General features: G+C 40.8%; 5 protein-coding genes across 5 annotated transcripts in view; 2 read left to right on the top strand and 3 right to left on the bottom strand.

The window, feature by feature from the left end:
* The window catches only part of hopx (HOP homeobox), an 8416-nt gene extending 2452 nt beyond the window's left edge, over positions 1–5964 (top strand). Inside the window, exon 2 of the mRNA XM_075480769.1 lies at positions 5671–5964. Within this exon, the coding sequence (XP_075336884.1) occupies positions 5671–5748 (78 nt within the window). The 3' untranslated portion in view covers positions 5749–5964. The remainder of the gene's footprint in view (positions 1–5670) is intronic.
* A 22633-nt stretch (positions 5965–28597) lies between these two features.
* arl9 (ADP-ribosylation factor-like 9) lies at positions 28598–41184 on the bottom strand. Its single transcript, XM_075480768.1, has 4 exons — positions 40802–41184; positions 39061–39238; positions 31368–31543; positions 28598–29713 (listed from the first exon to the last, which is right to left on the bottom strand). Exons 1-4 carry the CDS (start codon positions 41021–41023, stop codon positions 29537–29539), a joined length of 753 nt encoding a protein of 250 aa, XP_075336883.1. The 5' UTR covers positions 41024–41184; the 3' UTR covers positions 28598–29536.
* A 2168-nt stretch (positions 41185–43352) lies between these two features.
* Positions 43353–45619, bottom strand: LOC142397417 (snRNA-activating protein complex subunit 1-like). Its single transcript, XM_075480767.1, has 2 exons — positions 44897–45619; positions 43353–43792 (listed from the first exon to the last, which is right to left on the bottom strand). The coding sequence occupies exons 1-2, from the start codon at positions 45582–45584 to the stop codon at positions 43422–43424; spliced, it is 1059 nt and encodes a 352-aa protein (XP_075336882.1). The 5' UTR covers positions 45585–45619; the 3' UTR covers positions 43353–43421.
* Positions 45620–46608: 989 nt separating this feature from the next.
* Positions 46609–60927, bottom strand: srp72 (signal recognition particle 72). The gene is made up of 19 exons (XM_075481991.1): positions 60789–60927; positions 59706–59826; positions 57778–57898; positions 56695–56838; positions 56500–56611; positions 56395–56426; positions 52345–52469; positions 52207–52264; positions 51992–52123; positions 51768–51896; positions 51455–51527; positions 51171–51235; positions 50767–50862; positions 50532–50635; positions 50213–50290; positions 49656–49793; positions 49519–49556; positions 49266–49425; positions 46609–47593 (listed from the first exon to the last, which is right to left on the bottom strand). Exons 1-19 carry the CDS (start codon positions 60886–60888, stop codon positions 47407–47409), a joined length of 2013 nt encoding a protein of 670 aa, XP_075338106.1. The 5' UTR covers positions 60889–60927; the 3' UTR covers positions 46609–47406.
* A 1430-nt stretch (positions 60928–62357) lies between these two features.
* LOC142398039 (leptin receptor overlapping transcript-like 1) lies at positions 62358–70640 on the top strand. The gene is made up of 4 exons (XM_075481997.1): positions 62358–62460; positions 62994–63069; positions 66750–66936; positions 68378–70640. The coding sequence occupies exons 1-4, from the start codon at positions 62445–62447 to the stop codon at positions 68492–68494; spliced, it is 396 nt and encodes a 131-aa protein (XP_075338112.1). The 5' UTR covers positions 62358–62444; the 3' UTR covers positions 68495–70640.
* Positions 70641–71306: the final 666 nt, after the last annotated feature.

Below are 71306 nucleotides of genomic sequence, written 5' to 3'. Positions count from 1 at the left end.
TTACCCCCTGCTGCGTCCTGTGAGCAGAGTTCCAGCCTCGTTTTGGTGTTGATGAAGGTAGTCCGGCTAGTTGGCTGGGGTTTAAAAAATAAAGCGTTTTGCTTCTCAGAACAATATGCGTTCAACAGAGTAATACATTTGCATCACAAAATCGTTCTCCAGGAAAAAGTCAGAGCTCACAATCGCTTGGCCCTATTTTCTCTGCCTTCGACACTGACGCCACACATACAGACAGGACGAAGCAGACCGATCGGGAATAAAGTGAAAAACATCCACCGTGGCTCATTCATTTGGTCTCACACCAGATTTTGAAGTTCTCTGCAAACGACAAACAACTTTAAACTACAGAATATTTTCTAATTTTGATTTCATGTATATGAAAACTCTGAGATATTTACTTTTCTTAAAGCATTTTTTTTTTTTAGGCACTATGAGTTAATCTGGCCAGAGGGCAGGTGGCTATTTTTTCCCCCCAACTTTATCCACAAGGTTAAATTATGTAAAAATGATGGAAATGTATTCATTTTTTTAATTTAATAATGTATCTTTAAACTTATACCCATGAAAATAGCATCCAGAGAATGTAAAGCTGACTTAGACGCCATGTTGTAGTCGGCTTTGGTACGTTTCGACCGATTTCTAACTTCAAAATAATTCACGCAGCGATACGAAGGGAGAGAAAATAGGGCCAAGCGATTGTGAGGTCTGACTTTTTCCTGGAGAACCATTTTGTGATGCAAATGTATTACTCTGTTGAACGCATATTGTTTTGAGAAGCAAAACACTTTATTTTTTAAACCCCAGCCAACTAGCCGGACTACCTTCATCAACACCAAAACGAGGCTGGAACTCTGCTCACAGGACGCAGCAGGGGGTAAGAAGATGTTCAGAAATGATGTTGCTGATATGGGATGTTACACAGCTTCATGTCAAAAGAGGCGAACTGTCCCTTTAACACAATCAATGGAAGCATTTTCCTACGTGAGCAGCTGCAGTATTACATCTGCCCAGGTGTAGATGCAAATTGGCAAACTTCAGCCACTGCTGTCAGTGTTGGACTAAAGCTGCCAATCCACAGGATGGGGCTGAAAAGTCAGCTATAACCTTCACTGGCTTCTTTATGGTTTTTATTTAGTTTGTTCTACTGATTTAAGTCTTAATCCTGCAGATATTAAAGATCCAGGATGTAGAATGTAGGGACATCTATCAGATCACATTACAACCAGCTGAATACTCCCCGTTCTTACCCAATCTATGAATCTATGGCAACTGCAAAATGGTGAAAGTATTGCAGAAGCAGTGTTCGGTTTGTCCCCTCAAGGCTACTGTAGTAACATGGCAAAGGGGGAAAGGAGCATGCCATTCAGCATCTTTTGACATAAATTGCTCAATTTAAAGTAAAAAAAAATCACAAGACACTGCAAACTAGTTTGGTTTTAATCCAGAAAGGTTTCATATTTGTAAAGACTGGAGTTTAATCAAGGAAAACACTCATCAGCGAGTGCATATGAGCTCAGATTCACTAATCTATAGATGGTGGGAAGGAAAACTGGCTGAGATGGGTATGGGATTCAACTTCAAGAAGTTTTCTTTAAGACATTCAGGTCCTAAGTTTTACTCTAAATATATATAGCCTTAAGTTGTAATTTTACAATGAAACAAATCTATCATTTAAAGGGATAAATATTGTACATTTATTGAATTATTAAGATGATCTCTTTCTGTAACAGACACCAGTCCTAACTCTGCCTAAAAGTGCATTTCAGCACAGGCGTTAACTGAGAATTTGGCGCTCTAGTATCCTGCTATGAGTGATTTATGGTTTCATTCACACAGCAGATGTTACCAGGATGCATCTCTTAGGATAAAAATGGAAGGAAGAAATTTTAGAAATAGTCTGCAGCATTTTTCAAAGCTCAAATGACATGTTCAGATTGTCCGAGTCGTGATATCAGAAACTTTTTTTATCTGCTTACAAAGGTTTGCAATCTGACTTTTTCTGTCTCCATTCGCTGTGTTCAGAGGTGGGAGAAGCTGGGCCGAGCTGACCGGGAAGCCCGGTGAGGTGGAAGCCTGGCCGCTCATCCAAAGGCCCCGACTTAACTTCGGGCACTTTCTTTTTTCTTTCTGCCGCCCCTCCTGCCAAGTGTTTTGTGTTTGTTCACAAAGGTTCAACTGAAGGAACCCAACCCGCCTACCACTCCCCGTTTCCCATTAACAACATTTAAAACGTGCTCCGGCCTCCGTGCGGTGTCGGAGCTCCTTCCACAGACCATTTCATTTGTTTTCAGCGCTGCTGCGTCAGAGTCAAGTTTGAAAGAGCCTCTTATGTAATCCAGTGAAGGGAAAAATGACACAAGCGCTATTGAGTGGATCAGCAGGATCAGATTATAAATCTGCTCATTATTGTTCAGAAACGCTCTGCGTGTAATGCTTTTATGAGTCACTCAAAGCTCTTTTGTGCCTGTAAAAAGGACAGTGTGAAAGCAACAAAAACTGGCATGTGATCTTTTATTGAGGGGAAAAATTCAAAGGGCAGCTATAGCCAGAGACGAGCTCTTGGACCGATTTAGTTGGTGCGTTTTGCAGTACAGTCCCAGACCACTCCAGATGGGAATCTCATGTGTTTTCAGTTCAAAATGTGGAAAACGGTCCCTCCTGCCAGACGCAAAACTCAAACAAGCAGCCTCAGTCTTGTGTCAGAGGATCGAATCCCTCCCTTTCCCCTTGGCGTTAGGGAGGTTGCGTCAGTGCTGTTGTGAATCTCTTGACAAAAATTAGCAAAATAGCAATGCAACAGGTCACGGGTTTGTGTTGAGACATCTTCTGGTTAGAGCTAGTGTGGTAGTTACTCGCTGAGTGGTCAGAGTGATAATAAACTACAGTTTAATCAGTATTATACTTAAAGCAACACCAGAGAAGTTTGGGAATCTTAAAACTATGTGCTTCTGACTCTTTTTGATTGAAGAACAACGATCTTTGTTATGCCTGAAGCTGCCCCAGAGTGCACAGGGGCTGAGAATCTGCAGGACCCAACTTTGGTTTGCAGCCCTGCACCACACCATTTCCATTCATGGTAGCTTGACATGTTTGTGGGCTTTTTTATGGCACCTTTGTGGCCTCTTCAACATGACAACAAATTCATGTGTTTTGCTGTCCATGTGCAGGGCTGACACAGAGACTTGTTTTCACTTCAGTTATTAAAGTTTTCTCGTGTTACTTTAAGGATTCTGCATTGACAAAGAGGACTCATAACTTGAAGCCATCCTTAAACTATATTATAGTGTCAGACTCACATCTTTTACTTTTTGTAATAGCCCGCATAGAGCACAAATTTAAGTCAAAATCCGACAGATAGGTGTAGCGAATTAAAAAGCTAAACATTAGCATGTAAATGTAACAACTGCAGTCACATTAAAGCAATAATCAAAGTATAAGAAGGTAACAATCATGTTGTGTCTTACTTTAACACACTAAACCGTGTTAAATGTTAGCGTACTTAAAATACAAACATTTATGCTAAAGGTTAGCTCATTAATAGATGCTAACTTAAGTATAATACAAAATGATATGCTAAAGGTTAGCTTGTATTAATAGATGCTAATTAATAGATGCTTTAACATACTGAACCGTGTTAAATGTTAGCATACTTAAAATACAAATATTTATGCTAAAGGTGAGATCATATTAATAGATGCTAACTTAAGTATAATACAAAATTATATGCTAATGGTAGGCTTATATTAATAGATGCTAACTTAAGTATAATACAAAATTATATGCTAAAGGTTAGCTTATATTAATAGATGCTAACTTAAGTATAATACAAAATTATATGCTAATGCTTAGCTTATATTAATAGATGCTAACTTAAGTATAATACAACATTATATTTCAAAAGTCAGATAGTAAAGTTATGCTAATTATATTAAAGGTTATTTTACATGCTACATATGAGAATATTCTAAATTTAACAGATGTTAACAGGAGCTTAAGGCTAACAGCAGCTCACATAATGTAAAATGCAGTGTGTCAATAGCTGTTTTTTTTTTGTTTTTTTTGGAAAGCTGTTAGCATGAATGTTTACAGGTTAATGTGAGCGGGCTAAAATGTTAAATGCTAGATGTCAATATATGTTAATGTCTTTAACACGAATGCTAAATGTTAAGAGTCAACACATAGTAACTTTTAAAATGTAAAATCTCACAATTACTTGCTAATGCTAAATGTGTGTGTATATATATATATATATATATATTAATATATATATATGTATATTTTTCAACTATTTAACATGCCATCTTTAGCATGCTAAAATGTTCGATGCTAACATTGAGAATGTGAGGCTACATCACGCCGTGTTGTATGCTAGGACGTTAGCGCCATCTTGTGAGGAATGGTTTCCCATTACCTCCATTTTGTCATTGTTGCCCGGTTAGATATTGTTTTGTTTGTCTTAAAATGGTCAAATCTAGTGGAGAAGAGACGGAGAAAGAAAAAAATGAGAGAGAAGATGAACCTGACTGAGAATAATTTAATTGCACCGCTGAATGTAAGATCTGCAATTACCAAGTCAACAGTGTGCAGAAATCTGATCCCCATATGTTGGCTAATTAATTAAAATGAACAAATTATAATATAATATAATACAAACAGATGAAGCTATGTGTTCATTATATGAAGTTGTGTGAATTCATTGATAATGTATCGCAAAATATGGTTTTACAAGCTGATCCTACAACTTGAGATTAGAAACATAGTTAAGTTAAGAAATCAGGGTCTAAACGTACCAAAGCCGACTACAACATGGCGTCTAAGTCAGCTTTACATTCTCTACATGCTATTTTCATGGGTATGAGTTTAAAGATACGTTATTAAATTAAAAAAATTAATACATTTCCATCATTTTTACATAATTTAACCTCGTGGATAAAGTTGGGGGGGAAAAACAACCACCTGCCCTCTGGCCAGATTAGCTAATAGTGTCTCAAAAAACCCAAAAATGCTTTAAGAAAAGTAAATATCTCAGAGTTTTCATATATATGAAATCAAAATTAGAAAACATTCTGTAGTTTGAAGTTGTTTGTCGTTTGCAGAGAACTTCAAAAACTGGTGTGGGACCAAATGAATGAGCCACGGTGGATGTTTTTCACTCTATGTGCTGTACTGTGTGTGCGGCGTCACTTTCCCCTCTTCACACCGCGACATCATCAGCTGGGAATTTGTTTTTTATTACGTGCGAAAATGGGTGTGTGTGGCCCGAGAGCGTGAGATTAGTGTGAAGTGCTTAACCCTGCTTCCTCCACGTTATCACACTCAGATCAGAGTAAATGTCTTCATTTTAAGCCTGGCTGACGATATTATCCACATCTCATCAAAGCGTTCTAGCAGCTTTACAAATATCAGCTTCTAGTTTCTTACATCCTCAGACCAACATGATAACAAACACAAACAGGCTGATTAGGTTATGCTCAGAAAGGCCTGGAGAAGCAACACAACAGGTCCACCTGCATAACTTCTCAGCAATATTAATGTCCCGACTGGACATTTCTGTGACAGGAGGCCATTGCGTCACCATTCTCTTGTTTCAGGCTCAGCAGCCGTACGTATTTGAATAAAAACCTGTTTTTAACTGCTCCCCTGGGGGCCATTTTTCCTTTTCTCTTACAGAAATGGTTCAAGCTACGTAACGCTAAGTGGAGGCAGGCGGAGGGCCTTCCTGCTGAGCTGGGATCAGTGTTGGACTGAGATTTTTCCCGACCTCTCTCTGGATGCACGAAGCTGCTTGCTGACCATACTCCACCTTGATGGACTGACCTCCCCTCCTCTTCCCCCTTCGTGTCCATCCCTGTTTTTGTATCTATGAAGCTATTTTGTCTTGCAGAATGTGAAGGCGTTTGTGTATTGTTGCCAATGTAACTGCCATGTTTACAGAAATAAACATATATTGTTATTGTAAGTTAACCTGACTTGGATTCGTTTCGCTGCTACTGTATATCTGGGTTTCGAATCGGCAAAGGAAGCATGCTTGTACAAATGAGGGTTGGGTTTTTAGGGCTTTTGTTTTCCTCGCTTTGTTTATTTGTGGGTCTGTCAGCACTGGGAGCACAGCTGGACTCCCGGCTGTTCACATGACTATAAAAGATGTAAGGAAGCACTGGGATTACAATAGATGCTGCAGGAATTAGCCGCCGCTACCCGGGAACTTTTAGGGGTTGAATCTGGAACGTTTCCAACGGTGCAGAGAGGGGAGGAGGGGCAGGGAAGGGGAGAACACGACCAAACTGAATGCGCATTATGGGCTCAACTAAAAGGCAGGTGATGTAATTTCATTGTCCCTTTTTCCCACATGACTGAGCTCCGTAAAAAGGATCTTTAGGAGGAGCTTTAGGCCATCAAAAAAGCTCCGCTTTAAAGGTCGAACGTACCAATATTCTGCATTTTTTTTGTTACAGTCAACAAATCCCTGAACAAATCCAGAACCATCAGTGTTGTCTGTGTATACAAAGACAAATACAGTTCCAAAGCCTTTGTGTCATAAAGCTCCGTTTTTTCCTGGAACACATCGCAGAGCAAATACTCACATGGTCAGCAAATGTGCATCAATCCAAACTGAAAAATGGACAATGTTTCGAGCCTTTTGCACATAAGTGGTGCTGATGGGGCTGAGGGCCTTTTTTGTGGGATTTGTTGAACACCAGATGGTCCATTACTGAGGTTTTATTTTCTGTTTTTATTTCCAAATCTCTTTATTTAGTTTTTGCAGACAGTACAGAAAGAAAAAAGATATCAGTTTCCCATTGGGTCGAAGCGTCTGCCTTAAAGTGAAGTACAAAATAAATAAATAAAAGGAAACAGGACAAAAAGAGATCCCCAACATAACTATCCCTCCCGACAACCCATGTCAGATGTAGTCACAGCAAACAATTTAGTTATTATACAGCATATGACAACATAAATGAAAAATTTAAGTATGGTAAGACAAAAAAATAATAATAATAAATAATAAAAATATAAAAATGAATAAATAAATAAATTAATTAATTAATTAATTAAAAATAAATAAATATAATAATAATAATTTAACGGATAAAGGACAAGATAAATAAATAAATACAAATAAATAAATTAATAATAATAATAATTTAAAGGATAAATAAAGGACAACAGAAGAAAATAAATAGATAAAGTGTGTGTGTGTGTATTCTCTCTTTCCAACTGTTAAGAAGCGTCTTCGGCATCATCAGGAGCAACATCAAGACTGTTACTAATATAATCCAGCAGTGGGTCCCAAGTTTTATGAAATGCTGTCAAAGATCCCTTCTGTGAGAACCGTAACTTCTCTAACTTTAGACATTGTAAAATTTCCCGTATCCAACTGTTGTGAGTCGGTGGAGAAACCGGTTTCCATCTTCAGGAGAATGATACGCCTGGCAAGCAGGTCGGTAAAGGCCATGACACGCTGTGCAGAAACGGGGAGATTTTTGGACCTTGTTTTCTGTTTTATCTGGTTCAGACTAGATGAAAATGGCCCAGCCAGAAAGACGTAGCATTGGAGGTGCCTCACAATACAAATTATATCTATATTATATATATATTAAACTGTATTATATAAAGGATATTTTGATGCGATGGATAAAAGTTACTGTGTTTTTCTAACCTTAACCACGCAGATTGTACTTTTAATGCCTTTATTCAACTATATGTTGTAAACAAGCAATGAAACATTGGTCGAATCCTAAAATTATGTTTCAGCATAAAGACTCAAACAGGAATGTGTAAACTCCAGCATTCACCAAACAGACTTCATCGCTTGCTGAGTGCGTTGTAACAGTCAATCTATGACAATTTAACACAACACGATCAGACTGTGTTCTTCTATGTGGTTATTTTCATGTCAAGTCGCATGAAAAACAACAAATATGGCGCCTGTGGACACGGATCTACTGGAAACAGGTCAGATGCATCGATCTGGGCTCATAGTTCAGCCTGGCCATGTAATAGGACCACTGCCTTTGTCCCAGTGTGCATACACTGTGCCGTGTCAAGACATTCTGCTGCATCCAAACGTCTCTGTGGGAGATGGTGGTGCGTGGAAATATGGCCGGATTCAGCGCACAGATGTGGTCTTTGAGTTGCTTGAATGGTGACTTTGTCAGACGAGGCTGCGGTTATACAACCAGGATTTTATTAGAGCAGGCAGCCTGTAAATGTTTAAGTGACAGCCAGTTGACGCGTAGTCTTAATGGGCTGATTCTCACCTTCAGCCGTGTGACAAATTAAACTGAAAAAAGCGGTTTTCTTTGGGAATTCGGCTGTATTTATATGCACTTTGGTTTAATGTTTACGCAAATAGATGGAAAACTGGAGCATGCACAGAGCACCGAGGCCTAGCATACGCACACATGAGTGATTCGATCCCCAGATGCATTATCTGGGTGTGTTGCAGGAGCCGGGTTTATTACGGTGTCAGTCAAACTAATGCAAACATGCTCTACAGCTCTATGTTTGCCCAATCTGACTCAACAGATGTGCTTCAGTCATAAATTTCAGTTGCACTAATTCTTCAGGCGGAGCAGCAGAAGGTGTGTGTGGGGGGGGGGGTGGTGCATCCAGTTGACACAATTAAATCAAAGGGCAAACAAAAGAGAATAAACTAAGACTAAATTAAAATGAGGGAAAGATTAGCAAAGGTGTGCCCATTTGCACTAATGCGCTTTGGATTGCTGAGCATCACAACTGGTTTCATGGCTGAAATGACACATTTTTCTTTTTGTATTGATGCACATTAAAGGGTTTAGCTCTGAATAGTGGATGTATTGCTTTTAAAAGTAGGCTGTACGATGATAAATAATGCAAAGGTGTTTCCATCTGCACTAATCCACATCAAGCCTTGTTGTTTGTGTGCTTTAGTCGGGCGTAAAGTCTAAAGACTACTCGATTGATCGAGGCCACAGGAGCCAGTTTCTGCAGACAAATATATGATGCAAGCTTAAGGTTTATTAGAAAGTCTGAGATCATTTCAAAATCTGAGGAGACTGAAGGAGGTGAGAGAGAAGAGAGGATGTTTCCTGCCAAGAAGCTTGGTTTCTCTGATCGTGAGAAACTATCTGGCTTGACAGAAACCAACACTGGCCCAACAGGTAGTTCAGTTGCTTATAAAACAGTTCCTACACGGCCACATTCTTCAGTTATGAGCCCCTTCACACTTACATATACTGATGCTGGCTCACGTTTTCTGTTAAATTATTGCAATTTGAATATGAACAGTCGAAACCCAACTCAGCTTTGGGGGATAACTGTGAAGAAAAAAAAAAACAGAACACACACGGTGGTGATGTGTGTTTCCTGAGCTCGGGGTGTTTTTGTCTCTGAAAAGAAGCCACACCCGCGAAAGAAAAACAAGCATATTTTTAATATTCCCTGCTGAAATCTCAGAGCCTGCTCCTCCTCTGCTCGCTCATAAATCACTGTCGATCGCACACTTTGGACTGCTTAACCCCATAACTGCTTTCTGGGGTAATATGGCACATTTTCCTTTTTTTTATTGATTCACATTAAAGGGTTTAATAACCAGTAGCTCAAGTTTTTAGTGGATGTTTTGCTTGTAAAAGTCATGTTTCCAAATAGCGTGGGGCTGTACTTCTGCAGAGTAATTTTGTGGGGTAGCTAAAGTCAGCATATAAACATAATCACAGCTATTAAACCTGACATGTTGATATTTAGATTGGAAGATTTTTAAAAAGTTATCCCATTATAATCCATGATAAGGGCAACAGGATTTAATCAATGTTCTAATGTAAAGCACAAAAGGATGCATTCACTATAGAAATGAACACAAAACCTGTTTGCAGAATACGATTCAACAGGTGTCGTGATATGTGTACAAAGTCGTGATTCTGTTTCCAGTCCGTTAGCTTTGTGTTAGCCTGTAATGCTTTGCTAAGCTCGAGACTCGCTGTTTGGTCAAATGATCAAGGTGCGAATGTGGCCTCACAGTGAGGACAGTTCGTATTGTGTGTTTCATCATTCATCATCATCAGCAGAGGGAGCAGAGAAGTATGGAAGTTTTTCTGTGCCATCAGAGTTTGAATACGCATTTCTAATATTGAATTTTTACAGCATAAAAATCAGACTTTGAATTTTAAAAACCATCAAATTTTGAGCACCGATTTAAAAAATATGTTAAGATAAATTCAGTGTAAAAAAAAAAAAAAAATCAGTCTCAAAATATTCAGTTTTTCAAAATTCGACATGTAAAAAAATCAGTGTAAATAAAAATTCTATTTCTAAAAAAAAAAATTTGTGGAAAAAAAATTCAATTATAAAATAAATTAAAAAAAAAATCATTGAAAAAAACAAATATTTCTAAAAAAAAAATAAAAAAAAATCATTGGAAAAAAATTTAATTAGTAAAAAAAACAATCAGTGGAAAAAAAAAAATAGTGTATTTGACATTCAAAGTTTACCAAAATATAAAAAATGTCATTCAAACTGCCTTGTTTACTTTTTACTTATACTTTTCATTACATTACTTAAGTACATCTATTTTTACAGTAATTCTCATACTTAAATACAAGACGTTTCGGATACTTTAAGACTTTAACTCAAGTAACATTTCAGTCAGTGACTTGGACTTTTACCAAAGTCATATTTTGGAGGGGTACCTATACTTTTACTTGAGTGTGAGATTTCAGTACTTTATACAACACTGGTCCTCCGGCCGTATCATGTGCCGCTGCAAACTGCTCACATGAGTGTGGAAAACTCTCCTGTGACTCTGTCAGAAGGCCAACATTATCTAAAAAAGCATACACCACCTCCTGATCTTGGAATATACTGTCCATGAAAATCACAAACAGGAGTGATTAAATTAATTTAAAGCCAAGTGGGCTGGCCCGGCCCCAACATCCAGCTCTCACCCCGGAGGCGACACACAGAAAAGAGCGCACAGCTTGAATATTTATGGCCGGTCATGTGAGTTGATATCCGTTGGGATGAATATGCAGGGGATTAATTCAGCTGGTGAGTCTCCTCAGACAGAGATCCCTAATGCAGTTAGCTAACTGGCTGCTGCGGGAGTCTAATTTCTGGGTTTACTTTCTGTCAGACTCGAAAACAAACCCGAGGAACGCCGCAGAGAGCTCGCCCCGGTTGTCCTGACCTATGCTGATTTTGTGCTCGTATTTCTGAGATGAAGGATAAGATTTCAAAAAGTTGTTCAGAGACGACTAAGTAAAAACAAGAAGAAATAAGCCTTTAAAAGTAGGAGTCCCACATTTTGTCCCGGATCGTTTCTTCTGTAATGAGTCCCTTTTACCAGCCGCCGTAGACATGAGCTCAATGAGCTGAAAGGGTCAGAGGTCGCGGCGCCTGGACGGCGAGACAGATGATCCCGCTCTGATCTTACACGGCAGCGGAAGTGTTCGAGTCACCTCGGGCCAGAGCTCAATCTGACAAGATGAGCGTGTGTGCAGAATTTGAATGGAGGCCGGTTTTGTGTGTTGCTAAGAGGACTCTGCAGAGCTGCGAGGAATCTGCCAGGCTCAGTCTGCACCCCCCCACCCCCCCACTCTGAAACCTGATCATTTTAATCATCAAGTCAAATTCAACCTCAGAGTCCAACCTAAATTATTGCAGAGTCGTTTTCTGCTGTTGTTGGACTCGTTTCTAAAGATTTTTATGTGTTTTTATATCGTTTCTGAAGGATTTCACCCAAAAAGTTACACTGGAAAAAAAAGTCAAAGTCTTACCAAGTATATTTGTCTCATTTCTAGTCAAAATATCTCATTACACTTATTATAAGACACAACTGCCTAACAAGTTCTATTTCAGCCAGATATAGGGACTTGTTTGAAGACAATACATCTGGAATATCTTGTTAAATGAAAAAGTCTTGAAAACAAATTATCTTGAGTCAGATTTCATATGAAACAAGCTTTTTTTGACATTTGAAGAGGTTTTTAAGCTAATTTCAAGATCACTTTTAACTCAAAAGTCCCAAATATCACATCTTATTTCAAGAAAGCCGATTTTCACTAGTTCTATTGGCAGATTTTTTGCTTATTTCAAGCAAAAAGTCTTGTATTTGTTCTTTTTCTTACTTATTTTTGGAGGGACATTTTTTCCAGTGTAAGTATTTGTGTGCGCCGGTTTTCCAAGTTTTCAATCAATTTATGTAAAGTATGCATATCGATCAAGCTTAGTTGGTCTTAACTTCAAACTGCATGTGTTGGATGCTTAAAAGGTGATTAAAAGGCTGAATTAAGCACCAACTAGCATAGTTAGTCATAAGAGACAACAGCAACATCTTGGGAAAGACTCTGAACAAACAACGATCAGTGAAATCAGTGAAAAAGCCTCATTTAGATGCTTTAACTGACTCCAAGCGGATGCTAAACTAGAAGCATGTGCTATTAATACCATTGTTTAATCTGTACATTTCCTGGTTTTATTATAGCAGCAGCACCGCCACACCCACCGCATGGTTAGTTGGAAAGTCAACACAATTCAACGCACTCAGGCACAAAATCGAGCATCAGTCGGAGCAGCAAACAATCACTGATCTGCTCACAAGCCGACAAATATCCCGCTGAATCGTGTTTAAGGTAAACTTCAACACTTTCCGACACCTCTGGATAAACTCTGGAAGACCATTTTTCAACCCTCCGTTTCCCCAGTTGTGGACCATTTACTTACTAAATCAAAGTAAAACCACATGGATGCTCTTCCTATATCAAACAAATGGCGGTTAATTGAGAAAATGCAGAGTTTGCAGAGTAAAGTCCAGAGATTTATTAGTGCAAAAGCACAGCATGACACAGAGCTGCTGCCAGCTTCTCACTGCTCAGGGAATATCTCCAAAAGTCCTTTTGTTTGGACAAAGTTCCTGTTACTCCACCCTGTTTGCACAGTTTTGCCCTGCAAACTAAATCATAAACTGTGTTTTATTATCTGCGGCACAGTTTTACAGGATACAGTACACAGTAGTGGCATTTCTAAGTTTTAGTTTCCCCAGCCGTGCTTTGACAAAGTGTCGGTTTGACTGTTTCCTGTGTTTAAGCAGAAGGTGAGGACCGTCTGCACACAGCACAACATCCTGTTAGAGGCTCGAAACGAGCAAAAAGGAGGGTCCGACAAACCTCAAAGATGGCACAGACTCAACCTCTGACTGCAGACAAAGAAATAGAAATAGAAAATTACTTTATTCATCCCCAATGGGGGAAATTCAAATTAGTCAAGTAGCTCAAAAAAAAGATTAATATTTACAATGATTGTATATTAACAACAACAATAATAATAACATTTCTAATAAAAATACTACTACTAACTAATAATAATAAATGGCTAAATTAGATAAATAAATAATTTATTATTTAAATTAATATATTATTTAAATTAATATTAATTTAAATAAATAAAAAATAATAAGGAACCGTGCAAAAAATAATCACTCAAAAGTGCTACAATGAGAAAATCTGTCCACAATTTAAGATAAAACTTTTGTTGAAGTTGTTAGAAATCTGTGAAAAATGGTTTAAGTCTCATGTTTGAGGTGAAATCTCGAGCTGTTTCTTTGTTTAACCGACCACGAAAGAAGAAAAGGAAAGAAGCGGCTCATCAGATTTCTCATCAGCCTGGCAGAAGCGGATGTTTAATATAACCGATTAAAGTCTCTCATGATCACCGTGGTAACGAAGGCTGAACCGTTCACACTTTCAGATTTTAATCAGTTGTAAAACAGCGCCGTCGTGTCTGCGATTAATTTCCTGGTGATTTAAAAAATATTAAACCCAGATTGAAACATTTAAACGTTTTCAGACAGACGTACGGAAAATATATGTTGATGCCTGGTAACCGAGCTGAGAGTTTGTTATGACGAATTTAAGCCAAAATCGACCATAAATCGACCTTCATCCACGAGTTAATAATAATAAAAACAATAAAAAAAAACTGTATAATGAATCCTGATGAAGTTTAACAATTAAAACTGATTCAGTAACGTATCAGTCCTGTAAAAAGTTAACCCTCCCATGGATGTTTAACCCTAAAATCTAACATTTTTGACCAGTATTCAGTGTTAATAAACTGATAAACAGTTCAGAAGAGATATGGTTGCAGTTTATTCGAAGTGGTCCTTGTCCCAGAATAAATGAACTGTTCACACAGATTAAAACCATTCTGAACTAAGTTTCTCCTCCTAAAATGAACAAATATCCGTTCATTTCTCACATTTTCTATGATATCTTCTGAATTCTCCTCTTTTACCTTAAAGGTGAAGAGTGTAATGGAGCCCACCGCACATCTGTGCATTTATCTGTTATAATAATCACCATCGAGATGACTCAAAATCAGGCTGTTATTATAACAAACCAAGTTTTTAGTGCACAGCCTGCTTTATTTGATCATTTTCACATACAGATGAAAGCAGAAGCTCTCACCACTAAAAATCACACGCACATAAAGTGACTTCGGCACCAACAACAACACGTCACACACCTAAAATAAACCAAGAAAACAGTCCAGCAGCTGTGTGACAAAACCTGCAGAGTCAGCACGACGGCAGCTGGAATCAGACCGAGCGTCAGTGGAGGATACAGGTGAGGACAGAGTCCTCCAGCTGTGTGCGTCAAGGCCAAAACAAAGGTTCTATTTATTTATTTATTTGAATAGGGACAATGCACATTAATGAACATCAGTATAAAAACAAATGTAAATATGCCGGATTATAGCTACAAAGCTAGTTTTCATCCGTAGTCCCTGTTCAACGCACATTACAGGTTCTCTTCTCTGGATTTGTGCCGTGCAAAGTAACTCGTTACATCCCTCATCCTCTCTTTCATTTATAGCTCTCTTCCTGACGCAGTTGCATAAGTTGTTTATGATATTTATTAGAGCTGGGCGAGTTAACTCGTTATTATCGCGTTAACTTTGTTAATTATTTACCAAACATGGAGAAGGGTACGGAACTTTTACTCGGCCATTTTCATGTTAAAGTTCTTCCAGACGGCGGAGTCGACAGAACCAAAGTCATCTGTAAACACTGCCAAGTTGAATTGTCTTCTCAGCGTAGTAGTTCCAGTCTAAAATATCACTTAAAGGCAAAACACACAACTGATAGCAGCAAGTCATTCAAGGAAACAGACAGTGGAGCGAGGCTTCTACATAAAAACTACAGAAAGATGCTGATGTTAAAAGTGTGTTTGCACAACAAATGTTATGGCACTTTCATTCATATGGCAGCACATTTAAAATAAAACTAAATGCTAAAAGCTATACGCTACTTTTGGATTCATTTTTGGATTTTGCGTACAAATGCGATTAATCGCGATTAATCAGGGAAATCATGTGATTAATTAGATTAAACATTTTAATCGTTGCCCAGCCATAGTTATAAATTATATTATTATTATGAACCCTCACAATGCTCGTGTTGCGGTGAGTTCAGGTCTTATTAAAGGATCCTAAGTCGCCTAAAAATGATATATTTTAATATTACAATGCAGTCATTTAATATGTTGATGGTAAAGAAAACCTCTTTTTAGATCGTTTTTTTTTTGTCCTTTAACCCCTGAGATTAAAGATTTTAATAGTTGCCCAGCTCTAATATTAGGAATGTTGTTCTATCTATTCTATTCTGTCGCCTGAATGGATTAAGAAAGCACTTTTTTAAAAAAGATTTCACCAATTTGAAAGTAAGATTCAAACAGAGACGTCCAAAACCATTTAAACAGCAAAATAATTGTGCACAGATTAGCAGAATCTGTCGTCCAGATGTTTAACTTAAAGTTTAGGCATAAAGTTTCTTTGGCTCAGTCCTGTGCTCGTCAGGCCGCAAAATTTCTGCTTTCTAATTGAATTTCCTTCTTTTTGTTTGTCCTCACATCCTCGCCGCCTCCTCCTCTCCAGCTCATGTTAACGGCAGGCTAATCCCAGATTAGCCTCTCAGCAGGACGGAAGTTCAATCTCCTTTCATGTCTGGCCGGCCGCGGCTCGGAGTCGGACCACAAACCGGCGCTGATCTGAGGCCCGTGCCGGCTGCCACCCCTGAACCAACAACTGTGCCCACTGTTTGCCTAACGCTCACCCAGAAGCACCGGCAGGGGAAGCGGGATTACAGTGGATTTTTCTGCCTGATGCTTCAGCATCGCCATAAACTGTGACCCTCTGAAGGGGTGAAGAGCAGCTGCTGGGGAGTTCTGACTGTTTACATTGAAATATGCGACCCGACTGTGTCATTGTGCAAGGATTCAAACACACATGGTTGTAATAATCATTTAGAAACCAGGTCAAATGTGGAGGATCACTGCATCACGCCGAGGGTCCGTAAAAAGGCTCCAGGTCATGAACACATACATATTTTTATTCCCACGATGACCGACTTTCATTCATTAGATTCAAACTAAAAGGATTTCATAAACTCACAGTCCAACTCTCACTCATTAAAGGTTCCATCCAAGGGAACGGATACATTTTACCCTTCTGGTTGCTGATTTTATTTAAGTATTTTCACGTTTTTTCAGCAATTTGTTCAAGTTGGTGATTATTTCTTTATGTTTGAGTAAAGCTGGAAAGTCCTCTTGTGTCTTGGCTCATCTGCAGTTTCCTCCACATGTTTGTAGTTTGCATTTTATGGTCGACATTTTTTCATTTTAACACGAATATGAGCACGAATACGGGTTCTGTTTGACATGACACGCTGTATAAATGTCGCTAGTTCTGCACCTCTGGGTTGAAAGTTGAAAACCACTGACTTGCTCATCATCCTGACGGACGCTCAGGGGAGCTGCGGGTGTGTCCGGGTCCACTCTGGCTCTCGTGGTGGAAGGTAGCTCCTGGAAAGCTGCTTCGGCGCCGCCAGCATCTCCACGCGGACAGTCGCTTTGGCTTTCTTTGCTGCCTCTGAAACCTGATTAAATATGGAAGATTAAGGAGGCAATTTGCCATGAACAGCTTCTAAAAAGTATAAAGTGAGAAACTACTGGAAATACATAGGACTGGGCAACGATTAAAATTAATTAATCACATGATTTCCCCGATTAATCGCATTTGTACTCAAAATCCAAAAATGAATGCAAATGTAGTGTATAGCTTTTAGCATTTAGCTTTATTTTAAATGTGCTGCCATATGAATGAAAGTGCCATAACATTTGTTGTGCAAACACACTTTTAACATCAGCATCTTTCTGTAGTTTTTATGTAGAAGCCTCGCTCCACTGTCTGTTTCCTTGAATGACTTGCTGCTATCAGTTGTGTGTTTTGCCTTTAAGTGATATTTTAGACTGGAACTACTACGCTGAGAAGACAATTCAACTTGGCAGTGTTTACAGATGACTTTGGTTCTGTCGACTCCGCCGTCTGGAAGAACTTTAAAATGAAAATGGCCGAGTAAAAGTTCCGTACCCTTCTCCATGTTTGGTGGATCCGCCGATTACTTTCTTTTCCTGTTCCACAGCAGACAGCAACAGACTTTTACAAAATAAAAGCCTGTGAGCGACAGACTTTTACAAAATAAAAGCCTGTGAGCGACAGACTCTTACAAAATAAAAGCCTGTGAGCAACAGACTTCGAGACCGGTTCGAGTCCCGCATCTGATGTGCTGCGTGTCGTTCCCCCTCTCTCTGCCCCCATCTTCCTGTCTCTCTGAACTTTCCTACCTTTAAATGCACAAAAAAAACCCAAAATAAAAAAATATATATATTTTTTTTAATTTGTAAAAATTAATAAATAAAACCTGCGTTAATGTGCGATAAAATATTTATCGGCGTTAAATAATTAACGAGTTAACGCGATAATAACGAGTTAACTCGCCCAGCCCTAGAAATAAACTCATAACCTGCCGAGTGTAAATGGTCTTTTAACGGATCATAAGCCGTAACTTCAGCTGCCCTTATTCAAGCTCTTAGGATTACATCCAACTGCAGCTGCATTTTTCTGCACTTCACAGGGTTTTTCCATCAAAATACAAATAGCTGACTACGAAACAACAGGTGACCAATAGATATCTGGAGGCTGAGGATTTGTCTGGTATAAATTCTATAGATAATAAAATGATGGGAAGATTCCAGTGTTAATCAATAAGTTTTCATCTTGTGAAAACGACTGGTTCAAACAGCTGGAAAATGTTTAAATGACAGATGTTGACTTTTCTTGCTTTTGAGTTTGTTCCCAGTGGAAAAGTTTTAGAATAATTTTCCGTAACTAACAGAATAATGTCGGTGGCATTCATATAGAATTCTGCAGTGTTTAGTGACGTGTCGATGCCTGTTGGTGGGTGCTCTTACGGTCCAGATGGGTTCCTCAGGGCGTCCCAGCTGGCTGCAGATGTTGCTCTTCTTCAGTCTGGGCAGCGACAGCTGGACGAGTCTCTGAGAGATTCGAGCTGTTCTCGATGCAAAGGAGACAGTGGAAGCAACACTCTGTGGAGAAAGATGAAACTCACGTTTTCTTTCACTTTGCAGTTTCTGTGTATCCAAATGATGGCTCGGGAAGAATGAGCTCTCATTAATGCTCTACCACAAATAGGGCTGGGCAACGATTAAAATGTTTAATCTAATTAATCACATGATTTCCCCGATTAATCACGATTAATCGCATTTGTACGCAGAATCCAAAAATGAATTCAAAAGTAGTGTATAGCCTTTAGCATTTAGTTTTATTTTAAATGTGCTGCCATATGAATGAAAGTGCCATAACATTTGTTGTGCAAACACACTTTTAACATCAGCATCTTTCTGTAGTTTTTATGTAGAAGCCTCGCTCCACTGTCTGTTTCCTTGAATGACTTGCTGCTATCAGTTGTGTGTTTTGCCTTTAAGTGATATTTTAGACTGGAACTACTACGCTGAGAAGACAATTCAACTTGGCAGTGTTTACAGATGACTTTGGTTCTGTCGACTCCGCCGTCTGGAAGAACTTTAACATGAAAATGGCCGAGTAAAAGTTCCGTACCCTTCTCCATGTTTGGTGGATCCGCCGATTACTTTCTTTTCCTGTTCCGCAGCAGACAGCAGCAGACTTTTACAATAATTTAGTTCAGTTAACTCACCCAGCCCTAACCACAATATTTAAAACCTGCATCTCCTGAAGTTTAAACCCAGAAAACCATCACTGTGAGGACGAAACCGTGTGCATGTGGATCAAGTTGGTAATTAGCCAAAACTAAAGCCCATATCAAACAGAGCTGTTAAAATCAGTGTATTTCAAGCTACAAGTTTAAAGATTTAGTTGTTTAACTTATTAAAACCTAAGCTGCCCTCATATGTTTGCACCAACAGCTCACAGACGTTACAGCAGGAGTCAGTGTCCATAAAGGCTGGAATTATTGCTCAGATCTTACCTCCCGGTTGCTTTGGAAGTCGGGATGTGTCCGTTTGGGGTTTGAGAGCTGCAGCAATCGAGGAGTGATGACAGCGGTTTTCACTCCGGGATGAATGTGCCAGACAGGACAATTATTCTCACACTGAGGTGTGTGAGCAGCAAGCCTGTGGGACCAGCAGATAGCACTTTAAATATAGTCCAAGAATAAATCTCTATAATAATAATAATAATAATAATAATAATAGACAGCTACGATCGTTATTTTTTTGTAATGTAAAGTCACAGTTTCATCCTTTAGAATTCTTGCTGCAGACATCTTTTAATGGTTAAAACCGTGATTATAGATAATATGGTAAATAAGTGGAACATAACGTCCACGTTTTCTAACCGAGGCTTCAACCGTTGCCCACAGAAGAGGAGAATAAGATGGGAGATAGAGCTGAAAGCTCAGAGAAAAGCTCAGAGAGGGGGCCTCACACGGCGCCCTGATGTCCTGGAGGTTAACGTGAAACTGCAGCATTACACCGTCACAGTCTCATGAAGGCAAACGTACACTTCCACGGGAACATTCCCTTCTTCACACACGGGTACAGTTCCCACGACAGTGTTGGTGCTGACTGTTTGTTGATTATGCTTCAGTTTCATGTTATTATTTAGTCTGCAGCTCATTTGTTATCTTTGTAATCTCTGCATGCTTGTTTTTAATGACCTTTATTGACCAGATTGGACTGAAGACAAGTTTCGGTGCAATCTGTTGGTTTCCTTAGCTGGGAAATTGTTTTTGAATTGGCTCTATATGAATGAATTGGATTATTTTTAAATTAATTAATTGGATTTCATTGGATTATGATTACAATGAATTGAACTCTAATTGGCTTGAATTGGACTGTATTACTGAAGTGCCTTGAGATGACGTTTGTTGTGATTTGGCGCTTTATAAATAAACTGAATTGAATTTAATCTGAATGTTGCAGACTGTATATCTAAATATTTAGATAGTATATGACTATGTTAGACACCAAGAGTTGTTTTTCAGCCGAGCGTTTCAGCTTAACATGCTCCAGACTTGTCAATGTCAGAAAAGAAGGAGAAATATCTCAAATAATACAATAAACAATATGTTTATATATGGGCCTCTGGAAAAAATGTTAACCACCTGTTCATGACAATTCTCAGGCTATGCATTGTAGACCAATGGACCAAAATTGCATGGAAAAATGTGAACTAGTGAATTAAATCTGTTCATTTATGCCCCAAAACAAGATCCATCCATCCATCCATCATCTTCCGCTGCTCCGGGGGATCGGGTCGCGGGGGCAGCAGCTTGAGCAGAGAGACCCAGACGTCCCTGTCTCCGGCCACTTCCTCCAGCTCTTCTGGGGGGACCCCGAGGCGTTCCCAGGCCAGCCAAGAGACATAGTCTCTCCAACGTGTCCTGGGTCTTCCCCGGGGCCTCCTCCCAGTGGGACGGGCCCGGAACACCTCACCGGGGAGGCGTCCAGGAGGCATCCTAACCAGATGCCCGAGCCACCTCATCTGACTCCTCTGGATGCGGAGGAGCAGCGGTTCTACTCTGAGCCCCTCCCGGATGACCGAGCTTCTCACCCTATCTCTAAGGGAGAGCCCAGACACCCTGCGGAGGAAACTCATTTCGGCCGCTTGTATTCGCAATCTTGTTCTTTCGGTCACTACCCACAGCTCGTGACCATAGGTGAGGGTAGGAACATAGACTGACCGGTAAATCGAGAGCTTCGCCTTCTGGCTCAGCTCCTTCTTCACCACGACGGGCCGGTGCAGAGCCCGCATCACTGCAGACGCCGCACCGATCCGTCAGTCAATCTCCTGCTCCATTCGTCCCTCACTCGTGAACAAGACCCCGAGATACTTGAACTCCTCCACTTGGGGAAGGATCTCATTCCCGACCCGGAGAGGGCATTCCACCCTTTTCCGGCCGAAGGCCAAAACAAGATTTCCCCCTTTTTTTTTTTAACGCTACAGCACATAAAAAGAACTCCAAAAGGGAAAACAATTAAACTGAACTTTGAGAAATATCCACATTTTGACTGCTGCATCACGTTTGAAATAAAAGTAGAATTAAATTTTAAATTTTCCTCGAGACTGGAGGCGTTTACGAATCATCACTGAATGATTATTCATATGTATGAATTCATATATATTCATATGTATGATTATTTCTAAATGAATTCATTAGATTTTATTGGATTCATGAATTGAACTAGCCTGGGAATTCCCATGCTGCTTTGCGCACGATTTCATTCACACTGCAAATCACAGAACCAATCACAGAACGGGGGGGGGCAGCAAGATGATGACGACGTCTATGCGCGACACCGAAGCTTGTAGAGTGTTAATCCAACATGGCAGCGGACACAACGTTACCGTTCGATGCAGCCTTAGAAAGTGTTTTAAGTAGCTTAGAACGCAAGTTTACTTTTAAAAAAGAGCAACGTTTGGCGTTGAAAGATTTCATTGCCTTCTTCCTCGTCGAATTTCTGTCGCTCTACATACGTCATCTGGTATAAGTGATATTATTGGCTATGAATCGCGCGCAAAGCAGCATGGGAAGAACCAGACGCCATTTGATAGACATTCGTTGCGCCCAATAAACGGCTCTAGGCATTCGTAAACCACGCCTCAAATACGGGAAAATGCACACCCAGTTCCCAGACACCATCTCATCGAGATGTGGACCCGTCAGCCAGGTTAGAATTGAACTCCAATTGGCTTTAATCGGACTGTATTACTAAAGTGTCTTGAGATGCCATTTGTTGTAATTTGGCACTTTATAAATAAACTGAATTGAATCCATCCAACTCGACTTTCCCATTTCTTTTTAAAAGCGTATTTATTTTTCTTCTCCAAGATCTATTCTCAAAAGGAACAGTGGTGGAGTTTTCTCCACCCAGTTTAGTCTGGTTTATTTACCCATCTGTCACTTTTTGGAACAGCAGTATGAGAGGATTACTGATAAGTTCTTAAACAGGTCACGGAAACAACAAATCGAACGTCTGTTACTTGAGCAGCGATCTTCGTGCCGTGTTGAATTGTAAATAAACTCCGGGTGGATCCCTCTCCAGAATCCCTCTCCATAAACCGAACAACACGTTCAGGCTGCTGGTTGCAGGATTTATAAAAAGACTTCCGCGGTTGTCTACCAGCATCCCGGGGGTCCTGAACTTTTGACAATAAGCTCTATTGTCTGGGCTCCCTTCTCTCCCACAGTCTGACGCTGAAATAACAGATGTCCGACTGCTGGCTTCCTCACGCAGAGCAGAGACATTTATGTTGGACCCGGGCCTCTGCTCGGGCCTTCTCATATTTTTGCTTTATGATATGTTATATTCTGCTGCAATTAAACTCCAGACTTTGGTTTTGATTGTGGGCCCGTCAGACAGAAACTCGACGTGGAGATGATTTCCCAAACAGATACCGAACCACAAAGAGTTCGCCATGTCGGGACGGATTTGTCAAACAGTACGGATGCCTCTGCCAACTTATTCCTCATTACATTACATTACATTTACATTCTGCAGACGCTTTTATCCAAAGCGACTTACAATAAGTGTGTTCCACATCGGTAGGCAAAAGAACTTCAGGTCACAAGAAATCATCAGTGCATTTCCTTCCAAAACCAAACAGCTAAGAGCTTAACTAGTGCTAGAGTAAGTGCAATAAGTTAGGTACCAGCTACCAACTACTTCTCAACTACTCTACTCCAGATACAGATAAACTAAAAATGTTTATGTTCAGACAAGAAGCCAGAAAATCCCAGAAACATTTCGATTATCATGTCGAGCCAGTAGGTGGAAAATAAAAACCTCAAAATGCAAACTTTATGAGTGTGCATAGTGAGCTAATTCTCCTTTAACGAGGTTTTAAAATGGCTTTTTCTTGCACAAAGTCAGGACACAAATTGTGTTGAGGGAAAAAAGGCTGAAAGATGTTCCACCACATGACTTGTTTGGTCGGATTTATCTGGCGATGGGGACGATATACCTCGCTTCCTCGGGGCTGTGGCTCCTGCTTTTGGGAGTTGACAAGCGCACAATGTTTTTGTACTGAGACGTCTTAGAGGAAGGACGCTGGGTCTTCCTGAAGAAACTCGCCTTCTCCTCTTTCCTGCAGGAAAATGGAAGCTATTACCCTGTCCATTATATGTTGTGTTGCATATCTGGGACAAAAGCTTGTTCTAAGCCAGAAGGAAGGAGGAGGAGGAGGAGGAGGAGGTGGAGGAGGATCGGGGGCACGTAGAACAATGGTTAAGTGTCAGTCTTCAGTTGGTGACGAAGGTATGAGTGGAAAAATCGCCTGCAACCACAAAAACATTAAAACTAATTAAACACAGCTGAGACTGTGGAATGATACCCAAGGTCATATTCTCCCTGCCGGCAGTTTCGCTCTCATTGTTTTGCTGCTCAGCATAAAACAAGAGTGCCTTTTATTTATGCAAAAAACGATGGCGTTCATCTTTTTCTGTAAATTTATCTGATCATTTAACAGCCAAGAGGTGATGACGTTCATGTAAAAGTTAAATTAGATGCCATTATAACTTTGTTGTTGTTTTATTTACTGTATTCTTATGATAATTTTGTATATTCAAGCAAAAACTCAACTTAAAATGTTCTAAAAATAGAAAGAAAAGGAAGGAAACGAGATTTTTTCACCCTTTTTCTTCATGAATCACTTCAGAAATGAACTGTTTATCAATGAATACTTTGAGAATTACTTATTTTTTAAAGGTAAATTCTAAAGCAAAGCTTCCAAACAGCTTCTTGATGGTGACATTACGGCACACTGGGACAACAAACTGAGAACAGTACATATTTATGGGAATTTGTGATGGGAATCTTTCACTTATTAATCTTTCTTATTTCTGACCTGGGCCTCTTCACATCTAGGCTAAAAACCTACTTATTTAGGATTGCTTTTAATACCCAGTAGTATGATGACACTTTTATCTTATTTCATTGCTTTCACTGTTCTTTTATTGTTGTTACTTATTCTACTCTTTATTTATTACCTGCTGTAAAGCACTTTGGTACACCGAAAGGATTGTCTGTAAAGGGCTGCAGAAATAAAGTACATTTCATAGTATAATATAATGTAAATTATCCATATACCCCATATTTTATCCACATACCCTATATTTCTTATTGGTTCAGTCTGCTCAGTTAAATGTATTTTTACCTTTATTGTTAAATGTAAAAATCTGTTTTTATTTAGTTTACTGATGTTTATTATTATTACTATTATTATTATTTACCCTACTCTTCATTCTGTAGATTTGTATATAGCTAATGTTTATTTCTTTGTTATTTATTCTATATAGATTTGTTTATAGCTATGATGTTTATTCTCTATTTTTATTCTATTCTATTTGCTTGTTTTTCCTTTAATTGTTTACATATCTTTTATACTGTACGCTGTTGCAACACAATAATTTCCCAAATTGGGATGAATAAAGTACTTATCTATCTATCTATCTATCTATCTATCTATCTACATTTACATGTTTATCCAGAACCAATAAGAAGGGTTGATAACAAAAACAGCTGTTAGTTGCACTCCTGGAAGAACAAGCTATTACACCACTAATATTAAGGTATTACATTTAAAATATTGGGAAAGAAACAGATAAAATAGTGAAGCCAGACCAGTTTATCTGAATCTACAGTATCCTGACGGCTGGTGATGCTCTGAACCAAACCAGCGGGTGGCTGCTGTCATTTTCCGTCACAATTAATTCTAATTATTAGTTCAGTAAGCTGCACTTCCTGTGTGGGCCTCTTATTAAATTACATTTCTTTCCTTTAGTCTGACAGCCGAGGCAGGGAAACAACAACCAGGATCCAAATGAAAGCATCTGGAGCTGTAAGTAACCATCACATCTTCCCCCTGTCGGCTCTCAGGGGGCAACTGGCATCAGTCCTGAACATCACTTTGCAGTCTCCTGAATGGACTGCGCCAAAGAACTTTGCAATTATTTCTGCACAAATATGTTGGTGCAGCACATCATAAAAAATAAATTAAAAAAAAAGCTTTTGTCAACTCCTTTAGAGCACAACACAAACAGCCCTGCCTCTCATGCCTTTTTGATAGCATCATCAATAATGTTGGAGGTGCAGACGGGCTACACTTACCCCGGCCGGTCCTCCCTTGCTGAGAAGTCTCTTTTGTGCCTGGCTAGGTATTGAATTCTTGCACTTGGAGCAGCTCCGAGCGCTGAAGCAGAGATGGGCCATATTGGCTCCTGGTTGCCCCAGCTCAGTTTCTCACTGATCAATAACAGGATGGAAAGTTTCCAAAATGACAACAAAAAAAACATGGCACACAGGCAGCGAAAACAACTTCCAAGTAGACAATTTCCAAATGAAAACATTATGATTTCAATCAGCTATAACCTCCATTCATTTCATCATTGTTTCCCCCCATTTAAAACCCACTCAGAATGCGCCAGACATCTGTCTTTAATTGTGTAGTTTGAAAGAAATTGCCCTCAAAGAAGGAAACACAAACCACATTGGCTCCTGGATTCTTGGAGTCAATTTCACGTTGGATTAATGAACAAACATAGAATCTCATATGATTTGACAGCTGGAACGGAAACAAGTACTACAAAAACAACATTTTTTAAGATTTATCCAGAGATTCGAGGCCACGATACTTCTTGAAGGTTTTGTCAAGAGACAGAGAAAAGTTTTAAAGTATGAGCTACTCACCAAGGAGTGGTCTCCCAAACTGTTTTTGAGGTTTTGTGCCGTGCCAGCTCCAAAATTCTGCCAAATAACATAACGTCCACAAAACATCCAAAATCTGCATTAAATACGAGTGTATTTTAGGGCCTAAGGGAAACATACAATCACTGGGTGGGTTTCCCCATCTCTGGTGAGGGTTTGTTATTTTCCAGCTTCCAAAATTGGCTTCAGTCTTCAGTTAAAATGATGTTTACCAGCTCTAAACTTTACTGTGGCTATTACTAAGACACAACTGTCAGAGTTTATCTGTTAATACTACATTTTTGTGCCGGTGGGTTTCATTTGCACATACTTTTACTTCATGTATTGTGCAAGTGTCTGAACAGTAGGTCACATGAGATCACATTTATCACACAAAAGTGAACATGGCTGCATGTATATTTGGTAAAGTATAAATTTTTACCTGTCAGACCGTCAAGTTCTGGACATTTAGTGCAAAACCTTGGTCAAACTATCACAACTGATCATACAATGCTAATTACTTTTAGCTAACCGTTTAGCATTTTGTTACTTTTTGCAGTTTTGCCCCTTTGTTGCATGTTTATAATGTTTGTGAGCAAGAAACCCATCTATGTTTCTTACTTTCAGCAACCTTTCAACAATTCCTTACTTTTAGCTAACTGCTTGAATTCAGTTGTTACTTTTAGCTAAGAGTAACACCATGTTATTTGTAGCATTTTGCTAAACATTTCAAGAGTTTACTAGTTGCTTTCTAAATATTTCAACAGCATGTAATTTGTTAGTTTTAGCTAACTGTAATGGCAATTTACTTTTGTCATGTTTTCAGGAGTTTAGTTACTTTAAGCTAACCTTTTCAATAGTTTGACACTTTAAGATAACATTCAACATTTCAAGTTAACTTAAAAACATTAAGCTAACTTTTTAGCAGTGTAATCATTAAATAAAATACGTTTTTAGCACTGTATCAATTTATTTAATCTGTTTTTATCCTTTTTTCTTAGTTTATTTGTTACTTTGTGGTTAATCTAATTTGTAACATTTGTCCACGGAACCAGGAACTTGTTACGTTTAGCGGTTTTAACAGTTTACACGTTACTTTTAGCTAACCGTCTCAACCGTTTATTTGTTACTTTTAGCTAAGTGCTTCAACAGTTTATTACTTTTAACTGTTTCAACTGTTAATTTGTCACCTTTCGCTGTTTTAATAATTCACTCATTACTTTTAGCTGACAGTATTTGTTACTTTAAGCTAACTGTTACAACAATATATTTGTTGTCTTCAGCTGTGTCAGCAGTTACTTTCAGCTAAATTTTCACTGCTTGTTGCTCAGATTCTCCAGCAGCTCTTTAGTAGTATATTGAGCATCTAAAACTCAAATTTTTGATGCTCTGTAGCTCCAGAATCCATCAAATTTATTAATTTCATTCATCTACAAGATTTTTAAGACGATCTTGTGAATATTGATAAGATCCCTCAACAGAGTATTTACAGGATTAAAATGATATAATGGGATTATTCCTTCAATAATAGTGACTCCTTGTCCAGATCCACCCTGCCAGAGTATAATTTACTTGTCATCTGCACTATTGCGCTAACAGTCTAAATATTGTGGAAAAGTGCAGGTGGTTGTTTTTTCAATTGCTTTAATTTAAGTGAATTATATACAAGTTTCCCCAAATTTTAGGAAAAACTAAAAAAATAGCAGCTCAGTTACTGCACTGGACATTAATATCTAAATATAGCAGACTAAAAAGGTAAACAAACATACAAATAAGCACACTTGTGAATGTTCAATTGAGCTTTTTAGAAAACACAAGTGGAAAAGCACCATTGAATTAATTATGTCTTTAAGTAATAAGTCCGGTATTCATTTATCCAGCTTTGCTGCTCTGCTTAAATGGGCCTTTTTCAGAATGAAGCTAGCATTAATTCAATTCTCCATTATCAATGAAAACTCATTAATATAAGCCTAAGAAACTCATTATCAATAAAAATAACTTCACCTGTTTGATGAACCAAATCTGGGCCGAATACCTGCAAGAATCAACAATAAAAGACTTTAGACTGAAAAAATTAAGAGCATAAAACAATAAATCAAGACTTGGACAGGAACATGTAAGTTTACCTTGTTTTCCAGACACCATCCTGCCTTTCTGGCTACATGTGTCAGCCTGATTCCCATTGATGGGTGTCACTATAATCACCTGCAGTTGCCGTGGAGCCAAGAGTCCATAGCAACCAACTCCAAACCTGAGGAGTCCTTGAAACTAGAGTCAGCTTGGTTAATACATTTATCTCACTGACTCACGACGGCCGGCACAGGACAAGGAAAGCGATACAAATAGGTCACCCGAAAGGATGGGTGTTTCTGGAGAGCTGGACTTAAGATATAAATGTTAATTGATGGAATGAATGAAGCTTTTTCCTCACATATAACCTAGTTTTATCCTCACAAACAGTAATGCAGCAAACTGTTAATGACGATCCTGTTTGTGGAGGTTAAAGGGTTCAGAAAATGACCACAAAAACACACAAAAACTTTGTGGAAACAGTTTATTTTAGACTGAAAAATGAACTATGTGACAGTATCATACCGTTCAAACAATACCGCTTCTGATTTGATATTGGAGGCAGTACATTTTGTTTAAAGTTCTTTACATTCCTCAAAATGAAACATGGTGGCTTTGCACACAAACGGCGTAATGCACCTTTATCCCACAGAAAGCATCACGTCTGAACACCAAAAAACATCTTATAATCCATTTTTAAGACAAAGCAAATTCCCTTTTTTAAAGTTTAAGACAAAACACATATCGAGTGACTTAACAACTAACAACTTTTAATAATGAAATCAGGTTTGGTAATGACTTGGTAAGGTCTTGGTCACACTTTAAATCTTTCAAAGTTTTGATATTTTAGCACAAAAGAGTTAAATATGTAGTTCTTCTCCAAGCTTAACATGTAAAGTTTGCATATTAGCGGCTCCAAATGGCAAAAAGTTCTAAAACTGAACATTTAAACCCACAGATATCACATATGATCTACCTGATTTTTAAAAGAAGACTACTTTACCTCATTTGCATTTTGAATTTATAGAGAAAGGAGCACTACTCTGTTCCCTGAAATGATGGATTTATTTGTCTTTCCTTTACCCCACACAGGTTTAAATCTTTATGACATCAACGTGTTTGTTCTGATAACTGCCTCCACTGAAGCATTAAATCACATCAGATGCTTTTAAACACGATGCAACACCTTTGAAATGTAGTTGAAAGAAGAAAAGATGCTTGTTAAGTCGATTAAAGAAAGAAGATAAACCCCAACTCATCAGGTTTGGGCCGTTTGTGGCAGAGGAACTGAGATGGTTTTCATTTCCCGCTGCACACAGATACTGAACATGAAGCCGTTCAGCCGACCGCAGCAAAGTCAAAGTGCAAAAAGAAATCGTTAAAACGGATCAGAAACGCAGGACCGCGTTTCATCTGCCGTCACAAACCATCTGGATGATCATGTCCCGGGCGTCCCGGACGCCCGAGCTCAGCTCCGCCTGGCCTGTCCGCACGTGGGTACCGATGAGGAACAGCTGGCGCTCCCCGACCTCAGACAGGCCCAGAGCGTCGTGGAGGTCAGTGATGCTGCGGGAACCTGGAAGATCCTGGAAGGAGAGGACGAGCACGTTAAAGACGGCGCTCACCTTCCAACATCACAGAGGCTGTACACACGTGGACGGGTATTTTTAAGGGGCACTTTACACGGAAACGAAAACGGGTTAAAAACGCAAAACCTTTTTGCAAGAGTCATTTCATCAGATAACAGCAATGATGAGCGAGAGTAGTAAAGAACAGACCAAAAATATGAACTACGTTCTCCAAATTCTTGAAGTTCATAGAGAGAGCAGGCGACCTAGTGTTTACTGCATCGATAAATATGAAACGTCACAAACTTTTGCGTTTCCGTATGCACGCAGAGTTTCACCCTAAAACGCTCGTCTAAATGCAGATTTAGGCTACGTGCCAACGACAACGCTCTGAAGCATAAACGCAGATGTCCGTTTTTTTCCTCCACAATTTATCTGCGTTCTCACGAGCGTCTTGGGGTGGATATCTGTCTATCCATGGGAACAGGGAAAACATATAAAACTCATAAAACTCGCAGTTTGCTGATGTAGTACGCACGCCCCGGACGTAGGTGGCAGTAGCAACAATACCAAATGCCTGTTTTGTGGCTACTTCCTCCGCGTCAGTTGGAAGAAAATGGCGCAGCGCGGCGGCAACAACAGTACGCCTTCAAAACGTGTGCAAAAAAGCGCACTTCTGCGTTTTGAACTGTTCCTACGGCGACGAGAGGTTGGAAAGTTTTCAAGATCTCCACTCTGGGGGGCGTTTGTGTTTTCTCCGTTTTGAACTCCTAAAAACGCCGTCGCCGTGTGCAAGATAGGCACATCTGTCGAAATGTTCTGCGTTTATCTGTTGTTACCGTTGTCGTGGGCACGTAGTCTTAAAAGTGAAAACGAAACGCCACTTTTGCGTTTCCGTATGCACGCAGAGTTTCACCCTAAAACGCTCGTCTAAACGCATATTTAAAAGTGAAAACGAAACGCCACTTTTGCGTTTTGGTTTCAGATCGTTTCCGTGTAAAGGTAGCCTCAAACCGAATGTTTCCCCCCCTCCGTTTATAAAATAATTTGTATCCACATTACCTCGTTTTCGAAAAAAAAAAAACCTTCCACACATAACCGAACATCTGCGTTTTCACCTGTCTTGACAACCCAAATGCATTTGCGCAATCTGCCTTCGTCAGCTAAATAATAAAGTGTGCACGCAACTTTTTTGAGCACACTGACAGGTGATCGCGTGACAGTGGACTGCCCCTCGATATGAGGTCGTAATAATTCCGACAGCGACAGGAGTGAGGACCGGGACATGCGAAATTGTCACGCCATTCCTCTGGGAGTACGACTTGGGCGTGTAAAATCAAGGCAGTAAACAGCGCCTGCACAATGATAACCACCACAGTTCTCAAGGCATCCATGCTTCTTCAGTAAACAAAGGTCGCACTTTAGACTTTAAAGCAGATTTGTTGTTGTTTTGGCGCATATTGTGACGTTCGAAAACGCAAAACTCCGGTTAACCGGAGTTATCTCCGTCTACACGCGAATGCATAAATGGAGCTTTCAAAAATATTCGTTTATGATGCGTTTTCATGTGGATGACAGGTCCAAACGTAGAAAAATATATTCGTTTTAGCAGATACCGGGCTACGTGTGGATGGGGCCGGAGAAGCAGGAATGATTTTACTGTCACACTCACCTGTTTGTTGGCCAGGACCATTAAAGGCAGGCCGGGGCGGGAGGCCAGCAGCTCCACTAAATGTTTCTTTGCTGCTGGAAATAACTCCGGGTTGGAGGAGTCGACCACGAACACCAGCAGCAGAGCTTTGGACATGTAGTTCTGCCAGTACGGCCGCAGATCCTCTTTACCTCCGACTGACAGACAGACAGACAGACGGGCATAGAGTCTTATTTATAGGGTCACACAGAATGTGAAGTTATTGCTTCTATTTCGCCAAAATATGGACATGAACCCAGATTAAGACCTGATGCAACATGTCTGGAGGAACCTCAGGGGTTAAAGGAGAAAAAAAAACATCTAAAAAGAGGTTTTCTTTACCATCAACATATTAAATTACTGCATTGTAATATTAAAATATATCATTTTGAGGCAACTCTCAGGATCCTTTAATAAAAACGTGAACTCACTGTGAATTCTTTTAGGGTTTATAATAATAATAATAATAATAATAATAATAATATCATTTATAACTAGAGCTGGGCAACTAGTTATAATCTAATTATAGATTAATCAATCAATCAATCTTTATTTATATAGCGCATTTCATACGACAGGCAACTCAATGTGATTAAGTAGATAATCTTATTAATCACATGACTTCCCTGATTAATCGCATTTGTACGCAGAATCCAAAAACGAATCCAAAAGTAGTGTATAGCTTTGAGCATTTAGTTTTATTTTAAATGTGCTGCCATATGAATGAAAGTGCCATAACATTTGTAAGTCAGTTTGATCAAAAATAAAACATGGATACTCATCCTGCTGCTAAAACCCCAAACTGTCACTGAGAAGTACATTTTTGTCTGAATTAGAGAACTGATCAGCATCAGTTTGGAGTCTTGATGGTTTACAGCTTCTAAAAAGGTGAGAATTTGCCACATTGAGCTTTATTCCTGTTTTCATAGGATAGTTTTTTTTTTTAAACTTATTTTTTATTAATTTTTCTTTCAACAATTACAGTGTTAGGGAATATCGTACATACATAGTTAAACAATCATCCTTATATCAATGTCCTTATTGTCCAGTGGCAATGATGGTGTCCTCTTCTCGTCCATTTTTCACATTTGTCCTCAAATTGTGCCTCTTGTAGTCTCAGTTTGTGTGATTTTCTCCATTACAAAAATCTCTTCCACAGTACACATCCCCTGCTCCCCGGTCGGTGGATCTACTTTATACCACATTCTCGTAATTGTTTTTTTACTGGCTGATAGCAGCACTTTAGCAAGATACTCATCCTCTCTTTGTATTATGTCTCGTGTTAAATTACCCAAGTAGAGTATTTTACACGCTTTTGGTATCTTATATCCTATTATTTTTTGTAAATCCCTCCATAGTTTGTCCCAGTATCCTTTTAACTTTTGGCAGGACCAGAATATGTGTGCATGGTCAGCGTCCACGTGACCACATGCTCTCCAGCATGGCTGCTGAGCAGACACCACTCCTCTCCTAATCTTTGGAGTTATAAAAAATCTGACCATATTCTTCCAGTTGAATTCTCTCCAGATCCTGGAGCTAGTGGACGTGCGTTTTACAAATATTAAACCACTCTTCCTCAGTTATTTGTTCTTTCAGTTCCTTTTCCCATTTTTCTTTGATATATAGAGAGGAGGACTTTCTGCATGACATCAAACTTCTATATAGGACTGAGATTACTCTGCATTTTTTACCTTCATATGCGCTCCGAAATACCTCAACAACTTCGTTATCAGTGTCAGTTTTTATCTCCTTCTCATAATAGTCCTTTATTTGCAGGTAGCGATATTGTTCATGTTTATCTAATCCAAATCTGCCCCTCAATTTCTCAAAACTCTGCAGCTTACCTCGTTCAACCATCGTACATATTGCTGTGATCCCTTTTCTCGCCCATTGTTTAAACCCTTTATCATTTATATAAACCTATCATCAAACGCAAACCAACTCAAAATCTTTATCTCCTCCTCCAGTTTATACCTCTCAACAACAGTATTCCATATTTCAATTGTATTTTTGCTTATTACATCTAATTGGTTACCTAATTTTCCCAGCAGGCCTTTATTTGCTATCAAGTTTCGTACTTCAGCGTCCGTCTGCTCTATTTCTATACTTTTCCATCTTGAATAATACTCATTGTTGCACCAGTATATCAAGGGTCTGATTTGTGCGGCATAGAAATACTCCTCTAGGCTTGGCAAAGCCAATCCTCCTTTGTCTTTAGGGAGCTGCAGAGTTTTGTACCTGATCCTCGGTTTCTTCCCTCCCCATATAAACCTCGATATCCACCTGTTCCATTCCATAAACTGCTTTGGTGGGATCGTTACTGGCAGAGATTGAAACATGTATAAGAGTCTCGGTAGGACATTTATTTTAATCATCTCTATTCTTGAGCTGAAGTCCAAAATAATAGCAGACCATCTCTCCAAGTCTCTCCTAATTTCTTGATTTATTTTGGTGTCGTTTGCATCATATACCTTGTCTATTCCTTTTGTCATGTTTAAACCCAAGTATTTTATTGATTTAGCATTCCAATTGAGTTTATATGTATCCTTTATTTCTTGGGACGGGGAGTAGTTTATTGACAAGATCTGTGTTTTGGTGACATTGATTTTGTAACCCGAATATTTTCCATAATTCTCTAGTAACCTGATAAGGTTTGGGAAGCTTTCATTGGGTTGCTTTAAAAATATCAATATATCATCCGAAAATAATCCTATTTTATGTTCCTCCCCATCTTATTTTAATCCTTGCCATAGGTTCCTGATATAACGACTTAATGCAGTTCACAGATTCCTCATTAAATCCAAATTTTTCCAATACCTTATATAGAAATACCCAATTCACACTGTCGAAAGCCTTTTCGGCGTCTATGCTTACCAGAATTGCACTTTCCCCCTTGCTCTGTATGTTTTCTAGAACATGTAAGGTCCTTCTTATATTATCTTGTGTTTGCCTCTCTTTAATAAAACCAGTCTGGTCTTCATCAATCAAGTCCTGCATAAATGTCTCTAATCTCTTAGCTATAATTGAGGTGTAGAGTTTATAATCTACATTTAATAACGATATGGGTCTGTAGTTGCAGCAGTATTCTATGTCTTTACCTTCTTTTGGAATAATAGAGATAATGGCTTCTTTCCATGAGGGAGGGATCTTGCCTGACCTGAGACTATAATTAAATGAGTCCTGTAGTAGCAGGATTAACTCTTCCTTGAATGTTTTATAAAAGGAAGCTCCCAATCCATCAGCTCCCGGTGACTTCCCTGATTTAAAGATTGCCTCTTTAATCTCTACGACTGTAATCTTCGAAGTCAATATTGCATTTTGCTTTGTGCCCATTGCTGGTAAGTCTAAGTTGTCTAAAATATCCATCAAGTGTTCTTCACCTGCAGGAGTAGGCTGTGAATATAAATTGTTGTAATATTCCTCAAATACCTTTTCTATTTCTTCTGGTTCATATAGAATTTTATTAGTCGCAGGGTCCCTTATTTTATGTATATTAGTTATTGCTTGTTGTTTCCTTATGCGTCTAGCCATGACTTTAGTGGCTTTAGATCCTCCCTCGTAATAAGTCTGTTTTATAAACCTTGCTTTCCTTTCCACCTCTTCTAACAAAATATCATCTATTTTTTTTCCTGACTGCTTTAATCTGATTAAATATATCTGAATCTTTTGACTGCTTGTGATGCTGTTCCAGTTCTTTTAATTTTTCAATTTGTTTCTGATACGTTTCTAGTCTGACTCTCTTTAAAAATGCTGTGTGTGAAACCAACCTCCCTCTGATCACTGCCTTCAGGGCATCCCACAAGATTGTCGGATCAACTTCCCCATTGTCATTTTCTTTCCGATATCTGGTTATTTCCCCTTTTATTTCTCCAACTAGTCCCTTATTGTTCAGTATACATTCGTTAAGTCTCCATACTGTATTTTTCCTCTTATTGTTCAAATGAATTTTTAGGTAAATAGCACTATGGTCTGATACATCAGCCACCCCTATCTTACATTCCCTCACTTTGTACATATCTCCTTTACTCATTAGAAAGTTTTCAATTCTGGAGTACATAGCATGTGGAGCTGAGTAGTGGGTATAATCCCGATCAAGTGGATGTAATTCTCTCCATACATCCTGCACATCCATTTCTAACATCATTGTATTCATATATCTATTAATTTGTTTTTTGTTTCTCTTCATACTTGTGGTGTCTAACCCGTAATTCAATACCACATTAAAATCCCCACCGCACACTAATGTCCCTTCTGTTTCCAGATTTATAAGATCAAAAACTTTTTCATAAAATGCTTTTCCACTTTCCGGAGGAGCGTACACATTGAGCAGTGTCACCAATTGGTTTTCTAATTTCCCTTTTATCGTGATATATCTTCCCTTCTCGTCACTAACTTCTTTGATCAGTTCGAACTCCACTGTGTTAGAAATCGGTGTCACCACACCCCTCTTGTGATTCTGCCCAAAGGAACTGGAAAATGAGTTCCTGTAGCCCAACTTTTTAAACTTTGCATGCTCCTCCTGTGATAGGAGAGTTTCTTGAAGAAAAATAACCTGCATTTTCTCTCTTCTAAACTTAGATAGAGCTTTATTTCTTTTTTTGATATCGTTTAAGCCGTTAATATTCAGCGACACCACCATTATATCATTATGTTGCATTGTTTGTATCCCTTGAAATAATTCCTAGCCCCTCCACCGTAATGTTGTCAACCAACGTTTCCCCATGAACAAAGTATGAACGAACACAAAAACTGAACTTCCAAGCAAAAAAGGGCCTCAATCCCCATAGGCCCTGTCTCCCTGTTGGTGGGAGTGGGGGATAACTTTTTCTGAACAAAAGGCCCCCCCTAGTGGTTGGGGGTATACCTAAAATAGGCCTTCCCATCCTACTAGGTAAGTCCAACAATCAGTAGCTTCTTAAGGCGCTAGCATGGTTGACGCGTCTGTCACGGCGGTGGCGGACCGTGACGTCAAAATGGCGTTTCAGGCCTGGCGCTCGCCTTGAAAAGGCGGCGCAGCGCGTTGTCGTGCTCCAGTCGATTTCTGTAACTTGGCTGCGCCGAGAACAACGAACCGGATGGACTGTTGTGAGACCAGGCTCAGTCAGGAGGTGCGTTTGTACAGGTAGCTGTACGACACTGCAGTGAAACAGCACAGGGAGCACGTAAACTCCCAAAGCTGGTGCACAGAGATGGGCAGAACTTTGGGGAAAGAGGGAGAGTTCTGTAAGAATATGTGGAAGAAGCTACGGGACAGATATGTGAAGGCAAAGAAGAGGGCAGAGACTCTGTTGATGCCGGGGGCTTCAGACCTTCACCTCTATTGACTGAATTAAAAAATTAAAATGATCCCAAAACTGCAGCAGGATCATTAATTACAGTATTTTTGCTCTTAACAGTGGGCATTGTTTTCTTCTCCACTTTCGTGGTTATAGAGCAGCGGTAACCTTCACGTAGCAGCGCCACCTCTGTGACGGAGAAAATTGCAATTATTGGCGCATCGACTTGCGCCACTATACATGGCGGGCACGAAATGGTGACGTCATCAACACCGCTCGTGCTAGCAGACGCGGCAGCCATGCTAGAGCCTTTAGCTCTCTCTGTCGATTCACATGTAAACATAAACATTAGAGAAGTCTCATTTGTAGGAGAGGGAGGGTAATTTTAAGAGTCGCCACTCTAAGTCTTCTCTAGTGGAACCCTTTCTGTTGTATCAAATTTAGATAAAGATAAAAAATAGAAATAAAGAAACGAAGAAAAAAACAGTGAGCCTTTAGCTCTTCTGGGCTCCCTCGGGACTCATCCCCTCCCTCTCTCTCTCTGTTGACCAAAGTCTTCCTCGTCTCCTCATCTTCTAAACTCCTGCAGCTTTTCTCTCGCTCGGGTCGCTGCGTCTTGGTTGGCGTTGATGCGGCGGACCCTCTGTTTATCTCCTGCCTCTCCGGCGCGTTGCCACGGTGAAGCTATCCGGATCCGCTCCTCGAGTGAAGGTTCGCTGCTGTGCTGCTCGCCCGTCTCCAGCCCTCTTTTCCGCACGTCCTGCGCCGTGTCTTCGGCGCCATTATAGATCTTGGGCCCGTCTGACCAGCGGATCCTTATCCTACTCAGAGCTGTCTGAAAGCGTATCTTTTTATCTTTTAGAACCTTTTTGATTTCGGAATATTGACGTTTCTTCATCACCTCGGTGGGGTAATCGTGGTCAAAAAATATCTGTCTCCCGTCGACGATTATTTTCTCTTTCCAGGCTTTTGCCAAAATGTTCTCTTTAGTCTCGTACTTAAGAAAGTTGACCACAATGGACCTCGGAGATGCTCCCGGTGGCGGCTTCTTTACGAGACTTCTGTGCGCACGTTGGATATGGAGCTCGGTTCCCTCCGGATACGCGAGCTCTCGGCGGAGGAGACCCTCCACCAGTTCTTTTACAGACTCATTGTCCCGTTCAGCCACATTGTAAATTCTCAAATTGCAGCGTCTTCCATGTCCTTCCACTTCGGCCAGCTTCTCTTGAAGTTTTGTTTGCTGTTTTAGTAGAGTGAGGATGGCCTCCTTCGCCTCGATGTTCCACTCCTTCAACTCTGCCACTCGCACCTGGGCCTCGGTTATATCCTTCCGCTGCTCTTGTATTTCCGCAACGTTTTGTGCCAATTTTCGGTTAGTTTCCTCCTTAAAGCCGGCAAACTCTCGCCTCACCTCCTCTTTAAATTCCTCTTTGAACGTCGCGTAAAGGTCCTGTTTCATCTCTTTTTTGAGGTCACGTATCTCCTTCGTAATGGCAGCCAGTCCCTCGAGTACCGACCGGGCCTGGCTGGAATCGTCGTTTTCCTCGCTTGCCGTCTCGTCTTCAACCTCGTGTTCTTCTTGGTCTTTGGACATAGTTTTTTTTCTTTAAACTTCTCTGCCCTCGTCCCCCACTCATTGCTTGTCAGTTTGAATTCGAGTTTTCAATATTTTCGTAGTTCTAGGGTAATTCTTGTCTAATCGACTCAGGAGCTCTGTTTTATGCTGCCATCTCGCTCCGCTCCCTGCCCGGAAGTCCTTCATAGGATAGTTTTACTCAACAGCACTCCATATTATGCTTTAATCTGTGGTCACATCCATTGACCTGGTGAAGATGAGAACACTTGCTGGACTTTTATGACTAGATGATTTATTTTTACTAGGGCTGGGCAACGATTAAAATCTAATTAATCACATGATTTCCCTGATTAAGACAATTCAACTTGGCAGTGTTTACAGATGACTTTGGTTCTGTCGACTCCGCCGTCTGGAAGAACTTTAAAATGAAAATGGCCGAGTAAAAGTTCCGTACCCTTCTCCATGTTTGGTGGATCCACCGATTACTTTCTTTTCCGGTTCCACAGCAGACAGCAACAGACTTTTACAAAAATAAAAGCCTGTGAGCAACAGACTTTTACAAAATAAAAGCCTGTGAGCGACAGACTTTTACAAAATAAAAGCCTGTGAGCGACAGACTTTTACAAAATAAAAGCCTGTGAGCGACAGACTTTTACAAAATAAAAGCCTGTGAGCAACAGACTTTTACAATAATAAAACCTGTGATAATAACGAGTTAACTTGCCCAGCACTACTGATAATGGTTTCTATTTTATTGATCATGTCATGAACAGCCTGCCCCCTCTACGGTCACTAAGAGGTTCTGCAGAATCTGAAGACTTACTTTCTAAAAACTCGATGTTCATGTTGTCTTTGCTGATGGAGACGGCGTTGAAGCCCTGCGTCGGCTGGATGTCCTGCTCCAGGACGCCGGTGGACAAACAGCACAGCAGACTCGTCTTCCCGGCTCCATCCAGACCCAGAACAAGAACCTGCGTTCCCCCCGACTCCGCGGGCCGAGACTGGAACACACAGACCAATCAGATTAGAGCTTCGGAGGGATATCAAAGGACGCACTTCTCCACAGCGATGGTGATCATGCAGCTTAGAATAAGTTTTTATTTGATTTCTACGAGAAAAGGAATATAAAACCCAATATTTTAGTGATAAATACAAAGTTCCATTAAACAACGAGCGCCCAGCTCACTAAAACACACGAGAAAACATTCAATGGAAAAAACAGGAATCCAGTAAAACAGATACGGTTATTCATTTCTGGCAAGTTTAGTCAAAACAACACTGCAGAATATATGAAAAAAAATGTTTTATTCTGTGTTTTATCATCCGAAACGGTAACAAACGTAAAATGACGAGTGCCAGCCTGACGGTTAATGCAGTTCATGCAGAGTAAGCATGAATTTAAGAGTGGAAACTGGGGAGTCTGGCACTACGGAGACCCAACTTCAAGCCCAGCGAAGTCCAGTAGAGTCTAAGAAAAGAGGTGAGGGTGAACATTTGGGTGTCTGCAGCCCTTTTCACTCATCAGGTGCCATTTATCTGTAAAAAGGCAACGGAGTCCTGGTCCCATTTGACAAAAAGCACAGTAACTGGAGGGGAAACATGATTGAGGAGACTTCTCTGCTTTGAAAATAACATTTTCACAAATATCCAAGACTCGGGTGTATGTTTAAATATCCCCAAAGTGGGCGTTAAAGCTGGCCCAGAAAACCTATCTGCACAAGCAGCTCACAGCTGTAGAATTTATAAACAAAAACATGTCAGTATTAAATGTATGTATTCTCAGTTTAGTTGCAAGTATTTTATGTCAAATGGCATTTATACTTTTATTAAAGCACATTTTCTGGTGGGTTTTCCCTACGGAAGAGTATTAGGGCCAGGCATAAGAAAAAATATTTATATTTTGCCTGTCGAGATTAAAGTCGAAATGTCGAAATTAACATTTCAACTTTATTTTCGACATTAATCTCGACATGTCGACTTTATTCTCGACAGGCAAAATATAAATATTTTTTCTTATGCCTGGCCCTAATACTCTTCCGTATTTCCCAGCAATTAAGAGTTGATAAACCTAATTAATTGCTGTCGGATGAAAATAAAATGTTCAAATTAATCTAAAATACACTTCTTTACCCCATTCTCTTAATTAATAAATTTAGACGCAAGGATGAGTCACTTTAAATATATTTGTCACCACGTTTTTGCTTTGGATTAATCGAATAATCTTAAAAAATAAAAATAAATGTCGGTTCAGCACAAGTGAGCAACAATGAGCTGTAATGGCCTACATTTCCCACAATGCCTCGCAACTCCCCGAGTACGTGCCTACACGTGCTGTTATTGTTGTGGTAGTGCGAATATACGTTTAAAATCAGTTAAAAAAAACAAAAACAAGTAGTTTAATAAATATAAACCGTGACAAAGAGGTTGAAACACGAGTAGAATAACGCTTTCGTGAAAACTCCTCATTTGGTCAAACATTTGCTTTATCGCGTAGTTTTTTTTCTGGCCTCGAGTTGCATTTTTACTACATTTCTTGTTCCGCCTAAACTCAACACTTTTTTTACCGTTGATGTGTTCTGAGCTCCAACGGCCGCTACAGCTCCTTCAGCCGCAGGCTCCTCTCGCCTGTCCTTGTCCTCCTCTCTGCTACTTTTACCGTCTTCTCCCGGCCTCTTATCGCGTTTCTTCTGACCGGGAGAGGGCAAGTAGTTCCAGATAACATAGGCGACTCCCCCCGCTAGAACTACGGAGGCGCCGAGGATGCCGGCTTCCCTCAGACCGAACATGGTGATCGAGCCGCCGGATTAACTGCTGGGTTTTTTCGCGTCGCCTGCGTCAGACATTCTCTGGGTTTTTGGAGGAAGAGTTGTTTTCGCGTCCGCCTTCTTGCTCTACTCTTCCTCAACAAGTGGATTAAGTGACAGGAAGCTCAGGATGAACTTCTCCACACGATATTTCCGGCTAAAATATGCCGCTATTTGTGCAGTTCTACCCACTGACCACAAGAGGGAGACAAATTGTTTAACCATCTCTAGGCAAGGCAAGGGCAATTTTATTCGTACACAAGGCAATTCAAAGTGCTTCACAGCTACATAAAATCACAAGAAGGCAATAAAATCATTAAAAATTTTTTTAATAAAATACAAAAATAATAAATTAAATAACAATAATAATTAAAAAAAATTAAAAAACCCGTTAAAAATAATCATCAATTAATTAATTTAAAAGTGAAGAGTGCAGATAAAATACTTTCAGGTGTTATATGCACAGCTAAATAGAACTGTTTTCAGCCTGGATTTAAACATTGTCAGAGTTGAGGCCTGTCTCACATCTTCCTGAAGACTGTTCCAGATTTTAGGAGCATAAAACTGAAACGCAGCCTCACCTTGTTTAGTCCTGACTCTGGGCCCCAGCAGCAGACCCCTCCCTGAGGCAGGAGACCCCTCCCTGAGGTTCTCAGAGCCCGAGTTGGTTCATATGGCTCTAACATGTCAGATGTACTTTGGCGCTTGACCATGAAGAGACTTGTACACAAGCAGAGCTGTTTTAAAGTCTATTCTCTGAGCGACAGGAAGCCAGTGCTCTAGGGTTTACAGAGAATGGTCCGAAAAAGAGAGAATAGCTTTTCAGACAAGATTAAGGCGCGCATCACCCTCAGAGACAGAAGAACTGACCTTATACTTAACAAACTGCTGATCCTTGCCAAATTCTTCATCCACTCCTGTAAATGGGGAAACAGAAAACCTGACTTTTCAACTTTTAAAAGCCTGCTGATGAAGAAACACCGGAGAGCCTTAAAATTGATGAAAAGCATGAATGGTATACAGCCCCTAGACGCCTGTGAAGAACTGAATTTATTTGAAGAGAATTAGTGCCCCTTCGTGTTTTGTTCTTCCGTTTATTCTTTCATCTTATAACCTTATGTGTGCCTTGAACATGTACAACCCGATATACCTTTGTTTGTACATGCCACATGTTTCTGTACATTTTGTTAAAAATGTTTAATAAAAAAATATGTGCACGCACGTATAAATACGTCAAAATTTAACGCGTTAACTGGTATATATCCCTTTATGAGCAGTGTACCCATCTTCTGATGGCTACTTCCAGCAGGAAGTAGTTTACAGATGACTTTGGTTTTGTTTTGGAAGAACTTTAAAATGAAAATGGCCGAGTAAAAGTTCCATACCCTTTTCCATGTTTGGTGGATCCGTCGATTACTTTCTTTTCCGGTTCCACAGACATTTACAAAATAAAAGCCTGTGAGCAACAAACTTTTACAATAAAAATGAATAATGAAACCTACGCTACTGCAGGATAAAATATTTATGGCGTTAAATAATTAACGAGTTACCGCAATAATAACGAGTTAACTCGCCCAGCCTAATTTTTATTTAAGGAGAATTCCAGCCATTTTACATATCCCATCTGTTGGAGACCCAGGAAAGTTGGCCAAAGGGAAAACCGCGAGAAATTTTAATGCCCGGTGCGCAAAGTTGTCCAATTGCGCTGATTTCCATGAAAGCGGGCTCTTTCGGGCAAGCGTTTAACCTTTCCTGAGGCTCTTAACGTGTGTCAAAATACTTTTGACCGAATTGGCCCGTGGTGTCAGTAGCAATACAATTCAACCCAGGGGTTAACCATAAAAGACAATTTTGGAATACTATAGTGTAAGACTTCGGCGATCAATTTGTGCGCACGCCTGTGGAACACGGAAGCTGAGAGAGGTAGGTGCGCTGTTTTTGAAATCTCCAAATGTATCATGTCTGTGCTAGCTAATGGTATGGTTAGCCCCTGGGTTGAATTGTATTGCTACTGACACCACGGCCAATTCGGTCAAAAGTATTTTGACACACGTTAAGAGCCTCAGGAAAGGTTAAACGCTTGCCCGAAAGAGCCCGCTTTCATGGAAATCAGCGCAATTTGACAACTTTGCGCAGCGGGCATTAAAATTTCTCACGGTTTTCCCTTTGGCAAACTTCCCTTGGTCTCCAACAGATGGGATATGTTTGTAAAATGGCCAGAATTCTCCTTTAAATTGGCTTTTTTAAAAAAAAAAAAAAAAAAGGAGACCATGAGCAAGAAGTTAATTATTTATTGAGAAATATGTCAAACAATTATCCAGGTTTTAAAAGAACAGTTAACTCTGGGCTCATTGGGAACTAAAGCAAACTTTCCCACCACTTACAGCCTGCATGGCGCGGTCTGGTGGAGCCTCTTCATGGGCACCCCCTCCAGCTGCTCGGGGATGCTCAGCAGCCAGGCCTGGGAGCTCCGCTCCTCCTTGGTCACCCCCAGGCTGCTCCATGTCCGTGCCCGCAGGGAGGCGGGCCTCTTCTTCTTGGGAGCCGCGGCTTCCCGGACCTGCTCCGCGCCGGAGCTGGAGGAGTCCACCACCTCAACCTGCCGGTGTCTCCTGGACTTGGACGCCTCCTGGTAGCTGCTGTAGCTCTTCTGCTTGATTGTGGACAGAAGCGTGGCTCTCCTGCTGCTGTACTCCTCGTCCTCAGCCACCTCTCCTCCAGCCTTCTGTGAGGGGGAAGTCTTCTGCTGCCCTGCGATTAGGGATGGGGATTGATAAGATTTTTACGATTCCAATTCCATTTTCGATTCTGCTTAACGATTCAGTTCTTTGTCGGTTCCCTTATGGATTCTCATTTGGAGAAAAAGGACAACAAACCGGTCAATTAGCATCAACTTTGTTTAGTTTAGAAGTAGCACGAGTCATGACCTCACAAACCCAACAACGGTGAGGTCCACATTGGTCTATCCTGGCCTGGGTAATTTAACTCTTCCCTGCTCTGGTGAAAGGAGAAGCTGGAGGTAGAGGTGAACTGGGGGTAGTACCACCAGCCTCTGGCTCTGAGCCAGTCAGGCTCTGTCTCTCATGATTTCATCTAAATGTAATGCCTGAGAAGGCATTCATTTAACCTTAACCGTTACTAACAGCAGCTTTTACAATGAGGCAAATGGTGCGAACATAAGAGGCAGTGTTAGTTAGTTACCTGCAGCGTTAGCTGAGGACATGCTAACGCTGCTAACGTTGCTGCTGGGTTCAGATTCACCAACGTTAGTCTGGAGCAGATCGAAAACGCGACATTCATTCATAGTTATTGCATGTTGGTAGTATTTCCTCCCTTTGAAATATTCACTTTGCAAGTTGCCCTGTTGTCGTCTTTTTTAGGGATGTGTAACCAAACTTTCGAGCGTTTGTACCGCTTGGGCGCCATGTTTACTGTTGACTGCGCTGGACTCGCCACGCAACGTTGCGTGGTGACGTCATTTGCGCCCACTGGAATCGATAAGGGAAAAATCGCCAAACGATTCCAAGGAATTGAAACACTGGGAACCGGTGTTCTGTTGATTTTGTGCTACCGCCGCAAAAACCGATAGATCGATTCAAGCTACCCTATCAAAAAAAAAAAAAAATGCAACTATAGTTTTCTACCTCTGTTTATTAATAAAGTCATGAAGTAAGTGTTTTTGTCTCGTGTGTAATTATAAAAAGTGTAATGAAATTGATTTATTTATGAGGGTAGCATATTTTGATAGTCCAATAACACGCTGTCAAATAATGCTCCCCCTTCAATGCATTCATCATGACAATGATAGAGCAGAGTCACCTAAATAAAGACAGAAGTGTCCCAAATACACCCTACCTGTGATGGACTCCGACATGCAGAGTTTCAGGCGGGAGGCGAAGTCTCTGTGGGTCATGGTGACGTTGCGGTTCACCTCCACGGCCTCCTTCAGCCTCTCATAGTGGGCCTGGATGTTGGCCATCTCCTCCAGGATCCCTGCGGACATCAGTTCCTGGACCGCGGTCGTCCTGCTCAGGAACCCGAGGCACAGCGGCTCGCTCTTGGGTTTCTGCTGCTTCTGGAAGGTGAGAAAATGAGGCATGGCCGTGTAGTGGAGCGCTTTGGCTGCAGAAAGCTTCTGATAGATGTAAATCACATCATAGTGCTCCGAGTCCACAGAGTCTCTGAGGAAGTTTTGCACGTGGGTCCAGTCCCTGAGAGCCAGCCTGATCTTCAGAGGAGGCGTGGCAAGCTGCGTGTGGTAGAACCCAAACATCAGATACAGACCACAGACTCGGATCTGGTAGCTGTACGGAGGCAGGAAGTATTTCACGGCTGTGCCGAGAGTTATCCTGCTGAATCTCTTCAGCTCGCTGCTGCTGTTGATGCCGATGAAGACGTCCGAGAGGCGCATGTCCCGCCAGATGGCCGAGAAGTCCTCATACCTGACCGAGTCAGTCTGCTGGAAGCGGCCCAGCAGCTCCTCCACGTCCTCGGTCAGCGGGCCGTAGAAGAAATCCGAATAAGCGGGTGGAAAACGAGGCATTGTGTCCACGGAAGATCCACGAACAAACTTTTAACTCCTCCTCAGCCGTTTTTTTGAGGCTGAGCACACAACAGGTGCAGCTCATTAGTGATTAATTATGGTGAAACAGCGACACCCAGCGGCGAAAGTGACAAATAGAGAATAAAATACATTTTCTCTAGAAAAGTAGATGAATACATATTAAAATTTAAATTACTTTTATTTTGTTTGAGCGTTGACCCACTTTGAGGCATGGTGTCCACGGAAGATGCAGGAACAAACGTTTAACTCCGTGTTTTTTTAGGCTGAGCACACAACAGGTGCAGCTCATTAGTGATTAATTATGGTGAAACAGCGACACCCAGCGGCGGAAGAAAGAATCAACCAAACAAGTAAAGCAGCTGCGTGTTTGAGGGCAACAAAAGTGACAGAATAAAATACATTTTCTCTAGAAAAATAGATGACTGCACATTAACATTTATATATTTTATTTGAGCTTTTAAAGAAATCAGAACTATATTAATAAACATTAATTGGGTCGAAGTTGAGTGTTCAGATGACCTCGAAATATACTTTAAAAGATTTTGACAGAAGTATTATTACTCTGATTCTGTGTAACTGAATGGCAGCACTCTTATTTAAAGTTTCTGAGATTTTTATGGTCAAATCTGGTTCTATTTATTGATCTTTGATCCGATTTACCTTTATATCTGCTATCCTAAAAGCACTTTGACGTTTGGAAAGGTGCTCAATGCATAAACTCTACTTACAAATGAAACATTGGAATATAATTTAAAGAAAGTAATTACCTGGTTTACGCTGGAGATTTACCTGAAATCAAGACAAACATTAGACATGGTAAAAAAAAAAAATTGCATCTGGGACCAAAGATTCATGCTTCTAAATGTGTAATGGCTGTTGTTGCATTAAAAAAACAAAACAAATGACAGCATTAAAACACAAAGAAGAAGAAATTAACAATACCAATTAGGGCCACTAAAAAAAAAAAATCAAAGGAGAAAACTTTCACAGGAAACACAAGACGCACGTTGCTGTTCAGTTTTATTGAGACTTAACAAAAATGGGAAAACTCTCTTTTCAACTCATGCAAACGACAGTGGAAACTCTTTCGCTTGAATTCAGACACCGATTTAAAAATAAATATCTTCCTTTAGTGCAGCCGACTGAAAATAAGAAGACGTGTTAAAGAAATGTGAAGCAGACGGTCTGACAGCCTAAAGGACAATTCCGCCTAAAATCCCAACTTAAAGTCACTCTGAAAAAAAAAAAAAGCATAAATTATTCCAACTGTTTGGTTTAAAAAAGTATTTAACGTACAATAAAAAGGAGCAGACAGCTGGTAGGATGAAGCTTGTAAAGGACCGACATGATTTTTAAGGTTTAATTAGAATCCATTTTGACATTTTATGAGACATTTGTGTCTGTGAACCTCTTACAGAAACGTAAAACACGTTATAACTGTCATGTACTGATAGAAAAATACTCCAGAGAACATTATTCATTGTAAATATACTGCTAACTTATATCCGTAGTGTTTTTGTTCGTGGACCTCAAAAGGTCACGGCTAAAAAACAAAAACAAACAAAAAAAAAAACACTGTTTTATAGAGCAACATAAAGCCTATTTTAGTGGAACTGTCCTTTAAATATTCTCCTGCACTTTCATTTTGTACATAAAAAGAAACAAAAACAAATTAAAGGCGGAGAACGAAGAGTTGATTTTGGTTTCACGTGTTTGAATAAACGCACCGAACGGGAGGCGAAAGAAACCGAACGAAACTGAACTCAAAAACAAAAAGGCTCCAGATTTCCTCCACATGTCGCTACCAGCCTCCTTTCCCGCCCTTCTTCTTCTTCTGTGGTGCCTTCTTGCGGGTCGCCCCTGAAGCAGAAGGCTTCTGTTGTCGTGGGGGGACCACGCCGGCTGGGGCGGCTGCGGCGGTGGATGATCCGGACGCAGAGCCCGGTCTCGGGGAGGTTGGGGGGCTACTGGCGGTCTTACTGGCATCCCTGAGGAGAGACAAAGATGGAGCATTTAGCCATTGTTGTGATAGTTGTACTCCAACTCGCAGTATTTGTTTGATTTGAGGAAGAGTGATTACTTTCTACCTTTTTAAAAAAAAAAGGTAGAAAGTAATCTTCTTCAGTTTGCTCAGAAGTTTGTTTTTAGATCGCTACAAAATCCCAAAGACTCATAATATAATAATCATTAATAATAATAAAGTGGGTCAAACAGATCAGTCAAAAGAAACCGATGACATTCCCATCTGGGGAAATGGACGACTTATTCTAGTCTGACCTGGACCTGGAGTTGTGTTTGATACTAAAAAGCTCTCAAACCTTCTCTTTGCACTGACCCTCTCAAACAGATTTACTTTCAGCAGACTTCAACAAGAGCTTTTTCCTGCTGGACGTCCGATTTTTGGTAAGAAGATCTTCTAAACTGTCATTTGCAGCTGGATTTCTAGTTAACACATTTGGCATAAACTGCGTATAAATGATGGGCCACACGTTCCTTTCCTTCTCTACAAACATTAAGACATAATATTTCAGAAATGAGAAGGTTTTTCTCCTCATTTAATAGCAATTTAGCAATTCTTCTTCCCTCGGCTCCTCCTACAGATGTGTTTATCTGTCTAAATGCACATTAATTTGCCACCAGAAGCCACCGATAATATCACTTTGTTGTTATTAAACTGACCGAACATTTTTATGTGAAAAGAGCCGTTTGTAAGTCAGTCTGAAACAGGACCGAGGCGCTCCAGGGCGTTTTCAGGTCCAGGAATGTCCATGATCAAAATTCATGTACCTCAAATCAAGTCAAAGCTCACATTTTTAAAGGTTCACACACTTGTTGAGTAGCTTTCATTCTTAAAGGCGGGGTAGGGGTTCTTTTTCTGGAGCATTTTTTTTACATATTGCTTGAAATACTCTTCACACCCCCATTGCAACCAATTAATTAAAAGTTTTGACACAAAAATTTTAAGTTTTAGTGGCCTCTAGAACGAACAATCCAGGAAAAACACTATCCAATCATACTGAACGGACCGTTCACAATGATTGGATTCTGATGCGTCTATCAAACTGCAACCTGCCCCTCCCTCCCCCTCCTCCCCCCCCCTGTGCGCGTACCCTGCTCCGTGAACGAATTACGCGTCCAGAAGCTTGGCAGGAAGCTAAACTAGAGCCAGCTTGGCTAGCACCTAGCATTATTAAACGTATAGTTAGCATAAACTAAATACTAAATACTAAATACGGCAACGATCGATGCTTGCTGTCAGAACAGCGCTCGTGCACCTTCGTGCTCGTTCATGTACTCTAGAGGCGTGGCTTCGGGGGGGAAAGTGAAGAAAAGGGTTGGGACTTTTGACCTGTGTATTTTCAAAATGCAGCTTCGCTGGACTCAAAATCCAGGATCTCCTACCCTACCTTTAAGTTCCTCCAGCTTCAGAATCATGTCGGGTAAAGACGAGAAGCCAATCAGATGAGAGGAAGCTGCAGGTGTGAAATACAAATCCAGGTTCCCCCTCCCGACACACTGATTTTTCCCTCCAGTGTTAGAATAATGGTAATCTTGGCCACGGCAGATTTCTGCAGCAGCTGGAAATGTAGTGAAACCGAAGCCCTAATGGAGGAGATTTCCTCCAGGAGTCACACGTGCATCCGACTGCAGTTCACTCACAGCTCAGCTGAAGCTCCGGCTGTCGCACCCTGCGTGCCTTTCCCGATCTGCTCCTTCTTCTTGCCCTTCTTCTTGCCTCTGTAGTAGGAGCGCTCCCTCATGGGAAGCCACCGCTCGGGGTCAGGGGTCGCTTTGGGGTCGTAGTTCTTGGGCAGTTTGCCTAAAAAAGATCGAGTGGGGTTTAAACTAAACAATCAGCTCCGTTATTTAACTGTAAAACTTTCTGAACACACACGTATTCCTTTAAATGTACCTTTCTTTTTCTTCTTCTTCTTTTTGATTTCGCCTTGACTGTAAAAGAAAAAAAGTAGACGGAGGAAGGATGTGAATCCTTTTGGATCCGTACATCTTGTGAACAGCTCAGAGTTGCCTGGCAGACGGAGGACTCACCCTGGCTCTTTGGGAAGGTTTTCTCCGATGATTTTAGCAGCTTTTTTCCTGACGTAAGTGGCACCGTGGGAGTTCTCCAGCTCGTCCACATCCACGTTGAAAGACATGGCGTCTGCAGACGGCAGGTGCTTGCTGAGGCTGGAGAGAACCGCTAAGGACTTAACAGTTTATTCTATAGTATTCTATATAAATTTCATAATTTTCATTTAAATTATTTATTTGTTTCTCTTTACATTCTTTTATGTATCTTTAATGCTTCTTCCACTCCCTGCTGCAATACTTTTATTTTATGTGAAGCACTTTGAATTGTTTGTACATGAAATGTGCTATATAAATAAATTTGATTTGAGTAGAATTACTAGTTTTATCCGACCGTGAATCCCAAACACGGAACCGTTTATTCATCTCAGGGAAAAACAGCAAATTATCATCAAAAATGTGATAATATTTAACATCACTGTGTAAAATTAAGCCTGGAAAAGATACTTTCAGGTTATTAGACAACAGCTTCAGCTCTAATTTCTTTCATTTGAAGCGTTTTCCAGGTAAAAGGATACGATTTAGCTTTATCCGTGTCCACCAGAGAATAAGCAGAGATGAGCTGTGCCAGCGTGTGGACGTCGTTCGTGTTCTGTCTGCATTGAAAGAGGAACAAAAGAGGAGAGTAAAACATCTGTGCAGGGAAATTTAAGACTGATAACAATGATTACATTTAAAAAGGTACTGAATAAATATGAATTCATATAAAATCTGAGATATTTGGACTTGCTGGTAAGAAGCAAACAAAAAGCTGCAGCTGTGAGAGGATCTGCTTTTTCCTCAAACCCGTGTTGGACAGGCTGGCTCAGCGTTAGCGTTCAGCTAACGTTAACTCACTTCCACAGCTGATCCAGATCACTGATGGCTTCTTTTTTCCGCCCATGCTTCAGTTTGAAATTCGCAGCTTCTCGCACGAGAGCCAAGTGTGCGTCCGATCCGGGCTGCGGAGGAGAAACGCGTTCAGTTATCTGAAAGCCCTCGAGTCCGCTTCAACACGACAAAGTCTGAATGCTCAGATTGATGTTGTGCACGAGAGGAGCAGGGCAAAGAAAAAGCTCCGATGGTGACAAACCTGTTCTGACTGATAATGCTCAATCGCTTGTTTGAAAACATCGATGGCGCTGTCGATGTCTTCTTCGTGAGAATACATCGCCACCAGAGCTGAAACCTGAAGAGTAACGACACGGTTCAGATCAGGGATCAGAAAACATCAGTTTTATCAGGCAGGGATGTCCAAAGTTGGACCTGCAGGGCCACCGTCCTGCAGGCTTTAGAGGTTTCCTGCTCCAGCACACTTGATTCAGATCAGTGCATCATCAGCAGGCTGCTGCAGAACTCAAAGATCTTGTGAAGAGATCTAATTCATCTGAATCAGGTGTGCTGAAGCAGGGAAACATCTAAAAGCTGCAGGACATCCCTGCTTTAGATGAATGTTTGAGGAAAAGTACAAAAAAAGATCGTATTTCATCGTCTCACCATCCCTGCTTTCCGTTTGAACTCGTCGATGGACTTCAACACGTCACACGCTTTTGTCACATGACCTGCAGACCAAAAACGGAACATTTCAACAGAGCAGAAAGCCCAGAATAACACAACCAAACCTCAATTTAAACGTTTAATATCTCTAAAAAAAATAAAAGAAAGGAAACAAACCAGTAGTTTACCAAGTAAATTAGAAACCCTGTGGACAGATATTTAGGAAACTGAGAACTAACATTTTAAACGCCGTCACGTCTGAATGCATGACAGCGAGTCAGTACCTTGTACTAAGTAGAGTTGTGCCATCGTCAGCTTGATGCTGGACGCGCTCTCTGGATTTTGATCAGAGAATTGCTGTAAAAGAGAAAAAAAAAAGAAAAGTAGATTAACACACAGAGCAAAACGCAGACCCAAGTCTGCGTTTTCCATAAAAGAGGTTTGGACACGGCTGCTCGCCGTATATTCAGTCTCTCATTCATACATACAGAGTCCGACACATTAACTGAGAGAAGCAGAAATAAATAAGTCCAACTTCAGGGCTTTTAAATGGTGTGAAGCGGCCCGCTGACGGGCAGCGGCGTGCGTCAGGCGTACCTGGAGCAGCTCGATGGCCCTGCTGTGCTGCTTCTCCCGGCACAGCTGAGCCACCTGGATGAGCACCGGCCGCGGATGACCTGGATTCTGCGACTGCAGACTGGACGACAGCTTCCTGCACTGGTCGGCCTGTTCGCAGGCAGAGAGCAAAGCACGAATAAGTCTGAAAATTGTGGATGAAATGAACGAAACGCCCCGCAGCCTCTCCCACATCACATGCGCACCTGGTTCGTGTACATGGCCAGCAGCGCTTTGTTGAAGTCGATGGCCTGCAGCTGCTTCTTTGCCAGCTTGTATTCGACACCTTCGGCGTTCGTCAGCTTCACCTTTTTCTTCGAGTCGAACACGTTTTGGTCCTGAGGGGAGCAAACGGAGCGTTAACAGCGGCCGACGTTAAACAACGAGGTTTCACCGCGAAGTGGAGCAGCTTTCCGCCCACCTTGTTTATCGTGATGATATTGTTGGCCGTCACAGCCAGCAGCCCCACATCAGACGGCCTGAAATCACATCAGAGTCACGCCACGGAACATCTATTCAACACCTCACGTTCACCATCTGTTCCGACGCCTCGACTCACTTGAGCTTGATGACCTGGTTGTAGAGCTGCAGCGCCTCGTCCGTCCGGCCCTGCGACTGCATGATGTACGCCATCTGAGAATGGATGACCGCCAGCTCCGACTCGATGTCCTCCTCAGTCACATCCTGGAAGAGACAAAGCAGCCACGACTGTGATTATCTGGAGATCAAACGGATGATCTTCAGTAACACAAGTTTCAGATCGAATCAAAACTACAGCACAAAGTCTTCTACAACACTGGAAAAAATCAAAGTCTTACTAAGTATATTTGTCTCATTTCTAGTCAAAATATCTCATTACATTTAATATAAGACACAACTGCCTAACAAGCACCATTTCAGCCAGATATAGGGACTTGTTTGAAGACAATACATCTGGAATATCTTGTTAAATGAAAAAGTCTTGAAAACAAATTGTTTTGAGTCACATATCATATGAAACAAGCTTTTTTTTTTTACATTTGAAGAGGTTTTTAAGCTAATTTCAAGATCACTTTTATCTAAAAAGTCCTAAATATCACATCTTATTTCAAGAAATCTTGACAAGCCAATTTTCACTATGTCCATTGGCAGATTTTTTTTGCTTATTTCAAGCAAAAACGTCTTTTATTTGTTGTTTTTTTTAACTTATATTTGGAGGGGCATTTTTTTACAGATAAATCCCTGAAACAAACCAGAACAAACGAGAGTGATGAAATTTAACAAACCGCTGACTGGCTGGTAAAATCTGGAAACCTTACAGAGAGTTACAGCTGATCTAAAGATGAAGGCAGTCAGGATATTTATAAGTTGTGTTCATGTGTAAATGTGGCACAAACAAAGGAGGTTTCTGAGGACGTTGTAGATGTTCATCAGGCTGGAAAACAGTTTATATACGCGAGTGTATACGTATCTGAATTCTTTATCTTTGAACTGAATCTTAACATAAAGTCCATCACGCAGCAAGACAGTTCGAATGATAAGACACAAAAAAAAGCAAACTCATATGAAATCAAGCTTTAGAAAATGACCCCAGATTATGCAGTTGCTCATCAAATCCTTTCATGACTGAAGTGGTAGTAGATGCTCCCCCACATACTGTAAAGTGCCGATAAATCCCAATAAAGCTGCTCTCATATTCTCACTGAAATCAGCCCGTTAAGACCATTTGCCAACCGTCCCACCTCTCCAATAACATCCAGATTTTAAGAACCGCACCATTAAATCACCGTTAAAGTGCCTTAAAGACAACATCTGTGCAGCGAACTCGGCTGCACTCGCATGCACGATGATCTCCCACAGGGGACGTTCGCTCACACAGTCCACAGCGTTTCAGTGTCCGATGCACACGACCCGAGGACAGGTGTCCTATCAAGTCCAACTCATAACTGTAGCTGGAATCAAGTGAGCAGGCAACCACAGCGACCGAGCTCTGGCACACAAATAGTTCTACTAAAAACGGTTAAAAGAGGCACAAAGTCATTGCCCTAACCCTCAAAGTGTGGGGCACGGAGACATGGCAAGTGTGGCGCGACAAACGGGAGGAAATTTTCAATTTTATGCCCATCTTAAATGCTTTTCTTTATCGACAATAAAGATAATTCACTAAACAAAACACCCACACACAAACAAAGTAATAAGGAATAGCTAAAATTAGTCAAAGTCAACTTTATTGGTCAGATCTGTATACGTACAGGACATACACAGGCTTAAAATGACGTTTCTCTCAAACTCAATAGTGCAGCGCAGCGGTAGCATTTAACTTGACTTAACACTTAATACAAGGCAGAAATAAAATATGGTAACCGGTAAACAGAGTGACAGCACAATGTGGATATATACACACAAAGTCTCTGATATTGACATCAGAAGTAAAGTGGCATATGCAGAAGTAAGTAAAATAAATATGTTTATGTGCAAATATATATGTGCAAAGTAAATGTAAAGGTCCTTGATGTACTCTACGACTAAAATTATGGAATGCAGTGGATTTGGAGTAGTGCAAGTATAACAGTAGTGCAAATTGAATGTTCAGATTTGTGAACATTTGTGCCATTAAAGATTTGTGATTATGAGAGAGCATTGGGAGACCGGGAGAAAAACGTAACCTGGAACTAAAGTGCAAAAACAATGAGTGACGTCGGGTTGTTAATTGCAGCGGGACAACAAGGTAGCAGGTAGCATAACTGTGAGAAACATGGATAAATTTGTGAATTTGTGACCAAAAAAGAGCACCAGCACCATCACAAACACACAAGACACAGGGGCCAAGTCAACGAAAAACCCAACCGAAAAGAAAATATGATGAAAGCCATCTTGGTCTAGGATTCCCGGTTGTAGAGGACAGACCGATGTGTGCTCTGTGTCTGAAGCCGTTAGCAGCAGACAGCATGAGGCCGAACAAATTAAGGAGACACCTGGAGATAACACACACCTGTCACATTAACAAGCCATCGGATTTCTTTAAAAGAATATCGACAGCAGGAGCAGCGCCTGGTAAAAGCTGCGTCGAGCACAAATGGCCTCGTACAAAGTTACATACAGAATCCTGCAGTGCAGCCACATGCTTCTCAGCTGCGGCATCTCTGAAAACAAAACACAGATCTCAGCTCAGCATGACTTCAGAGGCAGTTTCAAGCCTGCAACCACGTTTTGAGAAGTTGTGCAAAACAGGCTCATTGCAGCCACTAATGCAGGGAAACATTTTAGTTGTTTTTTGCACTGTTTCATTGACTACTGTAGTTTTAGTCTTTTTGTTTTTGATTCAAGTGACGATGGCACAACGGCACTTTTATTTTCTCTTTTTGAACTTTGTGTTATTTGATGTTATTGTTGTATAAAATATGATGTCACTTGGTGTTAGTTCAATAAAGTTGAAATGTAATTTGTCAATATTTTTGTTGGGGCGACAGGGGGCAGGAGGGGCAGGTGGGGTATGGAAATCCCCACTTGTTCAAAGTGGGGAATGACCAAAAAAAGTTTGAGAACCACTGCCCTAACCCAACAGAAATGTTGTGAAAGGACATGAAGTCAGGAGTTAATGTGAGAAAACTCCCCAAACAACCCAGAACTGAAGCTACTCCGTACAAAGGAATGGTCTGAAATTCCTCCAAACTGAAGCTCAGGAATGATCGAAAGCTTTCCCATCGCTTATTAGAGCTAAACTCAAAGACCTGAAGGACCCTTTACAACCTTCAGTTCATTCTCTGATGAACTTAAAGGATAAAACTCTCAAAAGAAAGTCTTACGGGCACATTTCACCATCATCTTAAAGCAATACTATGTAACATTTCTACCTTAAAATAACAGCTTGAAAAAAATTGTGCGGCTAGAATGAGTTTTAATATTACGATTGGCCTGTCTCCTATGCCTTTCGGGGGTCTGAGTTGGAAAAACTGCGCTATGTAACTTTGCTGGAGCGGCCCGGGAGCTGAGCGGAAGTACTTCGACTTGCTTTCTGGCACACCTACCGCAAAAAACAAATGGACCCCTCTCACGCTCCCAGGTATAAGGCTAAGCTAGCGCAACATTGTCAGTACGATCATCATGGCAGAGGCACCGAAGAAACAGAAGAAGACGTTGACTGATGAAGCAAGCAAGAGACCGGACTAGAGTGGCTCTCGGAACAGCTTTTACTCGTTGGCGAGAGCTGAAAGAAACATTTGGATACAAGTTCGATTCAGAGCTAGCCACCTTTCTGCTGGATTAGTAAGTAGCTTATTTGCTGCCATGCTTTGTGCTGTGTTGTACTTGATGTTTCACTGTGTTCGGAAAGTGACTCGCTAGTTTGTTATAACTGAGGAAAACTATTTTCAACTGATTTCGCTAGGTTTAGCTGCTAGCAAGACCTCTAGTTAGCGATGTTAGCAAGCTTGCTATATCACGCTTGAACATTGATGCTAGATATGCACAAACGTGAAAGCGAAAGGGTGTTGTTTTTACGACAGTGTAACCGTACATTAGCCTGTAGGGGGAGCTCCATAATGGGCTTTTTGAGAAGTTAAATAGTATTGCTTTAAAGCATCTTTTATTTCCCGGATGACAACGTTGGAAATAGAAATCGGGCACTTACTGAATCGTCTGTCAGCGAGACTCTGCAGAGCTCTGTAAAGAAAACCACGAGTTACTATCAAACACCATTAAATGAAAAGTGGAGGCTGCTGGTAAAGACACTGACCCTCCGCCTGCTGTAGTTTATTGAAGGCCTCCGTCAGCCGTCCTTGGCCAATCAGAGCGCAGGCGGCGTTGTAGCAGAGCTCGTACGTCGACTCGGGGAGACCCAGATCGTCCTGCAGAGGAGAAAAAAAACGCTGGGTGTGAAGACGAGTTCGCTCCTTACACAGAAAGAAAAGCTGTGTGGATGAGAGCTTACGATCGGCGTCTTCTCCCACTGACTCATCGCGGCCACCACGGCAGCGAGGTTGGTCTTCCTCTCCTCCTCGTACTCATCCTGAGAGTTCCTGATCAGATCGGTGTAGACGGACTTGCACTCCTCGTAGCGCTCCAGTCTGTACAGCTGCACAAGGAGAGAAGCTGGTGGTAAGAACAGCCACTCAAACAGATTTAATATCCGTTTAAAGGCTATAAAAGAAGATTAGAAAAGACAACAAAATACACCAAATCAAATTAAAAACGGTGTTGGATAGCGAGGGACAGGGTGAGCAACTCTTTTAAAAGCCACGTTAAAGAAGTGTGAATGGGACTGGTTTCCATGAAGTGAATGAACTTTGCTTTAAAGTGTCTCCAGAGGAGGTGGTGCAGGTGTGGCTGTAACTCAGGAGAAAAACTAATTGTCCCGACTCCAAACACCTGCTCGTCTTCAACAATTATCTCCGGGAATATCTGGAATATCACATTATATCCTCTGGGAAGACACCAATTAGTCACACGAGTTGACTGGAAACAGCCGATGAGCCACATCATTTTATTCTATAACAGCTTCTCTCCGGTCCTCTTTGACTATGTGCTCAAGCGAGCGTGTAAGTTGGTACTTTATTTGTTTTACACCTTTTCTTATTCACTTCTTCTGTATGTCAATCAAAAAACGGTGGCTGAAAGCTGGCTACTGACATCATTTAAAGGGAAATAAAGGGTAAAGAGTGTGGTATGGACTTATAAAAGTCACACTCATATACACATTTATGTCTTTATTTATCTTCTAAAACACAAGCATGAACCCTCTGAGAAATCTCCAAAAATGTAGAGATATTTTATTTGTTGTCCAAGCGACGAATCTAACAAAAGTATACAAATCTGTGTGTGTGTGACATCACAATAACACACACGAAACAGTCAAAGCTAGCTCGTATCTTACGACTCTTTTAGTCTAAACTGAGTCACAACATGCAGGTTTGGTGTAAAATTTCTTCTTTCAACAAGAAAGTGGACAATAACACGGATTACAGCCACCCAAACAGTAAATATATACGATGAGCAACAAAGAAAACAGCCTCACCACTTGACCATGAAGTTCCTTCAGCTTGTCGGTCTGCTCAGTTGCAGCTTCGATGGTCTTCAGGGAACTTTCCACTCGGTTCAGCCGGTACTCGCAGTACGCCTTTTCAAACACAACCTCACTGACGGCAAAGAAAAGACAGAAACAGGAATTATTAACAGGAGGACGCTTCACTCTAAAGGGAGTTTAAAGAAAAGCTGAGTGTGTTTAATACTAAGTAGGACAGTCTGTATTACACAGGGACACAAATACGGGTCATTTTCAGGAGGATTAAGTGTCTTAATTATATTTTACAGTCCAATCATATCATTACGATTCTCAAGCATCACACAACACTGACTTCCTGCTCGTTACAGGTTGGTCTGAGGACCCTCTGACCTTTATTGACCAGGCAGCTGCTTGTTCTGGACTGGTATCGGCTCAGAGGGAGCTCAGCTGGAGAATCTGTCTTTACATCACGATAAAAAGCTGCAGTTTGAACTCCTTTAGAGGACCACAGACCCTGATAATTGAGGTCTTAATATCACCAGTAAATTCTAAAGGACATGAGTTTATGAAATGCTTTTCTGATGCTGCTGATCACTTCACAGATTTATTTTGTGCTCACACACACAACACTTTCACCTATAAAACACTTAAATCACCAGTGCAGACGGGATCTCTAAATAAATTCTCTATTAAACACCAACTGAATCACTAGTAAAGAGCCGGTTCTAAGGTTTGAGATAAGGAACTCCTGCTTCATGGCTTTTAAGGCATTTTTCAACTACAAGTTCTAATACAATACTAGAACTACAATTATGGTTGAGTTCCTTTAAATCATTTTAAAGCATAATGCTATAAATCCTCTTAATATATATTTTTCCCCTCTTCTTTGATTGCTTTTAACAGTGTATTCTATTTTTTCATTATCTTTAAATTGCTTGTTTTTATGCTGCTTTATGCTGTTCTTTTAAATGCCTTATCTTTATGTAAAGCACATTGAGTTGCCTGTGGTATGAAATGCGCTATATAAATAAAGATGCCTTGCCTTACAATACGGCTCGACTCTGCACGGCTCTCACGTGTTTTGGTTGCCATTACATGCAGTGCTGCCTCGCTGTGGGAAAGATGTTTATCATCTCAGCTTGTGTGAAGTTTTATCAACACGCATGAGACACACAACTTCCCTCTGTGTGTGCTTTTTATTACATTACACTGATTTAGCAGATGCTTTCATCAACAAAGCAACAAAGCTCAGCTTCAGTCAGCTGAGAAACTAAACTGATATGTAAATCTGTACCCGCACATGCTCGTGTATTCATGAGTCATGCACATAATATGGATTCTGTCTGCACAAATTAGATATGCAAGATTTATGTTGTAAATCGTCTGCAAGACTTTCAAACAACTTCAAATGACAAAGGAACACGTCGGTGCATGAAGAGAGTTATTAACACCCACAGGAGATTATTCTCTCCGACCAATTAGCACTGCAGTGTTTCCATGTCACAATATAGTTTCAGCTGAGCTCACTTAAAACCTCAGCTAAAGTAGTACTAAAAGAGCATCAGAAAGCCTTAGTCACGTGGTACAACTTACGAGGGAAAATCAAACCATCAGGTGTTTGCCTACGCCAAGAGATTTGAGCCAGAATCAAAGGAAAATGATCAAGAATAAACCAGTGTAACAAATCCTTCTTAACCAGTTTTGAAAATAAATCAAAACTACACTTCTGTCACATAGAACCGCATTTTAAAAGCTCACTTGTATCAAACAGCTTCTCCTTCCATAATAAATGGTATTAGTACTACTTAGTTAACTTGAATATGTTGCCTTTATCCTCTGATTTAGTAGTTACATGCGTTTTAACTGCGTTTTAAATGGCTCAACATACAGGAATAGTTATTGGAGTTTACAGTGAACACAGGAGAGTGACAGTTGTTTACCTGCCGAGCACTTTTGAGTGGGTATTCATGACATTCAGCGCCTCTTTAAAGCTCCCATTCTGAACGAGGCAGACAACTTTACAGTGAAGGGCCGTCAGGTCGTCCCTGTTCTCGTGCAAAACTATGGGAAAGAGGAAAAACACACATTGTCAAGCACGTAATAAATCTAATTCTAAAGGCACATGCGAGCCACAGACCAATTTGTTGACAACGTGATCATTAAGGGGAGCTTTAAACGACATTGGAGCCACTCTCCCCTCCGTCTCAGACATCTACACCACAGGCTGCATACGCAAGGCAACCAGGATTGTTAAAGACCCCTCCCACCCCTCACATAGACTTTTCTCACCCCTCTGATCTGGCAGAAGGTACGGTCTATCACCACCAGACTACAAAACAGCTTCTTCCCTCAGGCCATACGACTCCTCAACGCTCAGGGACTGATCTGATCACCTCTGTTGTATACTGTCCTGAGCCACTTTTTGTACTTTTTTGTACTTGTCTGATGCACTACTGCACCTCATGTAAATAATAATAGAGTCACTTTACACTTTTACACTTTACAAGCATTTTTTTGCACCACACTTGCAGTTACTTGTAGCATTTTTAGTATTGTATTTGTTGTCCCAGCTGTTCTTTGTTGTTGCTGTTTGTTTGCATTGAAAACTTCTTGAAAAAACGTTATTTCATTGCACTGTGTATATGGCTGGAATGACAATAAACCCTCTTGAATCTTGAATCTATAGCATCTTATTAGCTAACTGTATGCTAACAGTCAGGCTAGGGACACGTCAGTGGTCAGAAATAGACAACGGCAGTTCTGCGGTTAAAAATAACAAAATAATTATGCAAAAACCAAACGCACAACAGCTGACACATTAGCTTTATGACTAAAACATACGATTCTCCCGAGGTAATCAGTTACACTGAGCTACGTTGCTGTTTTATACTTGACAGTTAGTTAGCTTAACCACATGCTAACAGCTGGCGTTGGCTCAGACTCCCCCCGTTAACCGGGACCAGAGTCCGACCACCGGCCCGGTCCGGCTTTCAAAGGCGAGCCTGTCAAACATGGATACCTACTCTTAGTGAGAGCTTTCAGAGCTCGTGTGTAGTCTCCATTCTGACCACAGCGGTTCACTTCGGTCCACAGCGAAGCCACCGAGACCCCTCCGCTCGCCATCTTCGCTGAATGGACCAACTGGGAGGCGGAAACAGAATGACGTGTACTTCCGGGTTCTTCTTCTTGTTGTTCTTGTAATTTGTACTTCCGGGTTCATAACGAAGAATTAATAGGAAAATAAATACAAAAATAATTACAATCATGATAAAAATACGATTAAAATGTTGAAAATAAGCTGTTTTTTTCATAGAGAATAATTAATGTGGTGTTTTTCTATGCTAATATTATTCTTTTTTTCATGTTAAAACTGACGCAGGGAAACGATGCCTTCATGGCTGACCTTTAAAGCCGGAGCAAGCAGAACTGTTGCAACGATAACCAACGCCAAACAATGCAATTCTGAAAGTTAGTTTTTTCTCTTTCTTATATGTATATATACAGTTAACTCTACGCGCGATCAACTCTACCTGTAAGGACGAAGTCAGGCTTAAAGCTATTTACAAATTGAATCACCTTTGTCTGTTTGTTTTCAGAATGTTGAGCAGCTGCTTAAATAATCTCATTTGGCGTTTTGGGTGGTGTGAAGGCCGGGTTATCTAATGTAGCACTCCTTCACTCTTATACTAAAGAGCCTGGTGTGTTTTTGGTCTCGCTCCTGTAGAAAAACAACTAATGGTCCCACTCAGTGCACAGCAGATGTGATGGCACGTCTCTGAAGAGTATTCTGATAACGATGCTGGTTGAATGGAACTTCAGTTTAGAAAAAAAGTCTCTACTGGTGTCCGTAGCAAAGCTCCTCTACACCATCACACCACCTCCTCCGTGCTTCAGAGTGGGAACCACACACACATAAAACCATTCACTTTTCTTTTGTTTCACAAAGAAAACAATAGTTGGTGTTAGGATTTGCAGCTGTTGACTGGCAACTTCTGAGGAATTTTCTGGACCAATTGACCTTTTTATCTCTTAAAGTGCTGATGGACTGTTCTTCTGAGTGGTTCGTCACATCTTGTGCATTCATACAGCTGTAAACTTAACATACAAAATAGCTAAAATGCTATTTCCACACCACACATCAGCATCATTAAGGGTACTGCTGCAACATTGAGCCTGTATTTGTTTATTTGAAGTACAATTTTGATTATAATCATGCCCTTGTACTAACTGTGGTGATTTCCCAACTCCTCTCTTTACATTAGTGAAAAAAAAGAACAGTTTTTAGAGACATAATTTGATCTTGGACAAGTTTAATCATATCAAACAGGAAAATTTTGACTTAGTATTTAAAAATTTTGACTGTCTGAATATTATCTCAAACTCTAAAATCTCTGAATGTTGGCTCCCTTCTCCCACGACTGTTAGAAAATAAGTTAGAAACTGGAGATAGCATCTGAATAAACTGAAATGATGTCCAAAGATTTTTTTTTCCTGTCTTCCATCCTTCCTGCCCTGCGCACACAGGGTCAGAAACGGGCATCCATCCATGGATGGAGTTTCTGCGTGAAGTCTTATACTTCCGACTTTATCCGTAGCTCGTGAGGGCCGCAGGAGGAGGAGGGGGGGCTCTGTGTTTTCATCCGTCAGGGCTGTGTGTGTCGAGCTTTTGTCCAGGAGAAATGGCCGGGATTAAAGGTAAGCAGGGTCCGCTTCTTCCTGAATTCCGGCTCAGGCTGTGTAAACTGTGAAAAATGCCGGAGACACATGAATGCTTCTTAAAAATGCAGCCAGCTAACGGTTAAAGGTGTTTGCAGCAGGGCCAGTTCAGTTAGCAGAAAGCTAGCCGAATATAACCCGCAGTGTTTTCATTTATTCAGCTCCTAAATGCTGGACACGGATGGAATAATTTCCACGTTTCCTAAATCAGCACTCTGCCGCCATGCCTGTGTATTTAACGTGTAACAACGTAATGAGTAAGTTAGCGTTAGCGCTGATGCTAATGCTAATGCTAGCCGCACCTTAACTTGAGCAGTTGCACAGTTGCTAATTGAGCTGCGTGGATTAACGGCTGTTAACTGCCCCAAATAGCCTGACTAGCTGCTACACGTGAAATCAGCTGATTCATCACATGATGAAGCCTCAGTCTTTGAGGGGGCCTGGGACTGTTGTTGGTCTGGGGATGATGACAAGTCCACGCTGACCCCCCCCCCCTTCTGACTCTCTTGCAGCTCTCATCAGCCTTTCCTTTGGAGGGGCCATCGGCCTCATGTTCCTCATGCTCGGATGTGCCCTCCCTGTGTATGAGTGAGTACAACCACCAGGAACACACGCACACACACACACACACACACACACACACACACACACATACATGCACATATCCAGGGGCGTAGCACCAAATTTGGGGCCCCAGGAACAACCACTACCATGGACCCCCCCCCCCCTTAAAAATGGGTAATCCCATTTTTCACCAGTGTGGAATTTCGCCATGGAGACTTCTTCCTTCCAGAGATAACCTTCACCTAAATGGGAGCAATAGCGTCCAGAACATTTAAAGGTGGGGTAGGGGTTCTTTTTCTGGAGCATTTATTTACATATTGCTTGAAATACTTTTCACACCCCCATTGCAACCAATTAATTAAAAGTACAATAAAATTAAAAGTTTTAGTGGCCTCTAGAACGAACAATCCAGGAAAAACACTATCCAATCATACTGAACGGACCGTTCACAATGATTGGATTCTGATGCCGTCTATCAAACTGCAATCTGCTCCTCCCTCCCCCTCCTTCCCCCTGTGCGCGTACCCTGCTCCGTGAACGAATTACGCGTCCAGAAGCTTGGCAGGAAGCTAAACTAGAGCCAGCTTGGCTAGCACCTAGCATTATTAAACGTATAGTTAGCATATACTAAGTACTAAATACGGCAACGATCGATGCTTGCTGTCAGAACAGCGCTCGTGCACCTTCGTGCTCGTTCATGTACTCTAGAGGCGTGGCTTCGGGGGGAAAGTGAAGAAAAGGGTTGGGACTTTTTACCTGTGTATTTTCAAAATGCAGCTTTGCTGGACTCAAAATCCAGGATCTCCTACCCTACCTTTAATTATTTAGCATTAAAACTACTGACAAGCTCATTGACTGAACCCCCGGACAGGGCAGGTGTTAAAGAGAAGACCTGGTTAAAGATCTCACTACTGTTTTCAGTTATACACCGTTTTGATGATGAAGTGAGTGAAATTTATTGCGCATGTACAATCAAAAGTCCGCCAGAGGGGGCGGACTAAACCAATGCGCACTGATAACGGGGGTGTCTGATATAGATTATAGCCTATTTGCAGGCTGGGATATACATTTAAACAGATGTATTTCCAGAGAACATTGGATTTGCATAAATTACCAACATTATTGCCATTATTTAAAAAATAATTTTTAAAAAACGAAAGAAGAAGAAAATTTCCCCTGTAGGCTGGATCCTGTGAATCAGTCTGACTTTTCCCCCCCGTTCGACACCGCTGCACACGCACACATACAAACACATGCACATATCTCCGGTGAGATGCATGGCCACACTGCCCCTCTTTGAGGCTTCGGGGAAGGCTAATGTTCACAACTTCATAACCAGAAGAGGGATTTCATTTTTTAACAATGACAGATGTTGTGCTCAAACTAGAGGGGAAGATTTAAGCCAGAGCTGAGCAGCCTCGATAGACCCAAATCCTCCAAAACTATTCTCTGAATACTGTTTTTTTTATTGCCAAGCCAGAGTGTACACACTTGAAAAAATGCCCCTCCAAAAATAAGTAAAAAAACAACAAATACAAGACGTTTTTGCTTGAAATAAGCAAAAAATCTGCCAATGGAACTAGTGAAAATCGGCTTGTCAAGATTTCTTGAAATAAGATGTGATATTTAGGACTTTTGAGATAAAAGTGATCTTGAAATTAGCTTAAAAACCTCTTCAAATTAAAAAAAAAAAAAAGCTTGTTTCATATGATATGTGACTCAAAACAAGATGTTTTCAAGACTTTTTCATTTAACAAGATATTCTAGATGTATTGTATTAAAACAAGTCCCTATATCTGACTGAAATGGTACTTGTTAGGCAGTTGTGTCTGATATTAAGTGTAATGAGATACTCAATGAGACAAATATACTTGGTAAGATTTAGATTTTTTCCAGTGCAAAGCAGGTTATGATGTTAGCTGTAAGAGTTAGAGACCAGCTGCGCCCCTAAAGCAGCACTAGAGAGGTTCGTGAACCTTAAACCGATGCACCGACTCATTTTAAAGGACGCTCGCTGACCTTTTTAATGCACCTTCCTGGGTCTGAAACTACCTCGACCAGCCTCGGGGCGGAAATGCCACATCTTTAGCATCTCAGTTGCTTTACATTTTCTGGTCTGTTGGGTTTTTCTGACAGTGGAGTTACATCCTGCAGCTGAAGGTCTCATTTAAATTATAGTACAGGAGATTGCTCACTGCCTATTTAGTGGATTTAGTTGTGCTTTCATGTTTGTCCTTATCAGCTCTGAAAACTGGTTAAAGGGATAGTTCGCCTCTTTTGACATGAAGCTGTGTGACATCCCATATCAGCAACATCATTTATGAACATCTTCTTACCCCCTGCTGCGTCCTGTGAGCAGAGTTCCAGCCTCGTTTTGGTGTTGATGAAAGTAGTCTGGCTAGTTGGCTGGGGTTTAAAAAATAAAGCGTTTTGCTTCTCAAAACAATATGCATTCAAAAGAGTAATACATTTGCATCACAAAATGGTTCTCCAGGAAAAAGTCAGACCTCACAATCTCTTGGCCCTATTTTCTCTCCCTTTGTATCACTGCCTGCTGTGTAGACCGAAGTGCAGACCGAGCAGTGATACAGTAGTACGCTTTAACAGAATCCACAGCTGTAATTATAACAGATCTGCTCAGCCTTAATGATGAGCAGTGATATTATCAGTCATTACTAACTGACGCTGTCGGTAATGTTTTACCAGGCAACTCTCTTACTTTCAGCATCTTTACGTTTTCTTATTCGCTCCATCGTACAAACTGTCCCGCTGCTCGTGGCCAGAGTTTGAAAAGCGAGTCGATGACGGTTATTTCGTCTGTTCGTGATCTCACTGAAACCTTTTCGGTCTGAAATGCGTTGACCATGATCCAGGCTCGACTTCCTGACCTGACAACAGCTTCAGATGAATTTCAGCCCACTCCGACTCCTCTTTAGTCGCTGCTCCTTTGACTTTTAAGAGGTGTTTTTTTTGGTGGAGGACTCATACAGAACACATCCAGCAGGTTTATGATTTAAAACACAGACTTTTTGAGTCACTTTATTCACATTTCAACTCGGGGGAGGGTTTCTTTTAGTTTCTTTTTAGGCTGAAATCAGCCCCAACTGTACGCACGTTTAAATCCAGGTTAAAAACATTTCTCTTTCGGTGTGCTTATGGTTGAGTTTGTATTTTTCTTTTTCCCCTCTTCTTTGATTGCTTTTAATATTTATTCTATTTTTTTTCTCTTTAAATTGCTTGTTTTTATGCTGCTCTTTTAAATGCCTTGTCTTTATGTAAAGCACATTGAGTTGCCTGTGGTATGAAATGCGCTGTATAAATAAAGATGCCTTGCCTTTGCTGTACCTTTTAAATTCTTTCTAGTCAGTTTTTAGTCGACAAAAGTTGAGGCGGGTTCGCTGCCACCAACATGTTTTTCTCTAACAAAAGAAATGTTTTGATTTTGGACCTGTTCAATGGGTTGGGCTTAATGGGTTCTCTGTGGAGGTAGTCGGATTTTTAAAAGACCAAACACATTTCTGAATTACTGATAAAACACGAGAGGTTTCTTTATCCACATATGTTTGCATTCCTCAGATTTTTCAGACGCATAATTTGAATTTGCTGTTTCATGCTTTAGTACACTTCACTGCATCCTGTATCAGACGGCGTGTGTTTACGTCCTTCATTTGTCCCGTTTTCTGTCCTCTTTCCTCGCTCCACAGCAAATATTGGCCTTTGTTCCTCCTCTTCTTCTACATCCTCTCCCCCATCCCGTACTGCATCTCGCGGAGGGTGGTGGATGACACAGACTCGGCCAGTAACGCCTGCAAAGAGCTGGCCATTTTCCTCACGACGGGCATCGTCATCTCAGCCTTCGGCCTGCCCGTCGTCTTCGCAAGAGCTGAAGTAGTAAGTTACAGAGATGATGAAGATTTCAGTTCCCAGCACCGACGACGTGGACGCTCTTATAGGCCGACTGTTCCTCTGTCAGTGTTTCCAAAGTCACAGAAAATACAAGCTGCAGCAAACCAATTTGTTGGCTTGTTTTTTACATCAACATGCATCAACTTTTTTTTTTTGTAATTCACTTTTTTATTGCTTTTCAACAGTACAACGAAAGGAACAACATACATGAACAATGACAAGAATAAACCAACATAACCTGAGAAAAAACAAACAAAAAAAACCAACTCACGCACAAAACATTACTCACTAAAAAATGCTTACATAAACTAAACTAATCCAAACATAAAAATAATTACATACATCAACATACATCTCCGGCATCTCACCTGGCTCCCTCACTCCCACAGTCACCATCCGACAACAAATCAGACTTTTGTCACAGTTAGGACACATCTCGCTATCCACATAAAGATTCATCAACATTTCCCCACCAATCGACCATCTCGCACAGCACTTATGAAGGGACCCCATAGTTTCAGGAATATCTCCTCCTTATTGTTCAGCCTGAACATCAGTTGCTCGTAGCTTTGTTATTTTGTTCATTTCTCCTAACCACTCTTTAAATGGTATAATATTTTTGGTTTTCCAGTGTCTTAAAACAACCTGTAGTAAGGGGCCAATCTACACCATAAGTTTTGCTGGAATGATAAATCTATTCCCTCTGTTATTATGCCTAAAATACATAGGGCGGGACTCTGAGATAAATTTGTCCTGAACACTTTGTTGATGAAATATATTGCATTTTCCCAAAGGTTTTGTGTCATTTCCCATTCATACAACATGTGTAAAAGTGTTCTCTTACCCCTCTCACATCTCCAGCCCAATTCGGATTCACGGAGCTTTAGTCTTGCCATTTTACAAGGAGTCCAATAAAGCCTATGTATGATTTTATATGTTATTAAGCGGGTCTGTATTTCTCTAGATGTCTTATACCAGGATCCGGTTATTTATGCATCTACTTTTCGAACTGATTTGCAGCTGAACAGTTTGCCTTTTTGGATGCCTCGACGGGTTAATCAAACGCAGGATAGAACACTTTTATCTTCACATTGATGTGGATGTTTCTGGCTCAGCTGCGAGCCTTTTCCACCACTATTCCACAAACAATGCTCCCTTTCAGATCGCAGATAAACTGGTCAGTTTGGTTCCTCCTCTTCTAGTCCTGAAGGTTCTGGTTTAGGACTCTTCTCAACACGTTTTCTGGACCTTGAGGGTAAACATCCGAAGTTAGAAACTGATGTTTAGAGCTAAACCCGAGCGTCCTGAACATTAAACTGCTCCATGGAGGGGAAAAGCCTCTGAACCACGTCGCTGTTGTTGTTAGATTTTGTCCTAAATAAGCTCTGCGGCCCGCTTGTTAACCTGAATTATTGATGTTTTGCAGATCGCCTGGGGGGCGTGCGCGCTCGTGCTAACGGGTAACGTAGTCATCTTCGGGACCATTCTGGGCTTCTTCCTCGTCTTCGGATCCAACGACGACTTCAGTTGGCAGCAGTGGTAAACTGGCCGCGGGAACTGTTTTTATTAGCATAACGACTATTATTATTATTATTATTATTATGGTATTACTGTTTGGTTGTTGTTGTTGTTATTTATATGATGACCACCCATCCATAGACTTACACCAAACCAGTGCAATACTTTGTTTTTTTATCGCCTGCTTCATATTGAACTGACACAAATGAGGTAGAAAACACTGACTTTCAGTTGGATTTTTCTCTGTTTTTATTTTTTTTTCTCTGACTTCTGTGTTGTGAGTTTCCCCGTCTGCGTCCGCTTTTTATTTAAAGTGTTAAAACATGTTAAGAACGCAGTTTTTAAGCACCAACGAGACGCAGCTTTTTCTGAATGAAGAGCACACGAGTGAAAATGTACCTTTTCTGTATTTATTTTGTTGTTTTTATCACATTAAAAGGGGGGAAATTAAGCTGAGAAAGTGCAGACTTTTACGTCAAAAAACTGTGAAACTTGGCCGAGTTTTTGTGAAATTATCGAGCCGGTAACCAATTTGGGAATTTAGTTGAAATCTTTTCTAGTCTCACAAAAAGCGATGGATATGGGGGAGCAGTTCAGGCTTCATTAAAACTCCTTCATCATCACCCAGGGGTCAAATTAACCCGACCTGGTGATTTCCCAGCGGCCAACAGGATGCTTAATCCCCGTCGGACTGCGCGTCTGATCGCTCGTACCTTAAAGTAGCATAAAAAGCCTGAAACAGCCACCGGCTAACACAGGATTAGCTTGAGGACAGCAGGCGCGTTGAAAGCTCGGCCAAGCTACCGTAAGACCCTGGCACTTATAACCGAGGCCCGCCCGGTCACTGGCAGCCTTTAAGCTTTTAAATGTGACTCCTTCCACCGCCTCGCCCCTTATTTAAGTACATTAACCCTCCGTTCGGTGCACGCAGTGCCACATTTTCCCAGGATAAAACAAGAGGAATGCTGGATGTTCTGCGGCAGTCAGGTGCAGAGCTGCTGTTTAACAGCATCAGACGCTAGTTTCTGTCGCTCTTTATGTGGCTCTGGATGTAATTCATTCTGCAAACTTAACTTTTATCCAAATTCTGAGCCAACACTAGAAGAATAAAGGGTTCTTCCACTTTGCTCAGCAGCAGTATTATCCCTCCTTTCTATTTTTACTTTTTATGATTGTAAAACTGTTTGTTTCTGTTGTCGGAGTCGTTTGGATATTGAGGTTGAAATGAGTCGGAGCTCTTCAGTGTGGAGTCGTGGAACCAGCCTGAAGAAGAAGAAGACGGGCCACTGGTCCAATTAGAACTAAGTCGAGCTTCTGGATGCAGTCTGTGGTCCTGAATCACTTAGATAATAATGATAATAATAACTCGGATAGCTCAGTTTCCACCCACTTTCCTCTCCCAACTCTGTTTCATAAAAAGCCAAAATCAAGTTAAACGAATGACCTGATCACTGAGTTTAACGTCAGCTCTTCTGGCGTCTTTTCAGATGTTGGATTGTTTTCTTTGGGCAGAACGATGCTTTTGTTTTACCCCTTTTTCCAGCCTCCACTGGTAAACTTCTCAGCCCCACTAACGTCCGACTCTTAGTTTATTTGTAACCGGAAAACAAAAAGGAAGTTGGCGACAAATCTTTCACCATTTCCTGCATGAGGCAAAAACCACACGAGGAAAAACTGCTGCGAGTCTCTGAGCGTTGGCGCTGCAAACGGAAAACACCTGACCTGCACAGGTCTTTCATCTGTTACTTCAGATCACAGCCTGATCAAAGCTATTGATTGTATGTAGAGCTTCTCAGTCTCTGTTAAAAACGCAGCTGCAGCTGGCAGAGTTGCACACGTGATGACGTAACATCTGCTGGGACGAGCAGGGTAACCTCACGCTGTGTTCCTCAGAACGTCTGTGAATTTTAAGCTCAATGTGTCGAGCTGTTAACCCCCAATGTGACAGACTGGTGTGTAGCTGTGGGACGGGTTTCTCTCTGTTTCTGCTTCTTTTTGTTTGTCCCTCTCTCTGACAGTGGGAGGATGTTCTATTTATTTATTCTGTCGGATGCTTTGTGTCAATGTTCGATGCCATTTTCTATCTCCAACCTTTGTGTTGAAGGAGCAGAGATCAGCATGGTGGTTTATTTCTGTTTTTCTTTTTAAATAAATGCCATTTTTGAACATTCTCTCCTTCGAGTTATTCCTGACTGGCTCAACCATGGGCGTCGCACCACATTTTCCAAAGGTAAACCCGAGCTTCTGTTACTCACCGATGGCTAACAGTGAATAAAATTGAGAAGAGAATAGAAAGAAGAAGGAGGCAGAGATGCCAAAAAGGAAGAGGCAGCAGAAAATTGACTTCTTTTTCAAGTCAAGTTGTCATGTAAGTGAATGCAGAGGAATCCGGCTCTACGACCCCTAAAATCAACACCATCTCTCTGTCGGTGCCCAAATGACCAAATAAAGTTTTCACAAATCATAAAATGTGTTTTAAAGACTCTGTACCCTCTTTAGAATAATTCTATCTAGATTTGAGCTGTGTAACTATTGTAGTTTCCATACAGGACCTAGTTTAGGGTGATGAGAATACAAAAAAAGCAGTAAAATGGCCCTGTTCTGCATTTTCACAAATCAGAAAAAGGTTTCACAAATCCCAAACAAGGTTATAATGAATCTATTGCCTCTTTAGAATAATTCTATCTAGATTTGAGCAGTGTAACTATTGTAGTTTCCATACAGGACCTAGTTTAGGGTGATCAAAATGCAAAAAAATGCAGTGAAATGGCCCTTTATGCCCATTCATTTAATTTGCAAATCGGATTCCAACTGCAGCGTCGTGTCTATGGGCTTGA

This window comes from Odontesthes bonariensis, chromosome 13 (assembly GCF_027942865.1).
Source record: "Odontesthes bonariensis isolate fOdoBon6 chromosome 13, fOdoBon6.hap1, whole genome shotgun sequence".
Classification (NCBI taxonomy): domain Eukaryota; kingdom Metazoa; phylum Chordata; class Actinopteri; order Atheriniformes; family Atherinopsidae; genus Odontesthes; species Odontesthes bonariensis.
Note: the sequence above shows the minus strand (reverse complement) of the source record. Positions and strands in the feature narration are given on the sequence as shown.

Bases quoted from the DNA above. Each gene is read 5' to 3' on its own strand.
- srp72 (XM_075481991.1), bottom strand. From the start codon at position 60,888: ATGGCGAGCGGAGGGGTCTCGGTGGCTTCGCTGTGGACCGAAGTGAAC. The intron at 56,427-56,499 runs GTCAGTGTCTTT...TTTTCTTTACAG, and splicing joins TAAACTACAGCAGGCGGAGG to AGCTCTGCAGAGTCTCGCTG. The intron at 51,528-51,767 runs GTACGCCTGACG...TCTCTTTTACAG, and splicing joins GGGCCATCGAGCTGCTCCAG to CAATTCTCTGATCAAAATCC.
- arl9 (XM_075480768.1), bottom strand. From the start codon at position 41,023: ATGTTCGGTCTGAGGGAAGCCGGCATCCTCGGCGCCTCCGTAGTTCTA. The intron at 39,239-40,801 runs GTAAAAAAAGTG...TGTGTGTTCCAG, and splicing joins GAGCTCAGAACACATCAACG to TCTCGGCCCGCGGAGTCGGG. The intron at 31,544-39,060 runs GTAAGTCTTCAG...TCTGTCTGTCAG, and splicing joins GAACATCGAGTTTTTAGAAA to TCGGAGGTAAAGAGGATCTG.
- LOC142397417 (XM_075480767.1), bottom strand. From the start codon at position 45,584: ATGCCTCGTTTTCCACCCGCTTATTCGGATTTCTTCTACGGCCCGCTG. The intron at 43,793-44,896 runs GTAGGGTGTATT...CCCTAATCGCAG, and splicing joins CATGTCGGAGTCCATCACAG to GGCAGCAGAAGACTTCCCCC.
- LOC142398039 (XM_075481997.1), top strand. The intron at 63,070-66,749 runs GTGAGTACAACC...CTCGCTCCACAG, and splicing joins TGTGCCCTCCCTGTGTATGA to CAAATATTGGCCTTTGTTCC. The intron at 66,937-68,377 runs GTAAGTTACAGA...GATGTTTTGCAG, and splicing joins TCTTCGCAAGAGCTGAAGTA to ATCGCCTGGGGGGCGTGCGC.